At 38.8% G+C, this 60,948-nt stretch overlaps 4 protein-coding genes across 8 annotated transcripts; 1 reads left to right on the top strand and 3 right to left on the bottom strand.

Moving 5' to 3' along the window:
- Positions 1 to 11,709: 11,709 nt before the first annotated feature.
- On the bottom strand, positions 11,710 to 12,453 carry LOC116250303 (uncharacterized). The gene has a single exon (XM_031623938.1). The coding sequence runs from the start codon at positions 12,451 to 12,453 to the stop codon at positions 11,710 to 11,712; it is 744 nt and encodes a 247-aa protein (XP_031479798.1).
- Positions 12,454 to 18,570: 6,117 nt separating this feature from the next.
- Positions 18,571 to 39,310, top strand: LOC116249769 (DNA-directed RNA polymerase 1B, mitochondrial-like). Of its 4 annotated transcripts, none has more exons than XM_031623025.2 (19): positions 18,572 to 19,711; positions 19,881 to 20,084; positions 20,158 to 20,291; positions 20,377 to 20,440; positions 21,059 to 21,117; positions 21,239 to 21,356; positions 22,742 to 22,855; positions 23,048 to 23,179; positions 23,254 to 23,670; positions 31,349 to 31,399; positions 32,208 to 32,278; positions 33,303 to 33,387; positions 33,748 to 33,897; positions 34,399 to 34,473; positions 36,966 to 37,055; positions 37,165 to 37,212; positions 37,333 to 37,447; positions 37,520 to 37,623; positions 38,253 to 39,310. In XM_031623025.2, exons 1-19 carry the CDS (start codon positions 18,671 to 18,673, stop codon positions 38,361 to 38,363), a joined length of 3,183 nt encoding a protein of 1,060 aa, XP_031478885.1. In that variant the 5' UTR covers positions 18,572 to 18,670; the 3' UTR covers positions 38,364 to 39,310. The 4 variants fall into 4 exon arrangements, with proteins under 4 accessions (XP_031478887.1, XP_031478888.1, XP_031478885.1 ...); XM_031623024.2 differs by having other exon boundaries at positions 20,374 to 20,440; XM_031623027.2 differs by lacking the exons at positions 37,520 to 37,623; positions 38,253 to 39,310 and having other exon boundaries at positions 18,571 to 19,711; positions 20,374 to 20,440; positions 36,966 to 37,044; positions 37,333 to 37,419.
- On the bottom strand, positions 35,382 to 41,918 carry LOC116249770 (biogenesis of lysosome-related organelles complex 1 subunit 2). 2 transcript variants are annotated; one of them, XM_031623030.2, is made up of 3 exons: positions 41,661 to 41,918; positions 40,056 to 40,289; positions 35,382 to 35,631 (listed from the first exon to the last, which is right to left on the bottom strand). In XM_031623030.2, exons 1-3 carry the CDS (start codon positions 41,757 to 41,759, stop codon positions 35,596 to 35,598), a joined length of 369 nt encoding a protein of 122 aa, XP_031478890.1. In that variant the 5' UTR covers positions 41,760 to 41,918; the 3' UTR covers positions 35,382 to 35,595. The 2 variants fall into 2 exon arrangements, with proteins under 2 accessions (XP_031478890.1, XP_031478889.1); XM_031623029.2 differs by lacking the exon at positions 35,382 to 35,631 and having other exon boundaries at positions 39,639 to 40,289; positions 41,661 to 41,915.
- A 4,440-nt stretch (positions 41,919 to 46,358) lies between these two features.
- LOC116250615 (amino acid transporter AVT6A-like) lies at positions 46,359 to 51,089 on the bottom strand. The gene is made up of 6 exons (XM_031624369.2): positions 50,610 to 51,089; positions 49,536 to 49,973; positions 48,582 to 48,734; positions 47,816 to 48,019; positions 47,127 to 47,592; positions 46,359 to 46,700 (listed from the first exon to the last, which is right to left on the bottom strand). Exons 2-6 carry the CDS (start codon positions 49,963 to 49,965, stop codon positions 46,559 to 46,561), a joined length of 1,395 nt encoding a protein of 464 aa, XP_031480229.1. The 5' UTR covers positions 49,966 to 49,973; positions 50,610 to 51,089; the 3' UTR covers positions 46,359 to 46,558.
- Positions 51,090 to 60,948: the final 9,859 nt, after the last annotated feature.

Raw genomic sequence — 60,948 nt, 5'->3', positions numbered from 1 at the left:
CAGCTCACTCAGGGAAACTATCTTCTCTGGTAAACACTGTAAAAGATTGAATGAGCCAGAGAGAGAGAGAGAGAGAGCACACAAGCAATTACGTGGTTCGGTCAAGCTTGACCTACGTCCATGGAGTCTTTCCTTCTTTTACAATTCTGAAAAAGGAATCCTCTCTCACAACGACATAAATGTTAGAGAGGAAAGAAAGCTAAATACTAATTTTAGGCAGGTCTATCAAAATTCAATATGTTTGGATCTTGATTACAAATTTGAATTTCTTTCCATTTTCAACATCTTCATGCGTTGGAGCAGTAGTTGCTTTCCTTCTTTGAATGTCAATCATATTTCTTCCATATTTGGCTCATAATTCAAAATTTGATTTATGTTGCAAGATTGGCAAGGACATTGGATTAGCAACCTTATATCTAACATGCCCCTTCGATCCAATCTCCATTTCAAGGACGTTTAGCATTTCCTTGAGACAACGAAATCTTGGCCTTGGTAATGGTTTAGTGAAAATATCAGCTAATTGCTTTTCGGAACGAACATATCAGCTAATCTTGGCCTTGGTCTGTTGTTTGGTGGATTTAGAAGATATGATATTGTGTCCAATTTTTGTAACATAGCCACTAGTGGATCTTCGGTCGTCTGGACACCCGGACCAATCTGCGTCAGAATAAGCAGATAAGGTGAAAGAATTAGATCTTGATATCTGAAAGTCATACTACATGGTACTTTTAAGATATCGTAAAATTCTTTTGACCTGAGTCCAATGAGTTGAAGTCCGCTGGTGCATGAACTGACAAACTTTATTCACTGCGTAAGTAATACCCAGGAGTGTTAAAGTGACATACTGAAGTGCTCCTACGATTTGACGATACTGAGTTTCATTTTCTAATTTTTCACCATCGAGTTTCGATAGAGGAACATTTAGCGCATCCGGCATGAACAAGATTTTGCATTCTCCATGTTTGCTCCCCTTAAAATATCTTTGTTATATTTTCCCTGTGAGAAAAAAATTGTCTTTTTGAAGTGTTACTTCAATGCCCAAGAAGAAATGTAATTTTTCAAGATCTTTTATGGAGAAGGCTTGTCCAAAGCTATGTATAATCCTTTGAATTTCCTGAGGATTATTTCCTGTAATAATTATATTATCTACGTATATAAGTAAAAGGATGATTTTATCTTAGGTTTTTCTAACAAAGAGTGAAGTATCAACTAATGACTTTTTGAACCCATTTTCAAGAAGAAATCCTTTGAGTCTTTCAAACCAAGCCTGGGATGTTTGCTTTAAGCCATAAAGCGCCTTCTTGAGGTAGCACACTTGGTGAGAGGCTTTGTTGTATTCTCAAAAGCTGGTGGTTGAGTCATGAAAACTTTTTCCTTTAGAATCTCATAAAGAAAGGCATTGTTAACATCCACTTGATAGATGTTTGGACACAACAATAGAGAGGATGACCCTTATGGTGGTAGGTTTTATCATTAGACTATATGTGCCAGAATAAGCAATTCCTTCCATCTAGCTATAACCTTTGGCCACAAGTTTAGCTTTATAGCGAGCGATAGTCTCATCTGAGCATCGGTTGATTTTGAAAGCTCACTTACATCTGACTACATTAACTCCCTTAAGTGGTGTAACAAGGTTTCACGTTTGATTTTTGTAAAGGGCATCCATTTCACTTTGCATGGCTTTGATCCATTGTGGGTCTTTTAAAGCCTCCTCAAGATTTTTGATTCTCTTTTTTCTAGAGACGAAGCAGCCATATAAACCTTGGGTTGCCTAGTTCCATCTTGAGAACTTGTGATCATGGAGTGAGTCCTGTTTGAGACCTTAGTGGTGAGAGAAAGAGGAGATTGATCAATGACATTTTCTTGAATCCCTTGTTATGACTTTCATCAATTGAATTGATCGAATGGTTGTTTTGAGTCGGATCTTCTTCCCATGAATGTGGACGGGGTAATAATATATATTTGGATTGATTTGGACCAGATCCAGTTTTCGTAGAGTTGTCTTCTTTTTGCTTCTCAACTGGAGGCATGTCTAGATGATTGGAAATCCATTTTCCAATGTCTCTTTCAATGGTTGGAGAACCACATCCATGAAATAAGAAATTTGTTTCATTGAAAATAACATGTTTGCTAATAAAGACCATGTTAGTATTTGGATCTAAACATAGTGTATCCCTTATGACATGTCCTATAACTAAGAAAGGCACATGCATTGGATTTTGAAGAGAGTTTAGACTCTCTATATGGTACAACAAATGGATAGCATGTACATCCAAAAACTCGAAAATAATCATATTGAGGAGTAGCTTGGAAAACAATTTCAAATGAAGATTTATTTTCGAGTTCTGGACCAGACAATCGGTTGATGATGTGTACAACTGCCTTTATGAATCAATCCAAAAACGTTGAGGGAGAGAGGCATGGATCATCATACTTAACCCGGTCTCAACAACATGGTGATGTTTTCTCTCCACAATGCCATTTTGTTGAGACGTGTGAGGGCAAAAAAGTCATCTTGTTTTCCTATTTGTACTAAGGAAATTTGAGAAATCATTACTTATAAACTCGCTACCAGAATCGCTATGAAATTTTTTTATCTCATATCCCAATTGTTTTTCCACAAGCATCTTGAAATTTTGAAAGCATGATAGCGTGTCAGATTTTCTAACAAGAGGAAAAATTCAACTAAAACATGAGAAATCATCTACAATCAATAGATAATACTTGTAGCCTTCTCTAGACCATGTTGGGGTAGGGCCCCACAGATTGGCATGAAGTAAATGAAGATGATGAGTGCTATTACTTAAACTGAAATCAAATGGCAGACGGTGCATCTTAGCCAAAATACAACTAGAACAAAAATCAAGTTTACTATCATCCAAGGGCACATACTTATTTTTCTTAAGTAGATTCAATGTCTTCAAGTAAGAGTGACCTAGCTGTTGGTGCCAAAGATTGGCTGGAAGACTTCTAGAATGCTGCATAATAAGAACATGCTTGGATCCTTTGTTGTCTTCGTCAGTCCATATGTATATACCATCCTTAGTTTTCCCTTTGTGAAGTGTTGCCCCTGCCTGCAAATCTCTAACAACAAATTCATTAGCATCAAACTCTATCGAGCAATTGTTGTCTTTCGTAAAACGAAAAATAGATATAAGACAACATCCTTTAATGAAAAGAACGAGAGATTGAATTGAGAAATATGTTGTCGACGTGAGAAATCGGAGCCTTAGTGCCATTTCTTACAAGAACTCCTTCTCCACCTTGGTAATCGACTTTGTCTTCCATGGAGTCATCACTATGAGTAAGCCTGGGCACCGGGCCGGGCCGCCGCCGGGTACCCGGCCCAACTCAGGCCCGGGCCTTGAAAATGGTTTAACGGGCTTTTCTAATCGGGCCCGACCCGGCCCTGTAATTAACAGGTCAGGCTCGGGTTTAAAATACATGTTGTCGGGGGCCCGAAAATCCCGGTTACTTAATTTTTTTTTAAAATATGTTAGGGTTTCTTCAACTTCCATTCTTTCTCTCCCATTTGAAACTTCGAGCCGTCGACCATCGTTCATTCAGCGCTGCAACTGCCTGAGCCTCCTCTGCTTTCGATTCTCCGAGTCCCTGTCGCCAATCACCCATCGAGGCTAGAAAAATTTTGCATAGTATCCTCAATCCACTGCCCTCTGACTGTCCTCGACTCCCCACCACCCTTCTATGTGTGAAGGTGAGAGAGGGAGAGAGATTGATTCAAGAGGAAGCCTCGCTGCCACCTCGAACAACCTCCATTCTGTTTGTCCCTGAGAAGTTGCTGCCATCGTCTACTTGAGGCTTGTATCCTTCGCTTACCTCCCCACTCTAATTGATGGGTGAGACTAACCGAGTGCAAAGGGAGTGTGGGAAGAGGGAAATTAAAAGGAGGGGGAAGGGAAAAGAGGGAGGGCGCAGAGCAACGGAAGAAGGAAGGAGGCACGACACCCTTTCCTGCCTCTCATTCCCTTGAGCATTGGATCTGTTCATCACCGTTCCGCTGCTGCGATACCTCTTCTCCCTTCATTTTCCTCCCTTCCTCTTCTTCCCTCTCTCTCGCTAGCTCTCCTGCGACTTCTCAGAAAAAACCCAGCCCCAGAAAGCAAGACCCAGCCCCCCAATAATCGGGCCGGGCAGGGCCTCGGGCATACACGAAAGCCCGAGGCCCGATAATACAAAAGCCCAGCCCGGCCCCGTAAGGAATGGGCCGGGTCTCGGGCTAGCCTGATGGCTTTAACGTGCTTGCATTTGGACATTTTTTTCGGGCTGGGCCAGGATGGCCCGGCCCGATGCCCAGCCCTAACTATGAGTCAGATGGTGGGTCACACAACTATCAAGGTACTAGGCATTGTCGTGTCCTCCATTCAAAGCCATGACCATAAAGGCCTTAGGTATGTCATAGCACGTCCCCGTAGTATGATTTCTGCACCCACAAAATTGACATGTAACCTGTTGATTTTTAGAATTCTTTTGCTCTAGAGAGCTTCGTCCAGCAGGGTAAGAGTTCCTTCCACGGCTACGGCCACCACGACCATTACAACCACTATTTTCCCCATGGCTGCCATAGTTTCCATGACCACCATAGCCTCCTTATTGAGTGAAAAAAGTTGTTGCTAAAGACTCAACTTGGGCAGGATTTTTAGGAGCAAGCAATTGAAGTTAATGCTCTTGATTGAGTAAGAGATCATGTAACTCAGAAAAAATGGGTAGTATTTTGGACATGGTGACTGTAGTAATAAATCTCTCATACTCACTTGACAAACCGTTGAGAGTATGCAAAACCAGATCTGAATCAGATACAATTTCATTCACAACTAGAAGTGAATCAACCAAAAACCTCACGTGGTTGAGATATTCTAACATACTTTTATTATTCTTTTTGGCATTTTGCAAATTCCTCTTTAACTGAAGAATACAAATATTTGAATGAGATGCATGGGCCTTAGCCAGGGCCACCCAGGCTTCACGAGCTGTGTCATAGGAGATACTTTGAGTGAGTATAGATTCAGTAACAGTTGGCAATATCCAGCTCAACGCAAGCTGGTTGGAGCGCTTCCATTTGATGTACTCTAGATTTATTTTTGTGGAATTATCATTCAGTTTTTCCGGTGGTGGAGTGAAAGAGCCATCAACATACCTCAATAAATCTTGGCTATACATGGCACTACGGTGTTGCGATTTCCAGAGAAGATAGTTGTTTTCGTCCAGCTTGACAGATACGAGGCTTGCAATAGCATTCCATTGAGGATTGACGGTTGCCATGGTAGATTGCTGAAGCAAACCTGGCTCTGATACTATGTAAAAAATTGAATGAGAGAGAGAGAGAGAGAGGAAACAAGAGAGAAAGATAGAGAGTGAGCACACAAGCAATTACGTGGTTCAGTCGAGCTCGACCTACGTCCATGGAGTCTTTCCTTCCTTTACAATTCTGAAGAAGGAATCCTCTCCCACAACGACAAAAATGTTAGAGAGGAAAGAAAGCTAAATACTAATTTCAGGCTGGTCTATCAAGATCCAATATTTTTGGTTCTTGATTACAAATTTGAATTTCTTTCCCTTTTGAATAGATCTTGACATCGTCATGCGTTGGAGCATTAGTTGCTTCCCTTCACTGAACGTCAATCATATTTCTTCCATATTTGGCTTGTAATTCAAAATTTGTTTTACATTGCAAATTTGGCGAGGATGTTGGATCGACAACCTTATCGCTAACAGACACAAGTTTTAGGCCTGATCGAGTCAGGACATGACTGACTTTATCAATGGAGAAACACCCATGCTTGACAAATATGTTTCTAGTGACAGTAATGCAAGAGATGCTGCTGAAACTGAGTGACTTCTAAATCCAAACTTCATTGCCTGGTGCAAGTTGGATAGGCTCTTAAGAAGCTGAATCATTGGAACCTTGGCCAAAGAAAACTGACTTGTCATTGGTCTCCAAACATCTAGACAGATATGCGAGACGTTAACAAGTTGCTTTGCTCATGAGTCACAGGAGTGTGAGATGCTTCTAATGCTGAAACTTCAGCTAAACAGAAAAGGACCTCTTACTATTGTTGAGTGCACTAGCAAATTCAAAAATATATGTGATGAACTCGGAGCTATTGGAAAGCCTATTTCTGATAATTAAAGTGTTCTGGTTGTCCACTGGTCTTAGAGCAGAATATGAGGCCTTAAGAACCGCATTGACGAGGCCTCCATCTCCTCCTTTTCTTGAAGTCATTGCCCTTCTTGAAAGCCATGAGATCGTAAGAAATATGTATGGTGATCCTGTTGGGGCATAAGTTGCTTTTGTTAATCAACGTGCCCAATACCAGCAACACAAAGGAAATAGGAACCAAAATTTCAGCTCCAAGGGGCATCAATTCCAGCAAACTAGTCAAGGAACACGAATTAACAATGGCAGTAAAAATAAAGGAAGCGGAAATTCCAACAGGCTTAACTCGTCTCAAGAAAAGGGTGCTATTTGTCATATTTGTAACAAGAAAAATCACACTCTGCTTAATTGTTGGCACCAGTTCAATCTAGCCTTTTAGCCATAGCAAGTTCCTCAAGTGCTCGCAACAATGAAGATCGTTGATGGGCGAGACTGTTAGTGGTTCCCTGATACTCGGGCATCTGCCCATGTCACCTCTGACCCAGGTAAACTCAACTCTCTATCTAAATACTATAGAACTGAATATGTTATGGTGGTTAATGGACAAAAACTAGATAATACTCAAGTCGGAACAGCCATAGTTCACAATGGGCAGAATTCCCTTACTCTCAAGAATGTTCTTGTCGTTCCTCAGATTAAGAAAAACCTCATTTATGTTAGTTAATTGACTGCTGATATGCCATATATGTTTGAGTTTTCAACTAACAATTTTCTTGTAAAGGAGAAGAGGAGTCAACAGATAGTGGCCAGTGGAAATAGACAGGATGGTCTTTATGCAATAAAACATGAGGGGATGGGTTCATGGCATGGAAAGGATCATGATGCATTATTCTCAAACAGATTTAAAGCAGCAAATAAACAAGTGTGGCACCACTGCCTTCTCCACATTAACAAGTAGGTAGTAGATTTTCTAGTTAATAACAGGACCATTCAAGTTGTTGGCCCTTCCAGTAGAAGTTTCATTTGCCCAAATTGTCAGTTAGAAAAAGCTTGTCGTTTACCATATTTGTCAATTAATGATCACTGTTCTGAATCTATTTGCCAAGCTTACTGTGAAATATGGAAGCTAGCCCCGTTACTATTGCTCACCAGCATAGAGATTATGCATTATTTATTGATGAAGCAACTCGGTTCATTTGGCTTTATCCCATGTGGCTCAAATCAAATTTCTTTGAAATATTAATGAATTTTCATAAATTTGTCAAAAATCAGTTTGACAAACATATAAAAGTTTTTCAAACAGATGAGGGTGGAGAATTTAACAGTATAATTTAAAGGTGTGACCAAAAATTCCTCCATAAAATGGCATGGCCGAGAACCATAGTTGAACTAGGCCTAGGTATGATGTTTTATAGTTAAAGCCAAGCCCAAAGTATTTGCTTGCTCTTGCCGTCGTTTTTGAACCCAAATCTATCAATGAAGCCTTACAACACCTAGGTTGGGTTAAGGCCATCGAAGAGGAAATGGCAGCTTTAGAATAATGCCAAACGTGGACTCTTGTGCCTCGAACGTCTGATATGAATGTTGTCTCAACCGAATGGGTGTTTAGAACAACGTTGAAGAGTGATGGAACATTGGATCGGCCAAAGGCAAGACTGGTTGCTCGTGGCTTCAACTAGATTCCAGGCAATAGATTTTTTGGAGTCATTCTTGCCGGTCATTAAATCAACCACTATTTGAATTGTTTTAACTATCACCCTCTCTAGAAATTGGGAGGTGAGACAGTTAGATGTAAAGAAGGCCTTCTTACATGGAGAATTACACGAAACTGTCTAGGTTGAGCAGCCGTAGGGATTTGAGGATTCTTCCAAACCAAATCACATAGGTAAACTCCATAACGCTCTCTACAGTCTTCAAAAATATCTAAGAGCATGGTATGACCTCTTTGAATTCTTTTTATTATCTAAAGGACCTTTCTCAAGTATATCCGATTCATCTCTCTATGCTTGTCACCATCATCACTTCACTATTATTTTACTATTATATGTGGGTGATATTATATTGACAGGCAGCAATACTGATTTTATGCAAGAGTTAATTATTGAAACACATAAGGAATTTTTTATGAGAGATTTGGGCATAATTCATCACCTTCGTGGGATTGTGGTTCTTCAAACTCCTACCGGACTGTTTCTCAAACAAAGGTGACATGCTTATAGTCTTTTGGAACAGGTCAATATGAAGCATGTATGCCTATAGTCACTCCACTCATTCAAAATTTTTGGGCTCTAGCGGAAGATCCATTATTTGCCAATCCTACCTTTTTTCGCAGCCTTGTGGGAGGACTACAATATCTCACCTTCACCTGTCCCGATATCTCCTTTAGTGTGAACTTTATTAGCCAATGCATGCAAAAACCCACACAGAGTCATTTCATGTTGGTCAAGTGGATTCTTAGATACATTCAAGGAACCATTGATCTTGGTTGCATGCTCTTCCCTCGGACAAGCCTTGCCTTCTCTGACTCTGATGGGCAGGATGTTAGGACACTCAATGATCAACCACTGGATTTTGTACATTCATAAGGACTAATTGCATATCTTGGGCAGCAAAAAAGCAACCAATAGTGGCTAGATCGACGACCAAAGCTGAGTATAAATCTCTGGCTTCAGCTACTGCAGAGCTTACAGGGCTATCTTTCATTATCAAAGACCTTGGCATCCGCATTTCAGAACCCCCAGAATTATATTGTGACAATATGTCGGCACTACAGTTCTCTATAAAGTCAGTTTTTCATTCACCAATAAAACATGTAGCTATTGACTATCATTTCTTATGAGAAAAAATTGCCTTGAGCTCTTTAACTACTCATTACATTCCTTCATGCAGATATATTCACCAAAGCTCTCACTAGATCTGTTATGGAACTTCTTTGAGGCAAACTGAGTGTCACCAGTCCGCCGCCCAAGTTGAAAGGGTAGGGTAGTATTAGTGTGTGCTTGAAGTAAAGAGCTTGCTAGGGGGTAAGGCCCCCTACCTTTATTCCAACAAAATGGATATATACAAGGGAAGGCCAAAACAGACTTCAACTATAAACACAAAGGATTGACCCAACCCTTCACCAAAAAATGAGGACAAACATATCCTATAAGCAATGCATATACATTTTCAAGTCAGCAAAATAATCATGAGGATCACTGGCATGCTCCATAACCAACCATCCTATGTCAACTGCCGCAGCCCCCTGCTCTACAAAAATACACATGTGAAATTGATGAAGACACCCAGTCCAGCTAGAATTTAGCCTTCTTCCTTCCAGTTATTGTCTAGTTTTCCTTACCCAATCTTTAACGAGGGAAACAATAACATAGTCACCACCGTAATCTTTATGGAATCTGAGAATGCATTCCAGGACTGCCATTTCTCCTTCGTGAATTCTTCCACGAGCATTGATAATGACCACACAACCCATTTGGCCATTTTCCACATAGTTTAATCCAGCTATTTTCGGTCCATGCCTAGTAGAAGCTCTAACAATGTTGATTAACATCCCTTCTCTATTAGATCTAATGGTGTGCACACTATGGAGACCAGTTTTCAGCCAAACCCTCAGCTTAATATCAGTGTTAGTAGTCCACTTGATAGAGGAAAAGCTATTCATGCAGCTCCTCCAAACATCTCTTTTGAATCTACCAACCTGTGGTTGAAGACTGTCATGGAGACATTTATTATGGAGGCACCACAAATTCCAACAAACAATTAAAAAGGTCATCCTCCAGCACTGACGTCTTCACTTCTCCGTTATCCTAGCTTGAAGCCATCACTTGAACGCCTCTGCAATTGCACCTTGGGGAAATTTCACTCTATTGAACTTTGCAGCAATGTACCTCCAAACTTCCTTTGCAACTTTGCAATTAATTAAGACATAGGCATTTGTCTCCTTAGCACAATGACAAAAAGAACAACTATTAGCAAGATGAATCCTAGTCTTTTGAATCCTATCGAGAGTGGGCAGTCTGCCTTTACAAGCAATGTATGAGTGCCAGCAGCTCTTAGCAGGGGCGTAGCTAACCTATATCTTCCTCGACCACCACTCCTTAACACCCTGACTGTGACATTTATTAAATATCTCACTGCCTTGAAGCTTGCCTTGCCATCATCACTCCAAACTAAAATATCCTCTGTATCCCTTATCCTAACGTTGGCAGGGGACACTCCAAGATGCACAGCGAAGGCAAAGGATGGACTTTCTTGATTGGTACGAGTTTGTTGTCTAATGCTGATATTAACATCACTACACAACAACATATAATCATTACCATCAATCCTATTGATAAGAACTACCAACGATCAATCCAAATTCTGATCTTTTCTTCATTCCCAACTTTCCATTCTACTTTGTTTTGTATCCAACTCCAACCCCATTGCAGTCTTTTCCTGCCCCATCTTTGATTAGGGGATCTCTTGAGTCTCCAAAAAGACTATGAGAACTAAATATTTTTTCCTCAAAAAGGTTAACCCAGGGGTCCCTGCTACTCAACATCCGACAACACCTGTTGGCAAGCATCACTCTGTTGACATCCTCTAGCCTTCTGATGCCAACTCCTCCTTCCTCTAGAGGCAAACACAATCGCTCCCATTTGATTAGATGGATGTGTCCAGAGCCGTCTTCCTTATTACACAAGAATTTGATACAAGCTTGTTTGATTCTCTTCAAGAAAATCTTAGGCAATCTAAAGGCCATCATCCAATAGTAAGACAAGGTAATCAACACACATCGTATGAGGCAAAGCTGGCCTCTGCTTGCTTCTGACTCCCTATGAGCCATTTGACGACCTGACAGGAGGGTCGGCGGGACATGGGAGCCTCCGCTCATGCATCGGTTTACCGAACCCGCTATTCCACTTCCTTCTATATATATCTTAATATCTAGATGAGTCAGGGCTTCTGTGAGGGCTTTCATTTGCGAGTGAGTGGAAAGTCAACTTTTTGACCTGCATAAGACAAAACTCTTGCCTTCCAACCAGCCAACCTCTTTTCCACCTTAGTGAGGAGTGGAAAGCAAATAGTTTCCGTAAGATTGCCCAAGAATAATGGCAATCCGAGATACTCTGAAGGGAGGCTGTCATTAGACTAGTGTAAAATACCCCGAATTTTCCACATGTGGCAATCAACCATGGTTCTCGCAAAAATCTCAGACTTGTGCTGTTTCACCTTCATGCCATCCAAGCATTCAAAATCCTGCAAAATCACCTTAATAGTAGTAATAGTTCTCTTGGTGGCCTTAACCACCATAATGATATTGTTAGCAAATAACATAGCACATCCATTAGGCCTCACACACCTGATTTTTGGAATAAGGATGTTTTTGCTAATTGTTCCCTTGATGAGCCGACGATTAAACATTTCCATAACAATAAGAAAGAGATAGGGGGCAAAGGGTCACCTTGTTGCAGGCCGCACATCCTATCAAATTTCTCTCCCATCCTGCCATTCACAAGTACAACATAAGACATAGAGGATACACACTGCATGACTCTATCAATCCATCTAAAATGAAGTCCCAAAAACTGCATGCTATTGGCCAAAAAGACCTAGGAGACCCTATCATGAGCTTTCATCAAATCAAGTTTGAGGCAACAATCTCCTTTGTCCCAAAACTCCTTAGAATTTATGGTCTCATTCACCCACATGATGTTGTCATGGATGTGTTTCCCTTTCAAAAAGGCAGCTTGGTTAACATTGATAATACGACTAAGGATGCCCCTCATTCTGTTAACAATAACCTTTGCTATGGTCTTATAAATAGTGTTGCATAAGGAGATGAGCCTGAAATCTTCGACTTTCTTAGAGTTAACTTTCTTAGGAATGAGGCAAATCATAGTTCCATTGATACTCCTCACCATTTTCCCAGACGAGAAAAAATCTTGCACAACACTCACCACTTCAGTCTTAACCATCACCCAACACTCCTGCAAGAAATAATTAGAAAAACCATTCGCGCCAACTGCACTGCCCTTATCTAAACTCCACACTCCTTCCGTCATCTCCTCCTCCGAGATAGGCTGTAAAAGCTGTGAATTTTCAGACTCAGTGACCCTAACTGTGTTTTCAATACCGTCAAACAAATTCCCTTGCACTTCATCCCTAGCTAGGACTTTTTTAAAGTAATCCATGCATACTTCAAGAATCTGCGAGCTTTGGACATATTCTATCCCATCACATTCAAGGCTTCTAATCTTATGTTTAGCTTGTCTAGTTTTAGCCATCACATGAAAGACAACTGTGTTTTTATCACCCTCTGTAAGCCAGCGCATACGAGCTCTTTGCTTCCACATTACCTCTTCCATGAGGAGGGCCTGAGAAAGCCGCTACCTAACCCTGTGTTCATCATCTAGTGCACCTTCAATCCCTTGTTCCACAAGATCCCTGTAGCCCTCCAAGCTAGCTTGAAGATTAGCAATGTTATTATGAGGTCGCCAAAAGAATTCTTATTCCATTCTAATACTACCATTCCCAGTCGATTCAGTTTGATAAGGAGACGCAACATGGGGCATCCTCTGACAACAGCTCTCCAAGCTTCCAACATCACTGCCTTGCCTTTTTGGTCCATCAACCAAGACTTAAATAATCTAAACGGCTTTTTACCCCTGTGATCATCGCTAGCATCCCTGATCTGGTTGATAAGCGCATAATGGTCTGAAATTACATACATCTAAACCTTAAGGCTGCCCTCTCCTCCAAATCTAGTTTTCCACTCATCATTCAGCAGGCACCAATCCAGTTTGCATTGCACTGAGTTTTGACCTTGTGTATGGTTTGACCACTTGAACGTCTAATTGCTGTCTTCAACCTCCTTTAACCTGCAAGCATATATGAAATGACTAAAAGATAAGTAGGAGCTAGCTGAAGGTGCTGAGCCTGATTTGTTACAACTGCTTAACATGACGTTAAAATCGCCAATAAGCAAAATCGGCCCTTTAACTCTAGACACAAGAGCCTCAAGTTGGTAGAAACTTTGTAGTCTTTCCCCAAATCTTGGTGGCAGATATACACCAAACACAACAAAAACTTTATTGTCCACTAATCAAAGGAAAGAGACACCAACTCAGTTCTGGTCAGCCACCACATGGGAAGCTTCCATCTCCTCCTCATTCCACATGCACAAGATTCTAACAACACCATCAGGCCCCTCGGCATTAGTCACATATCTATATATGTGATATCTTGCCATGATCAACTTCACCCTGTGGGTGATAATCATCGAGTCCAGTACAAAACCAATTGAGGGTTTGAACTTGTTGAAGATAAGGCTCAATTCATGTTGTGCAGGCCTCTTAGCAAGGCCTCTGATATTCCAACTAAAGATTTTCATGGGCAGGAGGTGTCAGTACCTCACTAGCAGTACCATCAGTCACGAGGACGATGTCATTCCCATTTCTTGCATTACCCTCTACTTGAGGGAGTTCCATAAATGTAGGGTGCATATTATCATTCACCTTTTTCGTTTTCTTGGAGCCATTACAGTTATGCGCAAGGGCCTCTTACAAGTTAAAATTTTTGTCAAGAGACTGACCTTTCTTCCCCTTGCTAGCAAACCTTGTAGACTTTCGGGTCCCCCTCTGCCTATCTTCAGCTATCTCCCCTTGTCTACCTGCAATGGCTGAAGCCTGTTCGGGCTTTCCCTGCTTAGACAAGTCACCATCCTTCCCCTTGACTGGCATGGAGTCCTTGGACCCAGTTGTGAACCTGAACCTTGATGGGCCAGCTTGGTCACTAGCGCTATTACTTGCCAGCTTTTTAATATTGAAAAAGGGATTGGACAACCGGCTTTCAGTGCTCTCAATCTTGGTTCCCTCTCCCTTCCCATTTGTATAGTTTTTTTTTCCTTTCATCCCTCTTTTATTATACGTCTTGCAATGAGTATCTCTAGCCCTCTTTACCTCCTTCTACTAACTAGAGGAGGCATTCCCATCTCTACCACCACAAGGTAGATTAGTACCCATATCACGATTATGTTGAGTGCCATTTCCTTCAACTTCATGTAATTGGTTGCTAAGGGCTGCAAATCTATTAGCATGAAGTCTCCAATTGTCGAGGTCACTTCTTTGAATGCCTCCTCTAGCTTTTTTAGGCACTAATACCTTTTTCCAGACCTGCTCCTCTGCAATGAGGTTCGAGGCTGTCCCTCTATTCTTGCACACATCCTCATAGTGCAAGGTTGTGCCACACACATGGCGGAGCCTAATTTTAGATTCATAGAGCACGTCTTGTACTAGCTTGGTTTCCCTTACTTCTAACTTGATTTTGGGCACAGGTTGAAAGTTGAGAGGAACTTCAATACACAATCTCGTGAAGCCAATCTTATCCCTATGCAAAGTACATTCATCTGCTCTAACAAAGGATGCTCCCACACCCTGTGCTATGGCTTTAGAACTATAAGAGTTCTAAAACAACACCGAAAGTTGAGGCAAACGAATCCATAGAGGAATAGATTTCTCTTCATGCACACGTAACTCACATCCTAGCTTCCACCAACTAGAAATAAGAAAATGGCCCCCAACAACCCATTTTTTGCACAAAATCTCCATGAGCTCTTCCTCAGAACTCACCCGTACCAAAAATCACCCATTCCCAATGACAGAAAACTTTGGACAGACAATGTTCACCCAAAGCTTACGTAAGGTCTGAAATACATACCGGTAATCCGTGCTTGTGCTTGATCGTTCTCCGTAGAATCCAGACATAGCTGCAAAACGGTATATGTCCTCCATTTTCTGGTACGCTTCAATAGGGAACACCACCGTAGGTTCATCTCCATGATTTTTTCTTATTTCGTTGAGTTAATTGAAATAATTTGTGTCACATTCGTAAAAAGAATGTTCAATGATATATCAGATAATTTATTAGACCTCTTATCTTTATTACAATATTTTTTTTTACATAAAATTGTATAATTACTCCAATGATATATAAAATAGTTTATTAAATCAAACAATTTGTTGTTTTCCTACTAAGTTAGGCTTTTGTTTTCAAGTTGATGAATTATGTGTTATATATAAAATACCTAAGACTTTTGAATAAATTATATGATTATATAAAATAATTTATTTGATTGATTAAATAAGTAAATTAATAATTTGATATATTTTTTTATGTGTTTAGTAGATTTTTGATATTAAACATATTTATTTGAAACAGTGAAGATGCTTTCAACTTAAAATGAATATCATAATGCGTTTGAGATTTCTATTTATTATAAAACATATTTTTTATATGATTTCTATATTTTTCCACAAGTTTTCCATATGATTTGTTTTTTCATAAGTTATTCATATGACATTTCATACTTTTTTCGTATCAATTGTGCATATTGAACATTGATTTGATTATTTTTAAATAATAACATATTTTGATGAAGTAAACTATTATTTAATGATATCACTTATTGAAAATTATTAAATCAAGTGACCTATATTATTTCTCATTTAAGAAAGATACTGTTTAATGTTTTTTTTTAATTTCATTGAGTTAATTAAAAGACTTTTGCTTTATATCTGTAAAAATAGTGTTTCAATGATGTCAAACATTCATTCTTCCACATCCTCACTAACTTTTTGGATTAGCCCTCTTAGCTTTATTGCAATAAGTGTTCTTTTACATAAATTTGTATTATTTAATCAAATCACATAATTTATTAAATCAAATATTGTTTTTCTACTAGTTAAAGGTTTTTGTTTTTAAATTTGTGAATTATGTATTGTATATCAAATACCTACGGCTTTTGGACATATTATATGATTATACAAAATAATTTAATTAATTAATTAAATAAATAATTGATAATTTGATAAATAAAACTTTTAAATACTTTAAGTTAAATGGTGTATATGGTAACTATTTGACTATTATTATATGCAATTTCATGGAATTCATTACCTCTTAATCAGATTATACGTTCATATACAATTCATATTCTTATTCAATTAGAACTTTAAGTTGGTGGCCCAACCCTTCATAGGTCTCAACTTCAAAACGTGGGGACACCAACTCAAAGATCGGATTCAAATTTCAGTGTTTCGGATATCAACTCACGGATTCAGATTTTGAATTCGCATATCAACTCATGGTTTGGATTCGGATATCAAGCTGTAATTCGGATTCAGATATCAACTCAGGATTCAGATATACAGTTAAGTATCCGATCAGATATTTACTTAAAACTGAATCCGAATCTGTATCTGATCAGATAAGATGGTTGAGTATCCGATCAGATATTTACTTAAAACCGAATCCGAATATGATTGGATGTTATTTCTTAAATCCGAATCCGATCTGATTTTCTTATTTGGATATTAAATTGCTTACCTATTGGATTTTTTAAAGGCTTTTCGAACAGATATCCGATCCGAATCCGGTCCGTTGACATTCCTAATTGCAAGGGGTTGACAATAACCAAAATGTCCTCATTAATATACAAAAAAGAAACTTTTCACAAGGGTAAAAAAGGATTATAAGAAAAAAAGTCTAAAATGTCTTGTACTTTAAAAAAAATTTCAAAAATGCCACAATCTCCCTTTTTGTGTATATTTGTTGCATCTACAGTGGTGTGCATGCAACTCAATCTAGTGGCAAGGGCCTTCAGGCACACCTACACCACCACATTCTACCCAGCCTTTAAATACTCTTGATGTCAATTCCATGACAATCATGAATAAGTAATGGGACAAGAGATCACCTTTTTTGTGATCAAGAAATGTTCACTTTTCTCTCCATTAATCAACATTGAGAAGGTGAAAGGCTTATCAAAGTCATTATTTTGCTTACCCAACTCAGATGAAAGCCCATGTTAAGCATACTGTTTTTCAGGAAGGTCCATGAGATGAGACCCTTTCTTACGCGTTTGAGAGGTGAAGTTTGAGACACGCCACTTTTCGCTTCCTGCTACCGATCCATTCCACCATGTATTGAGCCATCACAAATTGGTCATGGATTTGTCTATCACTGAGGAGATTTAATTTCCATATTTTGAAAAGAATAAGTCTTTTAAAATAAATTTCGTTGTTTATGCCAAAAACAAGTTATTATGTTGATTTGCAATTATTGTAATGAAATCAGCAACTAAGTAATAATCTTCTTTTACTACAGCATGATTTAAGAGATGATGAATCCAAAATTTTGGAAGCCCATTAGAAGGTGTGATCGTGAAGTTGGAGCCCATATGTGAATTTGTCACTTGTAGCGTTTGTCTTCATTCAAACTGAATATGCCATTGTTTCATCAAATAAATTTGTTTTTAATAACACAAGTCAATTGAAGGAAAATCATGCCTGGTTAATGAAGCAAAACTCAGGCATGCCTTTCCATAAAATACAAAAGTTGGTGCTGCTTTTTCCATTATTGCCAGATTTTTACATCTTTTCTTGGAAAATTTATTTTGCAGAATATTTTATAAAATTTGTTTAAGCGATCAAGACAAAAACTTTAAGGAGAAAGAACAGATATGCTAATTGTTGGATTGAAAATCATGTTGGGATCATTTGACGGTCCAATCCACAAGAACAATTTCGACAATTCAAGCCAAAGTAGGTCGTATCTACTTGACTCATTTTCAGGCACATTTCTTCATGAAAGCATACATGATATAGTTCCATTTTCTATAATTTACTTTCTCATTAACAGTTTGGTTGGATTCATCCAAAAGCTTGAAATTTCAATTTGTTTATTCTGCAGGCATCGATTTCCTTTTATTGTTTAGAAATTAAATGAGAAAAATATGAAAAATGAAAAGGTAGTATGCAATATTAAATGCTAGTCGAACGCAGGTTTTTCTACCATAATACCTGGATCTTCAAATTGGACATGAAGACACTATGAAGCTACCCGGATCCGATCCATTCACACCACAGATTTCCCACGGCAGACGTCCGTTACTGGTAGTGGTGTCCTCACTTCGCGGGACTGTCAAGTCATCGAACCGCAACTCTGGCTTGACGAAATGACCGAAACACCCTTTCACGCCACCGCCTTCTCCTCCAAAGAGTAATGTACCAATGGACCGGATCTTCATGCAGTATCCAAAATAATCTTCATATTTCAAATATTTTCAACTTCTTAAAAAGTAAGATTTTCTCTATTTTAATCATTTTATTATTCAATTTAACTGAATCGGCTAATTTTCCTTATGGGCAGTTCCACAGATTCGATTCAATAGCAGATTTTTACAACATTTAACTAAACTAGAGCCGTTAGATCTTCAAAGTTCAAACTCAAGGGTGACTTGTGGTTACCAAAAAAAAAAAGCTGGACCCGAACCCGAAACGAAAAAGATTGCGGACCTTGGGCTGCTGTGGCGGAAAATATTTGATATTTGACGTCATTAAATAAATATCATAAGGGTATTTTCGTAGTATCGAAAAATGAGAGCAGACGAACTCTGCCAGGGTTCGAGCCGCCTTGTGAATTGCGGGACTTAAGGAGGGTTTTAGGTTCTCTCTCTCTCTCGATCATGGTTCTAATTTGGGCCTGTAAGTTATTTAGCTGAATCTCTCTTGTATGGTTGTTTATCTGAATCTTTCTCGTATGCACAAAATTTTCTGGAGTACCCACCTTCTCGTTACTCTTCTCTTTCTGAGCTTGATTTTGGTGTATGATGGCCTATGTTGCACTTCGACATTGCGGCGTCTGCCGATTGCCTCCGAAGCAAATCTCCTCATCAAATTCGTGGATACTGGAGCGATAGAAAACTTTAGAAATATGTGGAGGGTTTTGAGGAAACATATTTTTCTTCAGAATTCTAGTTTAGTTTATCGACCCGGAGCTGTGATGAGCAGCCTTACGGAGGATTTTTCCTCCTTGGCTTCGTCATTGGGTAAAAGTATTCACTCATCGGTTCTGGGGTATAGGAATGGGTGTTCTGAAATGGGTAATCGACGGTATATTGATTCGATGGAAGATTTGGGAGTTAGAGGCGTCGGATTGTATAGAAGGAGTGTCGAAAATCTGGTGAATTTCTCGTGCTTGAGTACCGACGATTTTAGGCCTAGAGTGGGCGGGATGCAAGGTTTTTCTAGTGCTGCAGAAGCCGTTCCGTCGACTGATGATGATAGTTCGGTGATGGACGAAATTCAGGAGGTTCCTGAGCAGTGCTCAGGGGAAGTGAACGGAGAGAAAAGAGGAAAATTCTATCGTAGACGCCGGGCACGTCGCGGCAATTTGGGATACACCAAATATCTTGCTTTGAGGATAAGGCAAGTAAAGGTTGAAACTGAAGTGTGGGAAAAGGCAGCAAGGGAATACAGGGAGCTCGTCACGGACATGTGTAAGCAGAAATTGGCACCGAACTTGCCTTATATGAAGTCATTGTTTCTTGGTTGGTTTGAGCCTCTTCGGGTCCGCATTGCAGCAGAGCAGGAGTCTTACAGGAAGGGAAAGAATAGGACTGCCTATGCTCCTTACTTTGATCGTTTGCCGGCAGAAATGATGGCGGTTATCACTATGCATAAGCTGATGGGATTGATGATGACGTCGGACGATCATGGTACCGCTAGGGTTGTCCAAGCAGCTTGCCGAATCGGCGACGCCATCGAAAACGAGGTGGGTAAGTTCTCATCTTGTTTCTTGTAGGCTTATTTTTCTTTGTTCACTTAGTTTGTTTAATTATTATTATTTCTTTACTTAGCTTTCTTTGTTCACTTTATTTATTTGAACTCCATTTTGTTGTTAAATCTCACAAAATAGGAGAACCAATCGTTTGCACTTTCAGGCTCGGATTCTTACCTTTCTTGAGAAAACGAAGAAGAAACGTCCCAAGGGGAATATGCCTAAAGGAGAACCTGAAGCTCTAAGGGAAGAGTTTCTCAGGAAAAAAGTGATCGATCTGATCAAGAAACAAAAGCTGCGTCAGGTGACTCAGATAGTGAAAAGAAAGGATGACTCAGAACCATGGGGCGTGGAGGCTCACGCAAAGGTACTTGACATGTCAACCAACCAAATGTTTGTCGGTTTGGTATATTTGTTTAAATTGTACTTGTCCTTTGTAGGTTGGGTGCCGTCTTATTGAGTTGTTGATTGAAACGGCTTATATTCAGCATCCATCTGATGAGACAGTCGACGGTCCACCTGATATCCGTCCTGCATTCAGGCACTCATTAAGAAATGTGTCCAAGGACCAACAGTACGATGCATTTGCCAAATTGATAGGCTGGTTATTGTCAAAGCTAATGACATATATAAATGTGTTTATTTTTTTTCCACAGAAGTATTTCAAGACGCTATGGTGTTATTGAATGTGATCCTCTGGTTCGAAAAGGTCTTGATAGAACTGTAAGTATGACAAGATATCGTTTCTATGGTGATTTATAACAGCATAATTAGATGATTTACTGTTTGGTACCCTTTAAAGCATCAATGTGCCTTATGCATTATTTGTTGTTGCCTCAAACTTGTAGTTCCCTCTTACTTCACCTTTGAGATTATTTGGTCAACGTATACATTTTTTTTTAAGGCTGCTAAACAATGAAATCGAGTATACCTCTTAAACATTTTTAGCTCTTCTAGATTGGAGAAGCATAAAATATGTGTTCGGACTTATCATCCTTATGGTTCTTCTTTCGAACGCTTGATGTTATCTGTGCTATTCATGCTTGGCTTTAGAGGTGAACCTTTACTGATGGATGTATTTCTTGAAATGTATAAATATATTGAGAAGAATCCACAAGAACTTGAAATTCTCTTATTCCTCTTGGGTCCTTAGAAACCAGATATGACATTATTGATCACAACACAATTACGTTCTCTTTGATGCTTGTGATCCTTCTACATTTCACTGCAAACTTATCATTCAGACAATATAGTTCATTGTGGGGAATCTGTTCTTGCAACAAACCCACTGATCAGAATATTGCGAACTCAGTTGCTTTAAACTTCTTTATGTTCTGACAGGCCAGGCACATGGTGATTCCTTACATGCCAATGTTGGTGCCTCCACTAGGGTGGACAGGGTACAATTATCTCTCTTTGGATGCTTTTAGCATTTGTCTGGAAAGGATTCCATGATGAAGCTCCAAAATATAATGTTGCTGATTGTATCAAAATCATTTTACTTTATGGTCTTGTTAACAGCTATGACCAAGGGGCACATCTATTTTTGCCATCTCACATTATGCGTACCCATGGATCAAGGCAACTGCGGGAAGCAATAAAAAGAACCCCAAGGCAACAGTTGCAGTATATCTTTCAGGTGTGCATTATGAGTTTGCTGCTTGGTACCTGTCATGTCAGATACTTGTTACATGTGGATCTTGTTTTTTCTTTTTCTTTTTCTTTTTTCTCTTTTTTATTATCTCTAGCTTCCACATGTGGATGCAACCATGTTGGAAAGTGAAATGAAACATCATTCTTATGAAGAGTACTTTCAAGGGAATCAAGAATCAATATCAATCTTTGTTGATTCAGATGATTCCCTTTTTTCTCTTTGAGGTGTGCATTATGAGTTTGCTGCTTGGTACCTGTCATGTCAGATATTTGTTACATGTGGATCTTGTTTTTTTCTTTTTTTTCTCTTTTTTATTATCTCTAGCTTCCACATGTGGATGCAACCATATTGGAAAGTGAAATGAAACATCATTCTTGTGAAGAGTACTTTCAAGAGAATCAAGAATCAAGATCAATCTTTGTTGATTCAGATGATTCCTTTTTTGTCTGATCAAATTCCTATGTGGGAGGATGGGGAGAGCCAGAAGAAAAAGACTTGAGGTGGGTTTTGTTTGGGGGGAAGGGTTGGTGCTGCTGGATTTCAGAAAACTGTATTCTTGGAAGGATTTCAGCGATTTTCTATTCGTAAGAAATCCTTGTAGTGAGATAATGGAAAATTGGAAAAATAAGTGAAGGAAAAGAAAGAACTCTAGATGCCATGTTGTGTATAAATGTTGGTGCAGGCTTCATTAAGTTTCTGTTAAATGAACTTGATTGGTGAAACTTTGGCAACCAAAGTTAAAATTGGCTTTGATAATATCACCTTGAATGCTGTTGCTAGTGACAAAGCAAGGTTCTGAAACCACTTTATATGATTTTACATGGGTGTTAAGTAGCATAATATATTTAAGGTAGCTTGTCAAAAACCACCACATGTAGATTTTCACAATCTTAATGTTTATTGAGGAAAAAATAGTATTGAACTTCTGTGCCATATGGTTTTGAATTCGTTTGCATCTTTTGATATCTGTTTCATGATTAGACACATGGTCTTACACATCTTGACATCTATACTTAAACATTTTCATGAATTGATGTTCAGTCTTAGTATTGAAAAGTAAGATATATACAACCATTTGGAGTTTTCCGGCATCAACTTGTTTGATCTTAATCCACCATTGACATATCTATTGATTTTTAGCATCTAATATTGGTGCTTTTGACTCAACGATTATCTTTAGCTATACAATTGAATTCTGGTATGAAGTTTTACTTCAAATGCTTTCATGTGAAAGTTTTGAAGAACAATTTTCTTTACTTTTCAATAATAAGCAATAGCTAGTGTTGAAATATTTCTTCTCTTTTAGCTGTTCGCACTGTTTATCTTATGTGTACATGCATGTGTGTCTGTGTATCATCTTTTCTTTTTAGGCCTTGGATACGCTTGGGAGTACTAAGTGGAGGATTAATAAAAGAATCCTTGCAGTAGTAGATAGAGTATGGGCCAGTGGAGGGAATCTTGCAGGACTCATTGACTGTGAAGATGTAAGTTACCCTTAGTACGACAAACTTCTCCTTTGAGGCAAAATGGCTCTCCTTTGCATACCTGCTTTATTTGGTGCATATTGTTCTTCACAAAATTTATTGGTTTGATGCATTGGACTGAACATGTACATGAGCTGCAAATATAGGTTTTACTGTGTTGTTATTCTTATCCTCTGCTCCATCATTTTTCAGGTTCCTTTACCAGAGAAACCAGACACAGAGGACGAAGCAGTTCTTAGGAAGTGGAAGTGGAGTAAGAGGAGAACAGAAAAGGAAAACAATGAAAGACATTCACAGCGGTGTGATATAGAACTTAAACTTGCTGTAAGAGTTCATTTGCCCCTCTGCTATCACAAATATTTCCAATTTATAGCATACTGATCTTATGCCATTTTCAGGTGGCCCACAAAATGAAGGATGAAGAAGGATTTTATTATCCACATAATCTAGATTTCCGTGGGCGGGCATATCCCATGCACCCTTACTTGAATCATCTTGGTTCAGATCTATGCAGGGGCATCCTAGAATTTGCAGAAGGCCGCCCATTAGGGAAATCAGGATTAAGGTGGTTAAAGATTCATCTAGCAAACCTATTTGCGGGAGGCATTGACAAGCTGTCATATGATGGTCGTGTAGCATTTGTTGAGAATCATTTAGATGATATATTTGATTCAGCTGAAAGGCCCCTTGAAGGTTCAAGGTGGTGGTTAAATGCAGAAGATCCCTTCCAGTGCTTAGCTGTATGCATTAATCTGTCCGAAGCTTTGAGAAACCCTTCGCCAGAGACAACCATCTCACACTTGCCTGTTCATCAGGTAGATGGATCCTTAGTTGTCAAATTTAAGGTTGAACATTACACAGGTTGTTCAAGTACCATAAAAGGTAACCATGATTAGTTGGTTCAATCAGTCCAATTTGATTGACTAATAAATATATACATTTATACATTTATATATATATATATATATATATATATATATATATATAGGTGCTGGATGTTACCAGCTGACAAAATATATAGAAAATGTCATTAAAACCACCATGAAACGGAAGTACTAGGAACAGTTTATGGTATAACAATGGATTATGGTATTTTTAGTGATGGTTTATGTTACATTTAGCCGGGGGCGGAGGGAAGGGGGACTGGCAGGGCCATGGCTCCCCCTCACATTTTGGGAAGAAAAGAATTTATATTTATAGTTTTGAAAATATTTTGTTTGACCTATGTAAAAATTCTGAAAAATGTTGTTTGGCCCCTCGACAAATTTTGAAAATATTATTCGGCCCCCCTTAAAGGAAATTTCTGGCTCTGCCCCTGCTTTAGCGACAGTTTATGGTATAGCAACAGTGTATGTATATATATTATATAGCTAAGCATTTAAACTTTAAACTACCATTCAGAGTTTTGACTCTTAACTGTGGAGCACTGAATTAAGAAAAAGAGAGAAAAAGAGGATGGATTCCATATGGATGTGTTACTCATATTTCCTTGTACAACATGCAACGGTTAAAATTCAATGGATTTATGGACAATATCTTCATTTATCAAGGCTTGATGTTTCATTGCATATGCTGACCTGTGATCAGAATCCTTTGAACGCTAATGCTCAAATTGTTAAATCATGGCCAGAAAATCTAATTGGTACTGTTGAATTAGAAAAGTTTATGTTTCTAGGTGGTTCTTTGCAATATTTAATAGTTAGGAAGTCTCTTTAAACATTCCTCTATTTTCTGTTGATGTACTTTGTAAATCTCTCTTCAACCCTAATCTCTTTATTATGGAGATTAGGGTTAGTGAATGGATTAGCGATTCTCTCTCTAAGGCTGCCGACTGTAACATGGTATCAGAGTCGGTGATCTCCACCCCTCTCCACCGGCGGCTGTCGTGATTTTCCGGCGACCCCTTCTCCTCTTCCTCTCTCATCTCTTCCCACTTCTTCTCTTCCTCTATCCTTCCTTCCTCTCTTCTCTCTGCTGATCGAAAGATAGTGAAGCAGCGTGAAAGGGGAACCTAATCACATGTGAGAGGTATGTGTGTCAGGTCCCCAACGTGGATGTAGTGGAGCGTAAGCAACTGCGTGGGAGTTGCAGTGGAAAGTTGTAAGTCCGATCTAGCTTCGTGGATGAATAGCAACAATTGGACTCCATTATTATTCAGATCTAGGCTTGTAGAAAAGTAGCTGCATGTGGATTCTTGTTCAGATTTGGGCACGTGGACCATATTCTTATCATATTTTTTGTTGACTTTGGAAAAGTGGCTGCAAGTGGAGTAGATGCACGTTGGGTATATTTTTTTTTCAGATTGAATGTCTGTTTTATAATCTGATGGACTGATTTGAACAACAAAGTTTTTTTTATATGCATATGTGGATACGTAGAAGCCTGGTGGACTGTTTTGAATAGCAAGTTCATATATTCTTGGTCATTTATTGATTGCTTTGATTGGTGGACTGATTTACTGAGCAGCAAGTTTTTTTAAGGACTGCTTTTGGTGCGAAAAAAAAAAATATATATTTTGCTGCCTAAGTTTTCTCAAGTTGATTGCTGCATGCTATACTCTTGATTGTATCATAGTGCAACCAAATTAAGATCACATTGTCAAGTCGTGCACTATGGCCACTGAAGGCAAGACAGAGATGCAGTATGAGCATAAGAACACAAACAATCTCTTTTCTTATGGTTCTACTGTAAAGTTGGATGGATCTAATTTGGTTCCGTGTATTTATGATGTCTGTGATTGGACATCGGAAGGAACATGTTATAGAAGAAGATGAGCCTGTGATGAATAATGGAAGATATAGTTCATGGAAGGAAGATAAAAATATTGTCATGTCATGGATCATGAATAGTGTGCAACCACAGATTTCCTCTATTATTGCATATTATACCTCTGCCAAACAAATGTGGGATTTTATTTTTTGAAGCAAACGTACTCAAATGAAAAGAATGTTAGGAAGGTTTTGCAGGTGGAGGAGGAATTACTTAATTTGCGACAGGGTGACCAAAGTTTTGCTCATTACTTCGCTTCCATCAAGTCAATCTATGAAATACTTAAAGCTTTGCATCCTTCATGTCCCACATGCCACAAGACTCATGGTGAACAGTCTATGGTGGCAAAGTTTCTACAGGGTCTCTCTTCGGAGTATGCAGTAGCAAAGACACAGATGTTGACTGGAGCAGAAATTCCTGACCTAGCTGAGGCTTATAATAGACTCAGTCGTCTTGCTGTGACTCTTTTTCTGCCTTCCACCGATGCTACTCCCTCTGCTTTGGTAGCTTCAGGAGGTCGTGGACATAATTTCTTCAGGGGGAGGGGCATAGGTCGAGGGTCAGGAGGAGGTCGTGAGAGATTTCAGTGCACATTCTGTGGGAAAATAGGACATTTGGAAGACAGATGTTGGGATAAGCATGGTCGTCCTTCCGCTATACTCCTAGGAAGAGGTGTTGCATCTAAGCAGGGCAAGAATTCATTTCAGTCTCCTATTGGATCTATCCAAGCAGCTTCATCAGTAATAGAGGGGTCTTTATCTTCTTTCAATCCTGAGACTGTGACTGTGAATATCAACAAGTCAGAGTATGAGGAGTTCTTAACACACAGATCTACTCAACCATCGGCCTCTACAGTTATGATAGACAGTGCTATGTCCGTTGATACTGCTCTACATGATGCAAGTACTACTTTGATTATTGATTCAGGAGCATCGAGACACTTTTGTAGTAGGTCTTCTATGTTTATCATGCTACACTCATTACCTCAGACACGTCATGTGAGATTTGCAGATGGTAGATGGTGTCCTATTATGGGTTATGGAGATATTAAGATTTCTCTGTCTATGACAATTCCTAATGTGTTATTTGCTCCTAAGTTTTCCACTAATCTTTTATTAGTTGGACAATTGATTAATGATTTACATTGTCATGTTACATTTAACTCTGGTGTATATTCATTTCAGGACTTGCAAACTGGGAAAACGATTGGTGGAGGCTATGAGAAAGGGGGCATCTACTTCCTGTTTGATTCTGTGGGTATTGCAGCCGTCTCGAGAAAGGGGGCATCTACTTCCTGTCTGATTCTGTGGGTATTGCAGCCGTCTCGATTTCTTCATTGTCATCCTCCTTCCAGTGGCATCTCAAACTTGATCATCCATCTGTCTCCAAACTCCGTCACCTACTTCCTCATCTATCAGTACCAGAGTCGTTCCAGACTTCCAGTGTGTGACCTGTCAACTTGGCAAGCACACCCGTAGCAGTTATTCGTCGAGTCTTAGTCCGTCCAGTTGTGGACTATTTGATCTTCTTCATATTGATGTGTGGGGTCCTAACAGAGTTGCTAGTGGGTCTAGATTTCGTTATTTCCTTGTCATTGTTGATGATTATTATCGGGTCACTTGGTTTTTTCTTTTGAAAGAAAGGTCTGAAGTCATATGTACTCTCAGGAACCTTATTATTGAAATAAAGACTCAGTTTGGTATTCTTGTTAAAAGCATTCGCACTGATAACGCTCTTGAGTTCAAGGCATCTACCTTAATTAAATTTTACTCTGATAATGGCATTTCTCCTCAGTTTACTTGTCTCCATACCTCCCAGCAAAATGGAGTAGTTGAGCGGAAACATCGCCAACTTTTACATGTGGCACGCTCCCTAATGCTTCATACTAAGCTACCTGCATATTTTTTGGGAGATGCCATCCTCACTGCCTGTTACTTGACCAACCGTTTGCCCTCATCCTCCAGTGACAACAAGGTTTCCATTAAACTTGTGCACCTACAACGACCCTTGTTTCCAGTGGCTCCCAAAGTATTTGGTTGCACATGCTTTGTTCACATACTTGGACCCACACGTGATAAATTGGGTGCCCAAGCCATTAAGTATATCTTTATTGGCTACTCCAGGAATCATAAAGGTTACAAATGCTTTGACCTATTGACTCAAAAAGAGTATATCAGTGCGGATGTGACATTCTTTGAGTCTCAGCCTTATTATGGTTCCTCACCTACCTCTACTGAAATGCCACTGTCATCTGACCCACTACCTATTCTTCCTATTCCTTTGGAGTCATTCCCTTATGAGTCTCCTTTTGGGGATTCTCCCGCTGTAGTGTCCAAGTTTCGTGATCCTTCGCTGGTCTACACACATCGACAGGACCCTTCTCATGATCCTTCCTCAACCGCTTCTCAGGAGGTAAGTACATCTGAAGTGAGTATACCTAGTCCATCTGATTCCTGTCAGGACTTACCTATTGCTCTTCGCAAAGGCAAGCGACAATGTACTCGACATCTTATATTTCATTTTGTTTCTACTGACAATGTTGGTAAAATTATGCAACAGTTTATTCAAGCTCTGGCGGCCCATGCTGTTCCTACTTGTCACCAACAGGCCTTATTAGATACCCAATGGAGACAGGCTATGCAAGATGAGATGGATGCATTAGTTCAGCAAGACACTTGGGAACTTGTTGATCCTCCTCCTGCATTGTTGGCTCCAAGTGGGTATTTACAGTGAAATATAATTCTGATGGTTCTATGGAAAGATACAAAGCTCGGTTGGTTGCTAAGGGCTACACACAGACTTACGGGGTTGATTTCTTCGAGACTTTCTCTCCTATTGCTCGGTTGGGGACCATTCGTCTTATTATTTCTGTCGCTGTACATCATGATTGGCACATGTATCAGCTTGATGTCAAAAATGCATTTTTGTACGGTGATCTTGATGAGACTGTCTATATGCAACAACCATCAAGGTTTGAACGACAGGGAGAGTGTGGAAAAGTATGCAAACTAAAGAAAGCTATTTATGAACTCAAACAAAGTCCTCGTGCGTGGTTTCACAAGTTCTCTGATGTAGTCTCAAAGTGTGGCTTTGCGAGATCCCCTCTTGATCATTCTCTGTTTATCAAGAAGAATTCCAGGGGTATGACCATTCTAGTGGTTTATGTTGATGATATTATCCTGACAGGTGACTCCGATCAAGAAATTTCTGATGCAAAGTTGTTTCTTCAAAAACAGTTTGTGACGAAAGATCTTGGTTAACTACGATATTTCTTGGGAATAGAGGTGGCTCGCAACAGGGAAGGTGTAGTTCTCTCTCAACGAAAGTATGTTCTTGATTTATTGCAAGACACTGGGATGCTAGGAGCTAAACCGGCTAATCTACCTATGAATCCACGCATACATCTTCATGATGACCAATTAGAATTAGTGGATTCTCGATCATACAGGTCTCTTATTGGAAAGCTCCTCTATGTTACTGTGACCAGACCATACATTAGCTTTGCAGTGGGAAAACTAAGTCAGTTTATGAAAAGCCCAGGAAAGTTCATTGGGATGCTGCTTTAATGGTGGTCAAATATTTGAAATCATCTCTTGGCAAAAGACTTTTGTTCACAAAAGGCAAGACCCTGGAAGTGCTGGCTCAGTCGAAGACAGAAAATCTACCACAGGATTCTGTGTATTTGCGAGAGGCAACCTTATATCCTGGAGAAGCAAAAAGTAAGGTGTGGTGTCAAGATCTAGTGCATAATCAGAATATAGAGCTATGGCTCAAACTGCCGCTGAAATGACTTGGGCTAAATCCATGCTATCTAGCCTAAGTGTGTCGATTCCGCTTCCTATGAAGATGTATTGTGACAATCGAGCAACCACATACATTACAAACAATCCAGTTTTTTATGAGAGAACTAAACATATTGAAGTGGACTGCCATTACATTCGAGATCTCGTTCAAGGAGGAACCATAACCACCATTCATGTATCATCATAAGATCAAATTGCAGATGTCTTTACTAAAGCTCTTCCTATTGGTGATTTCTCTAGATGTTGTGACAAGCTAAGCATGATTAATATGTATGCTCCAGCTTGAGGGGGAGTGTTGAATTAGAAGAGTTTATGTTTCTAGGTGGTTCTTTGCAATATTTAATAGTTAGGAAGTCTCTTTAAACATTCCTCTATTTTCTGTTGATGTACTTTGTAAATCTCTCTTCAACCCTAATCGCTTTATTATGGAGATTAGGGTTAGTGAATGGATTAACGATTCTCTCTCTAAGGCTGCCGGATGTAACAGGTACTTTGAAAGAACAGTATGGTTAAACAAACTGATGATTGATGTTTTAAATTTGCATTTTGCATATGAAAATCTTTGCTAAATAGTTTTTGGCTGTCCCTAGAAGGGTAATTAGAAATAGTAGCTATTTGGATGCAAGGAGAAAGTCACTATGAATTAATCTTTTGGGCTGGATATCAACACGAGAAAACCAAACTAGTAGTCTAGTAGTTTACAAGAAATGTGGCTTTGCTGAATTGCTCGGTCTTGTTAATAGAATTTCATATGGTTAAACTTCTACGTGATCCAAGCTGGTTAGGATCTAGCACAACTATGGGGATTCTTTCATTCCCCACTAGATCACATGGGTATGACCTTTAGCTGCTGCACTTGTGCCGATGAGGCACAGGTGAGGGTGTGCGGTGAGGTGTTGCTTGTGTCTTGGGTATGGCAAAGTAAAAAGTACAGAAGCTGATGAGTATGCTTAGTGGCAACATAGGAAGGGGGGTGGAGGCAACAACAACAAAAAGGACGCAATGGCAAAGCAAGGAGACAGAGGGGTGATGGAGAAAGGACAGAGAGAGGGATGGAGGTTTTTGTTGGTTTTTCTCTTTTTTCTTTTATACCTTTTCCTTTCTTATAATTTACAAATGAAGTATTTTTCTACAATTTAAAAACTTACAATTTACAAAGCTCTTCTTTGTTGTAAACTGTTTATAAAAGCTTTTTTAAGAACATCATCTCCGCAGCTGCATCCAATTTTTCTTGGGAAAAATGGCATACCTGCATTCACATCCTGCTCCCATGTCACATTCGTTTCTCAGGTGGGTATGCTTCTTCTTAGGTTTAGTCTATATCTGGAAGCACCACTCACAGTCCAGGCAGATGCCAGTTTCCAACTAGAGCTTCAGTATGATTTGGGAATACTCATAAACATTAGAATCTGAATGATAAGTAGGTTTTGGAGAAGAATACTGTTCAGAATACGTAGCCTGACCTAGTCTAGCCTTGTCAAGTGTAGCTTTTACTTGATTGCATTAAAAATAATTGTTTATGTTTGAAGAACAATTTCAGGGTAAACAGCTGAAAAGTTCAGGTTCCTCTTACTGTTCTTCTTGACTTCAATAAACTTATGAATCAAAATATTTGAATCTTGGAAATCTTGAATTAATCAAGAGACTCATTTCTAGTGAACAATGATAAATTTGAATGTATCTGGGATTATATGAAAAGATAAATTTGCTAGTGAAAGTGAAACATATGCCTGGTGAAGCCCCAGTCTTTTGTCTTCTGTCAAAAAGCTAATTTGATGTTTTCTTTCACTTAGTCTAAACTTCTCCATATTGTTGAGGAAACGTATGCCTGGCTAGCTCTCAAGCTGTTGTGTTCTATTAAATGCTAATTTGGTTTTGTCTTTTACTTGGCCTAAAGTTCTGTGTGTTGGTATTTATTCAGGATGGTTCTTGTAATGGTTTACAACACTATGCTGCCCTGGGAAGAGATACGGTAATGTGTATTTTTGTAATCAACAAGATTTAGCACTTCCTTGTAGCTCTATTGTTTCCAAGTTCTTCCACTTGGTTAGAAGATGGGTTGAATATGCACTCTGATTTTTTGGTTTTTTTTTTTAAAAAAAAAACTTAGAGGACCCTTCGTTTTTCTTCACAACTGTGTTCTGCTTGCTGTGGAACAAGTAGCAAATAGGACCTAAGTGGAATATGTTCCTTCTGGAGAGAATTAATTGCATGGTATCTTCCTCAAATAGCACGTCTAGTTGTGTTTTGCAAACCCTTATTTTGTCTTTTAAATGTAAGTTATAGTGAGCTTTGGGGTTGTGAAGGATTCCAACTGGTAGCAGCATATATTGCACAAAACTTCTCTCATTATCTCTCAAATTTTCTAGTCTTTTTGCTGCCAAATTGTTCATCTGAAGATTCAAGGCCATTTGCACTCTTTTGCAGTCAAAATGTGCATTGACAGGCAGCTGTTGTAACAGCTGTTGTAATTCTTCTAATGTTGCACAACAGATAATGCTTTGGTTTAACACATTCGACTTCATTTCTCATTGCGAGATTATTTTTTATGACCTCCCTCTTTGTCTCTCTCTCACACACACACACATACACATGCACTCTCTCTCTCTCTATGTTTTACACATTGACTTGTTCAAACACACATTCATATGTGCACATCATATTCACCATCTAGCAATCACGTTGAAGAATAGTAAAAGAATTGCATCATGTTAATGTAACTTGTCTTTTTTCCTTGATCTTGTTCTTATTAATGTGGTGGATGTGCTTGTTATATTCAGTTGGGTGCTGCTTCAGTGAACCTGGTTGCTGGGGAGAAACCTGCAGATGTTTATTCAGAAATTGCTGCAAGGTAATGAAATGCTTTTCTGGCTCCTTTGTCAATCTGATTTTGTTTGTACCGGTGTTTAAGCTAGTCATTTTTTGGTGGAAATATTATTTTGGGGGAAGCATCCTGTCAAACTGGCTCCCTGATTCTTTGAATGAATAGATTGGGCACCCATGCATAATATGAAATCCTGTTGACACAACAGAATGGATTTTGTAGAGCTGGATCACTTCTGCATCAAAGTGACTGATTTTAATATTTCTGGAAACAAGTTCAGTAGTAACAGTCACCACTCAGAAACATTCTCTCTGCATTTTTTTTCTGAAGATATATTTTTTTGGAAAATTATCAGGAAAAACTCAGAAATTTTAAAACTGAAAAATAATAAGCACTCCACTATTTTTCTTGCAAAAATACATAGAAAAAACAAATAGTAAAACTTTTTGAGAATCATAAAAAAAAAACAAAATGAAAAAACAATAACTTGCTTTATGAAAAAGTACTTTTCAAAAGCCTCAGAAAAAAATCAGCAATGCAGGGTAGTATGATAATGTTGTAATAGTTGGTGATATGCTGAAAATATCAGGATATTTGCTGAATTGACTTCAAAATCATAAATCACAATAATATTGACATAATTTCAAAATATTAGAGATAATTGAATATCATTGATTTCATTCACTCAGTGGTTCTTTTAATCGATCTTTTTATTTTTTCGGTTTGGACACACACACACGTCTCTCTGTGTGTGTGTGTGTTATAGCATATTGCATTTTATGATATGCCGGAGAAAGGGGGAGATAATGAACTCTCTCCCTTCCCCATTCATTTTACTGAGAGGTGGTAAGGAGCCACTTCCCTTGCCTTTAGCTTTCCCATGTCTGACGCTTAATATGAGTTTCTTTTATGCGCACTTGTCTCACTGTTTATACAAGTTGCACTAGGACCTAGTAAAAGTGCTTATAGCATGCTATTTTTCATTTGCTTATATCAGAATTCCTCTTTACTAATAGAAATATCTAACGAGAAGCTATTGTGCTCATTGTAGAGTTCTGGAGACCGTACAAAGAGATTCTCAAAAAGATCCTGCCACTAATCCCAATGCTGTGCGTGCTAGGCTTTTGATTGGGCAGGTTGATAAAAGATCTTGATCATCTTCCCATTGATGCTGTCTTTTTTAATATTATGAGTAGTCTCTGAGGATTGAGTTTACTTGGTCAGTCTTATAGGCAGATCTTTTCACACCTGTCTTTCATATTTTATTACTTGTGTCAATCCATAAGTATGGTGTTCTGTATTTTGTGATCCTTTTGGCAAGTCAAACAGAGATTTTTGAGTCCAAGTTATTAGTTAACTACTCTTCTAGGTTATGGTATTTAGAGGATAAGATCGTCAACACTCCAAGTGCTTCCTCGCTCACAAGTGCCTTTTTCTTGTTCTTCCTTAAAAGTATACTTCAAGTGTATGATGTACTTTTATCATTCATCACACAGGTGGATCGTAAATTAGTCAAGCAGACCGTCATGACATCAGTTTATGGAGTTACTTATATTGGTGCCCGGGATCAGATAAAGAGAAGGCTAAAAGAGCGGAATGCCATTCCAGATGACCAGGTCTTTGGTGCAGCTTGCTATGCAGCAAAAGTATAGCCACCAACTAACTTTTCATTGACTTGGTGTTTGGTTGTTTCTTTTAAATTTCTTTTAGCTATCTTTTGTTAATATTAGCATTGAGAGTTGGTTGGTTTAGGGCCCTGCAATACTTTGATCTGTGCCCTTTGTTGCTCATTAGTGTTGGTTGTTTAGCATGGTATATAATATATATTGTAAAGTCCCAAAACCTTTGGAGCTTTGATTACCAAATACTTCTTAATGAAGGAAACTGGGGGCTTTTCTCCACTTTGAACTGGAGAAGTGATTAACATCAAATCCTAATTACAGATTTCTTCTCTCACTGTTCCTTCTATTGTTCCTGTTACTGTGTGACTGTGACTGTTTGCAGGGCTACTACTGGGTCCAATTTTCTCTTGTGTAAATAAAGATAGATTTTATTTCATCTCGTCTTTGGAATTTGAAGTACCATTTTTATGTCCTTTAAGCAAGGAAAAAATGTCAAAGTGACAAACATATTTCTCCCATTTGTAGGCAACTTTAACTGCCCTTGAGGAGATGTTCCAAGCTGCACGTGACATTATGAGCTGGCTGGGTGATTGTGCAAAGGTTTGGACTTGCTTCCTGATGCAGTCTTGATTCATGTTCCAAGTAAATAGTTGTATCTGGTTCTTTAAATATCCAATCGGCCGACTTAGCATGGAATGATGTTTTTCACTAATTTGCAGCCTTTGAGGGCCAGTTATTTAAATTAGAACGTTTCCATCTGCAGCGACAGTTTAGTGTTTTTCATGCTCTTAGATAAATAGTTGTATCTGACTCTTTAGATTATCTAGTCAGCCTAGCATGTAATGGCACCTTCACCAATGTATGGTCTTTGAGGGGTACTTCTTTAATTAGTACATTTCCATCTGCATTGGCATTATATAGAACTGGTTAGCTCTACATTTGCATCTTGGGCTTATTCTTCTCTTGATTTCTAACTTCTCACATGGGAAACCCTATCTGATTTATGGAAAGCATAACATTGACCACGTGAGCTAAGAACTTCCCCATTGGTTTCTCTGGAGGCCGGAATTATTTGGCTCGTCCATGAATTGTGAAGGCTATAACCACCAGGTTCCAATTTGTTTTCCTGATAAGAAAAGATTTCACAAGCTTTGCAATCACTAGGTCCTGTTTTCCATATTTATGGATGCTTTTGTTTTCCTTTCCAAACAATGTTTGTCTTTGACCTCAGGGACTTGTCCCTTCCATAAGTTGATTTAGGAACAGATAAAGAGTACGCAACAATTAAACCAAGGCAGGTACAGATAAGCTAAAGCTAGATGAGCTGCTTACACATTTCCCTTCTTCGGCTAGTGCACTATTATGGTGCTCACTGGTTCCAGGTTCCCTTTTATAGGAAACACCTAAGAACTTGCTAGTTTGCCATTGTTCTTACCAATTAGATGGAATAGCTCCATTATTAGTGGGTTTGTCCTATTAGATCCAAATGCTGCAATTCTCAATGTCCCACCTGTGATCATGTAATTGATCAGATCCTACCAGAACTTACAATGGTTTCTCCTAGGTTAAGAGACAATTTACCTTTTATCACAATAAGGTTGTAGCCTGTAGGATATGCAGGTGCCTCTAGGAGAAAACACATTCAACATCATTATCAAAGTATTAATTGCGGCAACATGATTCAGAAGATCTGAACTTCAGGTCCCTCCTGCTTATGTTGTTTTACACAGTTCTTGTTGGAAGAGCAAGCTGGGGGATCTAACCATAAAACATAAAAAACATTAGACAATGAATGGATGATGAGTATCATCTCTGACTAAGAAAAAGAAAAGTTGCTTATGCTGGTCACAGATTATAAAATGAGGTCAAAATGCAGATATGCATGTCAGTTTTCCTGATATAAATGAATCAAGTTACGTTGTATGAAGTACAGGATCAGATACATTGCAACATGATGTACCTGAATCTATCAAATTTCGACGCTAAAGGTTTTTATTAGAAGAAAAGAATCTTCAACTAAAAATAGTTGCATCCTAGACATTTCCATGAAAGAAATATTTTTTTCTTTAATATTTTGAAGATGAAATTTTGGTTTTCAGAACCTTGTGGAGAAGTGTCAGTTGAAGCTTTCACTAATTTCATTTTACCCTGGCATGGTTTCACCACAATATCGAATTTCAGGCTTCTTATACGATATTCAGCATATTGTTGGGGTTATTCATGTTTATAAATTTTTCAGCTGGGTTTGAACTTTTTAAGTGTTGCCTAAATAACTTTTCATGCACAAGAGTGCAAGTTGAACAGCTTCAATAGGATTCCTTACAACTCCACATCACATCATCTCTACCTCTTTTGCCCATGGCATATAATATTATAGTCATTGTGACAACAGTGAACACCTATATCACATGAGTACTGGTGATACTGGTGATATATATATAATATGTTTATATCTATGAAACCATCATTAATCATGAACAGTTGCATCCACAGTGCACCCAGTGTGCACCTGAGTCCGGTGCCGCAGCCTATTTGTGGCAGCCTTGAGACATAGATGTACATAATATGCCTTCAGGTCATTAAATATGCCTTTTTTTATCCTGATTTTCCCAGCATTTATGTCAGGCAACACCTGGTGTTGCTATATTAGCAGCCGAGCAGACATGTAACATACTAACATGACAGTAGCTTCCTCCTAGTTGCATCTAAGTATAATTTGGGAGGGAATAGTAACCTCCAAAAGCGCCTGATTATGCAAAGTCAATGCATGTGCATGTGTGTGTCGAATATCCTTGAGTTCGTTTCTTTCCAAGAACAGCAGTGCATGTGTGTCTAGGCACGTGCATGTGTTTGTGTGAATGCCTTTGAGTTCCTTTCTTTCCAAGCACATTGCCACCACAACAGTTTTGGAGGTCAATTTATTTTGTATGTTTAGACAATTTTAGAACCTGCACAATATGTTTATTTAGCGTACGATAATGCAACATTGCTTTGGCAAGTGTAGGCTTCTCTATTTTACTATTTGGTAAATAGAAAACTATTTTTCTCAATCAAATTACTGTCTCAAACTATGTACCTTTTCTGTCAAGCAGTTAATTGCTTCGGAAAATGAGTCTGTAAGATGGACTACTCCGCTTGGCCTTCCAGTCTTGCAACCTTACAGGAAGAAAGGCAGGTGTCTCGTAAGTACTCTAAGAATGATTTTTGTTCTTTTAATTTGTAACTAATTTTATGAGCAATATAGGATGATATCTCAATTTTGTAAATTGATTGTTACTTGATAATCTGCAGGTTAAAACATCCCTACAGGTTTTGGCTTTAGAAAGAGAAACAGATAAGGTTATCCACAAGATGCTGTTCTAGATTTTAGTTCAACATGCTCACTGATTACTAAATGGAGCTTTATCAATAGTGTTCCTTTTCTTTTTCTCTCTCAACCTCATGCTTTGGCTCCTCTAGGTCATGACCAAGAGGCAAAAGACTGCATTTCCCCCAAATTTTGTTCATTCCCTTGATGGATCCCACATGATGATGACAGCTATTGCCTGCAAAAAGGCGGGACTCAATTTTGCAGGTGAGATTTCTTCTCTTATCTATTGAGACTGGGCCATTTTGAGATTGTCTCAGCTTAATCACTTGTTTGCAGGAGTTCATGATTCATATTGGACCCATGCATGTGATGTGGATGAATTGAACCGAATACTGAGGGAGAAGTTTGTGGAGCTCTATAAGCAACCAATATTGGAAGAGGTAGCCATACGAACTTTCCAGTAGTGCACATTTTTTTTGTTAAAATTGTAAAAAGGAACTACCGGTTCTGAGGTACGAGAGGAAGGGGCCGAATTTTCATTAGGAAATGGGCCAACTTTTCCCTTACCAGTCATTTTCCTTTGTGTCAATGGCTCTTGTAGAATGAATACCAAAAGAATGGTGCTCTTGTGAGTCCTTGCCTTTACCTACATTTAGTAGACTTTTCTCTCGATTCTACAAATCCTTGTCCCTAGCCTACATCTTTGAGGTGCCAAAAAACCTTTGGATGATAACCCAAGACTAGCAAAGCCTCTTTCCTGACTGGAACTTGAACTGCTTTAGGAACACCTAAATTGGCTGCCACGTTGCAGTTGGAGTATTGCCACCTGTCTGATAGTGTATTCTGCATTATGTGGTTTTGTGCATATGTGATTATTTTTTTTAGGAGTATTTTGTAGGCGTGAAACGAGGTGATTCATTTTCTTGAGAGGCTAGCATTATGTGGTTATTTGTCAACAACCTAAAATTGCTCATCTTCTTATGTCAAGGATACACTTTGTTTGTGAAGCGATACTCGTTACAGTTTTATACTAATTGCGCTGCCACTGACCTATGCCCATGCTATGCAGCTGCTGGAAAGCTTCCAGAAATCATTTCCTCAATTGAGGTTTCCTCCTCTTCCAGATCGCGGTGATTTTGATCTGAGGGTGGTTTTGAAGTCGCCCTACTTTTTCAACTGACATCTCTCGCCAGCGTTTTTATATCTAAGATGACGAGATGGTGCTGGCTCCACACGATTTATTCTCTTTGTCATTATTAGTGGGAGGTGGCAGATTTGTATTCTTTCCTCGGACCTCACCAATCAGAAGGTCTGTCTGGTATCCACCACTGCTGGTTGTGCCGAGATACTCGTATCTGCAAATGTAAATGGTTTATGAAGACAGGATCTCAAGAGCGAAAGATCTTCCTGGCAGCATCTTTTCGAATGTCTTTGTCTCGTGCCCAGATGAGTTGGCACGATACCAATTTATCTTCGAACTTTGCGGCATAAGGAGAAAGAAAAAGCAAGCCGGTTTTGGTAAAATTTGAAGATAAAATCCTTAAGAAGGTTGCATTCTGTAAAACAGATGCCTTGGGGCCATTAGCATAGCTGGGTGGGCTGGTGCCACTGGAAAAGTTTGATGCATGTAGTCGCTATGTCTTGACCTAATGGGGTGGAGCGCGACATCAAGTTGACTATGTACCTGTGATTACAGTAGGGAGGAGCCTTGGACTGTGGAGGCAGAGAACTCGGCCTTTCGTCTAGACGTCTCTGGCTCACCCAGATATGTACCTGTGATTACAGTAGGGAGGAGCCTTGGACTGTGGAGGCAGAGAACTCTGCCTTTCGTCTAGACGTCTCTGGCGCACCCAGATGTACAGATGCAAGTTATGTACAATGACATCTACAATTTGCGCCTCCTAGTGGATTTATTAATGCATCTTATTTTTCCAAGTACTATAGATGTTAAGCGACACCAAGTTGACTATGTATCGTGTTTACAGTAGGGAGGAGCCTTAGGGCGTGGAGGCGGAGCTTTGGCTTTCGTCTGGACTTCTCTGTCTTACCCAGATGTACAGATGTAAATTTATGTACGATTGACGTACCATTTGGGCCTTCTAGTGGAATTATTAATGCATCTTAGTACTTCTGTTGTTGTAAATGGCTGGCAGTTAACCTTGGTTGCTACTTTATTTTATTTTTCCAAGTACAATACATGTTGCCCATCCCCAGCCGCAATCTATATGGTAGTTCACCTTTTCTTCTACGTTGTTTTCCTGACTGCTGAATGCCAGCTTACCCAGAAACTGATTCAATGTGCGTGCGTGTGCGTGTGGGTGTGTGTGTGTGTGAGATATATATATATATATATATATATATATATATAGAGAGAGAGAGAGAGAGAGAGAGAGAGAGAGAGAGAGAGAGAGAAACTACGCCTGTTAAAAGGGAAAATGGAGATCATGGAATATGATTATACGGAAAAATGGAGATCATGGAATATGATTATACGAAAAAATGAAGATCATGGAAGATGATTATACAGCTTAAGATAGGTAAGTTCTGCCATGAGCAGAAACATGCATTTCCAATAGAGAACATCTTTTCTTCGTCAAGAGATAATGATAACATTTTCCATAGGAGAAAAAAATCAAGTTTCTTAACAGATCAGGCCCCAATGATAAAGCTGCTGGTTCTGCTTTCATGTGATCTATAGAAGAACTTGGTGCGGGACTTGATTTTCTCAAAGGATTGAAATCTGCCTCTCCTATAGGGTTGAATTGTATTGAGGATCAAATATCGGCGTTTAGCTTCCCTGGTCAGGTAACGTGCCTGCCTCAACCATCTAATTGATAGTTTTAGGTTGCACATCTTGATATGCAGATCGTACCTTTGTCTCTAGCAAACGAACATAGTTGTCAAGCATCGAGATAATAGCTTCAAATTCTGTCACTTGCCGTTCAATGGAATCTATCTGCTGAACATACTCATGGAAGCTGCCATTTTTTGCCTTCAATTGCTCCACAAACACTCTCAATCCTGAAGCAATGTCTCCAAAATTTTGGTATTCTTCGGCCACTTTAAGGTTCATTTTCTCCAAAAGCTGTAGAAGGTTTCCTGTTCCCTGCCAAAAAGATTATCGGTGATCTCATAAAAAGAAATGAGCTTTCAGGTTGCCTTGTTTAAAGACTACTACGAACATATCAGAAGTAGTATTAGCAGTCGGCAACTTCTGATTGGTCAACTGTATTCTCTTCCTTTTCTTTTCCCCCGCAAAGCACACTCTGAAGAGTCGGTCAGATCATGCACCTCTTTTTTCTGGCTATCCAAGCTAGTAAGCCGATATCAACCGGGTGTAAGTCACCCTCAACCAAAAAGCAAGAAACTTAACCAAATATGTTTTTTGTTTGAGAAAAAAAATTGTCATTAGTTGAATTTCATTCAATATTTCAATTACGTTATTAAGTAATATCTTTGAACAAAACTTTGCTTAAATCATATCATGCCTCACTTTTTCACAGTAAGAATCTTTACATGTAAATAAGCATGACGGCAGATGCACATACACACATATATAGATGTATTTATGCATTTATGCATCTATCATAGAGGCGTTTCGCCATGTAATCCTAGTTTGACAAAATTCTCATGTAAGATAACCAACGGTTCTTTGTACTACGAAGAACAACGCATCTTTAGGATGAATATCAACCGTCTTCCGTATCTTTTTGAAGTGCGCCATGCAAATGATTCACGGCCCAGCAAGTGAGTTCACATAGACATGCAAACTGAAGGACACCAGGACTAAACCTTCCCCAGCCTAAAGCGTGATCCTATCCAGAGCCCCATAACAAGTGTCAACTCGTTACAGTGCTTCAGAAGTTCAACACAGAAATACACAGAGCAAAAGAAAATCATCTTTCTGATACAACACAGAGAAGAACTCCATACCGTTGCTGAGGCTTTAAGAAAAGGTCTTCGGACTACTCCATTTTCTTCCAAAAGTTACTCGCATCTAGAACTGCCTCACATGTTGAGTGCTTCTCAAGAAAGCATTGGCCTCCGGGACAGCACCATCACACTTGTAACGATTTTCCAGTCAAACAGGTGAATCCAAACAATTCACCAATAATCCGTACAAAATTGTCCAGGTACAATGGAAGGACCATGAACGATATTCAGATTTCCCTACCACCACAGGTCTGGCTTGGTGGTCGGAGACCACGCTCAATTAAAAAGAAGAAAAACAAAAAAAATCGAGATTCCCCAAGTTTCTAAGATTCAAGAAGAGTGGGCACCCAAACATCGCTCTAGAGAAAAAAATTCTACTGCAGCTCCAATTGGTTAATCGGAACCAATAAAATTTGATCAAAACCCTCAAATGGGAGCCTAAAATATGTGAAAAGAAAGAGAAGTCGAAGGAAGCATTCACGGAAGACCAAGGCCGATCGAAACAAAGGGGCTGAAGATGGAAGCAGAATGGGGAGGGGACTACCTGGAGCTCAGACTTGACCATGGAGGAGAGGTTGGTGAACAGGTCGTTGAGGGATTCCGCCAGCTCGTCTCGCTCTTCTCCCTCCCGTCCGTCCGCCATATCACACTGCGGCCGATTGACGATTCGCCTCTACTGCAAGTTGAAATCCCAGTTCAGATCGAACCTGGCTTATTTCAACACTGTTGTGCACTGCAGGGCTGGGCATCAATCAAGACGAGCGCGACTCCATTAAGATCGTCTCGAGCTCGACCCGAATGAGGAGCCGAATTTCGGTATTATAAATTCGATCCCGTTAAGTTTGTTTTTTCTTGATTTTTTCGTATCAATGCAAAATTAAGTTCAATCCATATGCAACAAACAAAAATTGATTTTATTCTTCTTTTTTGTTTTTGTATTTAGGACACTTCTTAAATTTTGTTAAGTATTCTCATTTTATCGGATGTGACGCAAAGATGGTGTTTGGTTGTTAGAACGTTTGTTCGAGAAACATTTGGTTGAACCGCGTGGGATAGATGTAAATTTCCAACAGGTAGGTAAGCTTTGTGAAATATGTATGCCCCATCTTACTTATTTTCAAGTTTGTTGCACAAGAAAAAATTCATGAGAAAATCCTTAGTTGGGCAGGCAGGGCACATAAAAGGCACGTCATTCATGTAGGTGTTGGTACCATGAAACATAAAAGGTGAGATCACCACATTCTAGTTGATGAGTGCACCGTACTCTATTTAGTCTCTATGCCGCCTAGGACCCTAGAGGCATGAAGAGTGGGAGGGCCTTCGAATCTTGTTTAAATGGTGTCCTACTCACCCGAAGAATCATTAATTGTGTTATACCCGCAACTAGCTTGGTCAAATCCCAAGTCTGGCACAACAACACTTGAAGTGGTACCAAGTAGCTTTTTGTGGATTGTATCAGTTTGGCTCATACCAAACTCGTTTCAACTTGATTCAACAAACTGATGAGTTGAACAGGAGCCAGCATATGCCTTATATAGGTTCAGTCTAAGGCATAATGACTTTTGCTTGCTCCTACACAACACGTCTACTAGGTCATTTGTCATTGCCACTTGGTTCTGAATGTATATGTTCTTCACAAAAGCTCTCTGGTCTTCCTTAATGATACGAGAAAAGTTATTTTAAAGTATGTTAACCATCACTTTTGGGATTACTTGTAAGCTTGTGGTCGATTAAAAGAAATAGTAAGGAAAACTGTCTAGGCTGGTAGCATTGCCTTTGTCTATACTCCGAACTGCTCTTTTCACTTCTTGTCGTCTGACTGTTTAAAGAACTCCTCGTTCTCTTCTAGCAACAATGTTGGGCCATCACCAATGTTAGAAAGGATGTAACCACTCACATTTGGGTCATTGTAAAATATCTCACAATAGCTCGAAATTTCCTTTATGACATCATTCAGCCACTCGAAGACATGATCACCAATTGTTATAGTTGCTATTAGATCTTTTACCCTTCTGTCATTTGCCATTGCCTGAAAGAACTTCATATTCTTAAAGACCCTTTGAGCTAACAGATCTTAACCCTGTTTTTCTATAATATTTTCTTCATAGAAAGAACCTTCTATAGCTGCTCTCTCACCATAGATTAATCTCTATTAGCCTCTAAATTACCTCTCTTTATGAGACGATCAAAGTAGTCTAGCTACTCATGACGGTTTTAGATTCTGTCTTCAAGTCTACCACACTGATCTCCATTGCACCTTTTTAGATTCTTGCATACTACATTCACATTCAGCATTGGGCGCTTTGATTACTGCTTATACCAAGTATTTTTAAACAGTTCTGTTGCTTCATCCATCATTAACCATAGTTTGAAGAATATGAATCTAGGCTTGCCCCTGTTGTGGTCCAATGTAGGCTTCAATTTAATAATCAAGGGTTTATGATCCGATATGTGTCTTATTATGGACTCCAATGAATAATTAAACATTATTATTTCATTCCACTCTTAGTTAATGAAAGACCAATCTAGCTTACGGGATACCTTCTCTCTTCTACTACATCTGTTAGACCAAGTAGAAGAGCAGTTAGAATCTCTAACTTCATACAACCTGTGGCTGCCCAGAAAACTGTTAAAACCTCTACATGAATGAAAACTCGGGCATCGATCAGTCTTATTCCCCACTTCTCTCATTGCATTGAATTGTCTCATGACTAGCGAAGGGATAGTATAAGAGCATAGGGCTGCTCCTAATTCACTAAATACTACCATTCTTGCTACAGGGTGTTTCGACATATACAACCCAATCATCCTAAAAGTGACTAGATTTCCATTGAATTGAAACTATCCTATAATGCATCACTAGTATTTTTTTTATCGAATCAACCTTTCTCTGTCAGGTCCTAGAAACAAATGCTTCTTGCTCTACCTATCGACAACTCCTTATTTGCTTCCAATTCTATGTTGCAACATCTTATGGTCAAACGCTCAACAATTTTATCATTGACCTGAGTGTTGATAAGAAAACTGATTGGGGCTTTTTCATAGGTCCTAATGTTTTTTTGTTGAGTTACACCCCTGATAGCTCCCCTTATGTTCCAACAGAGAAGGTTCATGAGTTTGTCAACGAGGACTGCAGCTCACCCCACCCCCATCAACCATCCTGTTTTCTTTACCCAGGTTTTGAGAGACAACAACTTCCATCCCTTTTCCTTGACTTTTCTTTCTCTTCCTCCCCACCAAGGTCCACTTGTTGTGGAGGTTGAAGTCTACATTCTTGTCAATCACCAGGCTCTGTCCAAGCATATTTTCTCTGAGCAATAGAGGCCCTTCTTAGGCATACCATGGAGGAGCTCTTACTGGAGTGCCTCTTGCTACTTCCAGTCTCCTTTTCCGCCTCCTTTTTCTTCTTCTTTGTCTCGAGTGTCAGACATGAAAACAAAACCCAGTGGGGCCTCAATGTCTCAATATCTAAACTGCATGAAGACAATAAAAAGGATTAATGGGAGTCGAGGGGAAAGGGGTACTTGCCCCTTACGCTTTGTTTGGATGGAGGGAAAGGGAAGGAAAGGGAAAGAAAGGGAGGGAAAGAGAATGGGAAAGGAAAGAAAAGAGATGATTATAAAACTTGTTTGGATTGGTTGTTCTTTCCTTTCCTTTCCTTCCTCCAAACAGGGCGGCGTTAGTTGAAAGGGGTCGACTCCACCGGCACACTTACAGATTACATGGATATGATAATTGAGTTTCCAGCAAGATTCTATTCTCGTTCATGGTTCAGTTTAGAGAGCACTTTTCTCGTAGAGAATGAATCGTTCCTTTAGTTTGAATTCCCCTGCGGCAAATTAACCACTTTTGGGCCCAAAGCGATTCTTGTCGTTCTTATTGTTGAAGAGGTTTGGAACTTTGGGAGAATGGGCGAGGGGCAGGATTGCTCACCCTTATGCGCAGACTCTATTCTGCCTCCTTCTTCCAAGGTGCAAGGCCGCCAGTCTTTGAGGTTGGCCTCCTTGGAGGCCCCATGTACCTCACGCTACTCCACTCCTTTGTTGCTGGATTCCTATAGATGGGGTGTCCTCCCTACATTCAGGCAAGGACTTAGGAATGCTTAAGTTCCTGGTCCCTGCAGGTTGCAAGCTTCTATTATGAATTCCTTTGTCCATCTGAGGGTTTTAGTGCCATCTTCCCAAACTCTAGGAATCCATTTTCCCCTGTTGATAGTTGGTATTCTTCCTGCAAGGATAAAGCTGTATGCATCATAGCTCTACAATATCTACAAAATATAATCTTGGCCTCATAAATAATCTCTTGAAAAATACTGGTCTATTTGTCCAACAATAACTTCATCGCATGTATGAGAAAGAAGTTGATGGGGGCTTCCAACTAATCCAAATGAACCCCACTTTTTCCCATGCTTCCAAGCACTGGTCTTCTCTTATGTATCGGCTATTTAGAGCTTTGACAATGCCCTGATAGATAGCTCGTTCGACAGGTGGACGGGGAGGTTGGGGAGCTCCACCCACAGTCCTGTTCTTCGATCCTCATGTCCTCAACTGGGGGACAACTGCTCACCATAAGCATTGTAGCTCCCATCCTCAAGACGATCTCGAGTTTTTCTGAATCAACTCGTATGAGGAATCACCTGTTTCCTCTGACTAAAAATCAGGTGTTCCTCACTTATTTCCGCTGTTGCCTGAGCGCATCAAAGATGAACCAATAGTTTGTTTTGGCGAGCTCTTCCTCCCTACAAGCCTGCCACTGTCGCATGTAAAGGGCTCCTTGAACTTGTGCAGAGCCTCTGGGTGAAAACCCACTACTGGAACATCATCATCCAAGGAAACTTCTATTTTGGGACATTTAGAAAGGTCTGGCCTCTCATCCCCATCGACAGTGGAGGCCCATGAATGACCCTTTTTGAATCCAACCCCCAAATCTAGCACGGAAGCCTCTCCATCTCGATGGGCTTCTGGCAAAACTTCCTCCATTACTTCTCCAATCCCTTTGACTCAGCTCCATTTCCTTACTACTGCTCACACCGATACCCCTCATCCCAACAATGCCGCCGGCAAGCAGGCACTGCTGGAGATGGCTCTGCTCACTGTGAAACCCTAACCTCAGAGAGAGAGAGACAACTAAGTAGCACCAGTGTCTGGGGTGGACTTTAACCTGGATAGCATAGTGCAGATGTGAGAGGGACCAGGGAAATTTTCATTAACTAAATGATATCACCGCCACCAAATGTTCACAGTAACGCAAAAATTATTTTATTTCAGACAAATAGATATACAAGAAAGTTGCATGCACATGTAACTAACACAGTTGGCATTTTTGAGAACTTGCTGGCTCAATCTCCATTTTGAACTAACCAATCCTCAACCTTCAAGAAAACCATGATTTTCTTTACATTCAACCATTTGCAACACATCTGCATGTACATAAATTGCCGTCCTAGGCACGTGGAGAAACCTCACTTTTCTTGAACAACGAGTAGGCATCACTGTAGATAGCTATCAAGTTGGAGAAGGCAGCAAGCACAATCATAAACACAGCCAAGAGCTTGTCCCTCTTCGTTGCAATGCCATAAGGGTCCCTGCATGTCAATGAGGGAGAAGAAGAATCAGAAAGTATCAGAACGGCAAACCGTTCTGTAAATTAGGTAATCCAGCGCTAATGAAACAGTGGAACAAGATAGCCTACGGAAGGGGCTTCCTTGGTCAGGAAAGCCACTCTCCGCCTGCCCCTCTAGGCACATAGACATACGTGTATGTGTTGGGCTGTTGGTTTACAACAAACCTCCAGGTCCTAAGCCAAGTTGGGTCTGAATCTTGTGAGAAACTACAAGTTATACTATTATTCAAATTCCAGCAGTTTAGAACCTAGTGGAACCAATGGGGACATGAAAAGCCATCTGTCTCAGGCTCTCAGTAGTTTCCCTTCAACACCAAATATGACCAGTACCAGCCTCTATTTGAAACTTTTGAACACTGAGAACTAATAAGTAACTAGGCGGAAGTACCTTAGCACAATGGATGCAGGGAAGATAAAACCAATACAGACAGCAGCAGTGGCTCCGGTAAATTGGAACGCATCCCAGATGCTTGGGATAAAATTTGCTCCGAGGAAGATTATTCCAATAAGTGCCACAGTGATCAATGCAAACCTACGGTTATCCAATACAAGGGGCCTTGCAGATGGAAATAGAAGTCCGTCCAGGTTCAGCCGAAGGGCAAAGAAAATGATAGGGAAGACGAGCATCAGATGAACAGCATAGCTGACACGCACTGCATCATTCAAAACTGAACTGTAGGGGATCCCGAGGTTGGCATCAAAGTTGGCCAAGACATCATCAAGAGTAGCCTCTCCAAATAGAAGGAAGCCAAAGAAACTGGTGGTAATATATACTGTCGAGCAAAGGCCCAGTGAGCTGCGGACTATGGATTGCATTTGAGAGGAGTCTTCGAGCTCATTTTCTATGGTATGGACTGCAAAATGATAATGAAGACTTTGAGCATCTCTTAGGAGTAATAAGAACAGAAAAAATAGTGAAAAAATAACAGTCAAAGTTCTGTACTTTTGAGGCAAGCATATTACAAAGCCAAATCAAGTATGCAAGTTATCAAAACAATGTTACATTTGAAAAGCAAACGAAGTGACATGAAATAATCCAGACTTAGCCACATGGCTTCAAAGATGATTTTAACTCACCATTGTAGTGGCAGATAAAGGCAGTGACCAGAACAGGAACAACTGTGAAGAGATTCCAGATAGAAGCCATATCGGTAACATGAGGCATCCACCTAGGCATTGGAATGCTCCCATTTATCAATTTGACAATCGTGATTCCAGCTGTTATAACAACAAATACTACTGCAAGCGCGACTGATAATGCAGAGGTGAAACTCAAAGAATCTGAAAGAAGATGACGAAATCAGATCACAACTAAGTGCTCAACAAAAATATTAAATATATCATGTGATCTCTCTTATATCAACTAAAGAGCTCGGTCATAGGATTAGCAAGCAGAAGAACAAACTCCAAAATCAAGTTTGCGATGAATTTCTGTCTGAGGACATGGATAAAGTTGGAGAAAATTTGCTGGCCTTTTGTAAAGATTCAGAAGACTACTGATTTTGTAGTTAAAATTTTTAAACCACCTTACCAATCTTGAGAAGAAATATCATCAGGTAAAATTTTCACATGAATTATCTTCTGTGATAAGTTTTTCTCTTTAGTAAAGGCCCTACCACTGGCACACACTTTTGTCGGTTGGAGAGAAAGAACTATTCATTCAGCACATTTGGAAATAGAAAGAGGGGAGCCCATAACCCTACACAAGTTCAGTAATCAATTTAGCGATTCTAAGGTGCACTTTCGGACTGGTTGAGAGATTCTAAGAGTGATGCCACCCATCAACAGAGGAGCGGAAATAGCTCAATGAAGGAAAACAGTATTTCGAGCAATATGAACATACCTACACGTTTGAAGGATCCAAGTGGTGCAAATATAGCTAAGGTTGTAACAGTCAAGACAAATGCACGCCCATTCCACCAATGTTCACCAAACCATCCTTCCAACACGCCAGAGTGATGTACTCCAGTTGAAGATGTTCCAGAAAGCACATCTCCTGAGAGGAAACAAGTACAAAAAGCATATAAAAAAACTTTCCATCTGGAACAGCTAACAGAAGAACGGAGAATATGTCTCAGGTTCTCAGCCATCTTATCCAACTTGATGTAACAACACATGTAGATTTCTATAAGGATATGTCAAAAGAAATATGTTTGATACGTAGAAAATTCTTAAATGAAATTAGCAATATGGAAACCATCAATTGTAAGTGCTCTGCAGTTGCAGCATGACTGCCGCTTAGTAAGCATGCAAGCAGAAGATTTTTCTCTACATGACTTAACAGTCACCTGACTAAAACGGTAAATTTTGTGCAAAATTAGGAGTACTACTAACGAGTAAAGAGCAGTTCAATGTAAAGAACACGTGGGGTGAAGAAAAGAAGTTGGACAGGCTATGAGAGTTTACTTCCAGAACTAGCAGTTTAGAAGTATTCAGGAAGGCGGACTATGGAACTTAAAGAACAGATAAATAATATTTAAGGTGCAGGATTACATGGCCTTAAAAATTACTATATACTTTGCCAGCATATAATTCTCCCCAGCCACCAATTGGCCATCAATTAAAAAGCATACAACAATAGTGGTCTTGTACAAGATAGATGATACCACTCATATGGACAGTCAAGGAAAGAGAAAAATGGTGAGTTTAATTTGCCGTTCAATGAAAAAACATCAACAAAAAGAAAGCTTCCTCAAACAAGTAACAGAAGAAAACACGCGCACAAAAGATTCTCATACATGTACCGGAAAAAAAAAAAGGACAAAAGCGAAGCTGGAGGATTCTCATATATGATTACCTATTATGATCATGTATACGATCAACACACCCACATTGTTAATAACGACACAAATCTGCAACAGAATCCTTCCAAATTTCCCAAAAGCTTCCCCCATAACACCTCCATATGAGACTGTTTTCCCAGCCTTGCTAAATCTCAACAGCATTTCAATTGAAGCATCCGTCAGAAATGCCATGAAGATGATCATCAGGATTCCTGGACCAAGTCCGAGAACCTTCATTGTGGCAGGTAAAGCCATGATTCCAGCACCAACAACCGTGGTCGAGAGATTAAATACAGCACCGGCATAAGAAGCTCCATTGAACCCATCCAGTTCCCCTTCAAATTCATCCTGTTTCAGCGGAAGCAGAGGAGCTTTCTCGTCAGCCACTTGCTTACTTTTGCCTGCTTTCTTTTCTTTAGCAGGGGCCAGGCTTCCGATCGTCATCTCTTCCCCTAAAGATGGAACAATTACAGAGAAAAATGAATAACCAGGACGTTCTTCCCCTTTTCATTATCCCACTTAGAGGAGGTTTCTATGCTCATGCCTTTTACTTCAACACAATTAACTAAAATAAGGAAACAATTAGATAACCATGCAAAAGATAAGAAACAAGTGGCAGGTAGGCAAAACCTAAATGAATTTGGATAGAAACTAAAGGACGTCAAAAAAGATGCTCTCGACAAAGAAACGAAAAACGTAGTCAGCTAAAGAACAATTTCTAACCTAGACGGAATCAGAGAAATTTACAATATCTGATCAAGCTCATAAATTTTGAAGCAAGAAGCAACGGGACACAAACTTCATGGTATTTGATTGAGTTTCTTTCCAAACCAGACTTAGAAACTCACGAGCAAGAAACAACGAGGCACAAAATTCACAGAATTAGTGTTGAATTTCTTCAAAGAGCTAAAACACTAAATTTGATAGAAGCAACTTTAAAATTCACCAAAAAATTCAAACTAAACCTCCCAGAAAAAGCTCAAAAACACAAATGACTTCCCCAAAAGAATTGAAAAAAGTTTATGGATGCAACAACGAAAAAGTTCCAGACGGGAGAAAAAAAATCGAAGCAGAGGCAGACATCGCACCTAAAGAAGCACCAAAGAAAGCAATCAGCAACTCTTCAGGAAATCCGGACAACCCTCACGTCGTCTCAATACTTTCGCCTCCTTTCAGAGCAGCAACCTCAAATCCAAACAAGATCAAGCCACACCCCTCTAAAAGCAGCAAAATGGAATATAAATTTACTAACACTCAACACACTAATCTCAACTCCGCCACCTATAACAGAAGCCTCAATTCAGTAAACCCTGAAAAGAGATCGTTCAGTACCGAAAACCCTCCAGCAAATACTTTACTGGAGATCCAGAAAAAAACACGGACTAAACAGAAAATTCTTCGAATTCCCGATAAAGGTCAGCGATGAACTAAATCTTGAACTACTAAGCAAAACACACGAAACGTCTAAGAAATCTGGACCTCAACAACAGAGAAAGAGAGACAGACAGACAGATTTCTCCCGCTTAGCTCAACCTACCGTCCCCTTCCTTCTCTCTATAAAGCAAGCTCGGGCGACAGAAAGAGACAAAGAGGGAGTAAAAATGAAAAACGTGCTTTAAGTAATCATTTTTATATTTTTACTCCACCACGAAGTTGGGCAACATGAGTTATTACGGGGAGAGTCGAAGGTTTTATTTGTATTCCCCACTTTTTATCTCAATATTCCTAGACCCACCATCACATTTTCAGAAAACGCTGCGAACCTTCAAAGGTTTTACTTTATTTATGCCTAGAAATTTCATAAATTATCACTTTTTAACATATGAATGCCCTTTAAAAATTTCATAAATTATCATTTTTTAACATATGAATGCCCTTTAAAGTTTAAAGTTTCGAAAAGTAAGAGTATCCCTTAACAAGAAATTTCTGCTATGTCTATCTCTCAACTCATTTCCTATTAACTTTCTATCAAGTAAATGTGATTTCTAGCGATCCAATCAGCTAGTTAAGCGATCATGGAGGTTTTGAACACAAGTTCATTATTTTATCGTCACAAGTAGTAAAGATTGAACACCTACTTTATTGAGGATAACTCAAAACTAGCGTTAATGTAGTGCAAAGTGTTCAACTCTAAGGTTGTTTATAAATAATTTTTTTTTGGGGCATTTATTTTGTATCGACTATATGGTGTAGTTCATTGAATTGTACCATTAAGTTTCAGCAATTGCTTTTAGAAAAAAAAAAAAAAAAAACTATGTGACCTGTTGTAACTACCCATTTTATCATGCTTATTTCATGAAAAAAAACTCAGCATTTTCAAACTAATCAACTTTACATTTATATTAAAATTTTATTCACTTCTTATAAATCTTTGTCATAGAAACAAGAGATTATTATTGAAAGTTACCAATAGAGACTTCAACTGCTTGATACTTCAATGTATAGTCTTATCAATGACAAACCATTAAATCGACTAAACTCCTCGTATTTTATAACATAAGAAATGAAATACACATATTCATAAAAAAGGAAAAATTCAACATTTTATGTGCTTCATCCATTCAAGTTCAGGTGCTTGTTGATAGTTTCAGCAAGAATCTGGCGCCTCGAATGTCATTCCGAAAGTATGAAGCCTACTTTTACTTTAGTCAGATTATTGTGCCTTTAATCGAAATTATCCGACGAATCAGACGCGTTCTCACTCCGTTTGGCAGCATCTTCTGGTGAAAATAAAAAGATATTTATATGACAGCTTAGACCATCTAAAAAACAAGCCCGTCGCAGCCATCCATTAAAAAAGGGAACAAATAAATAATAAAATAGTAAAAAAGAGAAGCATGAGGTGGACATGTACGTGTCCAATCAGGCGAGCAATAATGATGCTGCCAGTCGTGCATTTTTGACGGGTCGGGTCAAGGAACCGGTGTTCCAAAATGCGGGGACAACGACCGCGGGTCCCACTCTTGCCCGACTGGTCCCACCGCCTGTCTCTTCCTTCATTATTTTCATTTAAAATCATTCATTAATTCCTAAAGTGCCAAATTCACAGATCAGAGTCCGGATCCTATTTCGGGACCGAATCGCCCGACCCGATATTCGCAGAACCGAGAACTCTATGAGTTGCTCCGAAAACCTGAACATTTCGACTTTGAAAGTAATCAATATTTGTTCCTCTTAAAGAATGGGGGACAGGTAGAACTGAATTCGTTTTCTGTTGTCTGGTCAAACCCTGATCCAGAATCTCAGACACTGTTGTCCACGCGATTCGGATCTCTTTCACGTAAGCTTCAGCTAAGAAATGAGATTCCGGTTGCTAAAGGCTCGGACTCGAATTTAGTGAGCATATTGCAGATCAGATCCATATCGAAATTGATGATGCAAAGGGAAACGAGGAAAAAAACCAAACCCCGCGCTAGGAGTGAACACGAGCCGAGTCGAGCCCAAGTTCAGTCAGCTCGAGCTCGGCTCGACTAATGAAACCTTGAGCTCAAACCTCGAGCTCCACTCAATTAAGGCTCGACAAAGTCTTTTGAATATATGGACTATTATTTTGTCATAAATCAAGTTCGACTCGATTAACGCTCAACAAATTTGAAGGATCTTTTGTAAAAACTTACATAATTAATTAACGTCAATATACTGGTTTTTTAATTAAAAAACGAGGTGGATCTGAGCATGTCATAAAGTTTTCGAGAGCAGGATCTTCTCTTGTTAGGATAAGACTTGAAGGTCCCTCCATTCCCCCTCTCTTTAGGGTTTTTGGTTGGGTTGGAGTCTCGGTGGGCAACACACCGCCTTCAACGAACGGCATCCTATAAAAAATGTCTACGTAAACCTCCCTCCGATCAGCTATGCTATGTCATGTCAAGAACTTTTTCATACAAATTATTTCTCAGTCGGTCACAGATTTTGTTTGTTCCAATGGTTCTCTTTATTTCTCTATTCACAGTGGTTGCCGGGATCTAATAAGTTAAATTTTTCATGTAGAGAGAATAATAAATTGTCATCAATATTTTTGTATCATCTTTGTCAAGTAGCCTTTGTCCGGTCTGCAGAAAGATGCCTCACAAGGACTCCACAAGATTATGCTTAGTCAGAAGGAGGAAAGAAAAAGTGTGAAAAGGAAATAGAAACAGTGAAGGTTGAGAGAGAGAGAGGAGAAGACATGTGGGGCACCACCAAAAGCATTCTCCACCGCAAATATGATACTATATGACAACGAAGATGGGCAATATTATACTTGTAGTTATTTATAATTATGTGATGGATGATTGATAAGAAGTCTAAAGCTGCATCGGCACGCTAGCTGCTTGTGCAATCGAATCGAATCATTTCTCGAACCCAGTTTAACTATGCAAGGTTTTTTAACGCAGTGACTCGGAATAAATTGATCGCGACTCGTCGGGTCAACTCAATCACTCAACCTGGCTTTGACAATTTTAATGTTTGCATAAAATATATTTTTATATGTACAAAACAGTACTTTTGATTCATTATAACACTGATATGTAAATTCTTTTAGTAACACACATATATATGTATAAATGACTCAGTTAAACCATATTTGACTCTGTTAAAACTCAGACGACTCGGCCAAATCATTCCATGACTCGGCCTGGTCAATGACAATTTCTGGTTTTTTCCATTTTCTGGACCATGTTGAGGACCGAGTCACTAAGTCAACTCGGTTGACTCGGCTGAGATTTTGAAGCATTGTAGCTATGCACTTGATTGAGATACGTAAATGACTGTATCTTCTGCTGTCTAGATGCCTTTGTTCAATGTGAGTCCTTTGAGGCAGCTCAAGGGCTGTTTCTGTATATAATACCACTGTCACACTTTATATACAATCGTAGCCTGTCTTTTCTAGTATACTTAGCAAGTCAGTAGTCTTCCTTTTTTTCCTTTGATGGGAAACTTGGATGTACATTTTTGATATATATATATATCTAATATATATATATATATATATATATATATATATATATATATATATAGAGAGAGAGAGAGAGAGAGAGGTCAATTTAGCAGTACATGAAGCAAAATGCATAGGTTAATTTACAAGTAAATATGTTGTGGTTTACAAAAGTTGGTATTTTAATAGTCTCTAATCTCAAATCAGAGGTGATCCAAGATCCGGGATGCTGTAAAATCTATCGTTTAAACAAACACTGGATTTCTCTATAGATCAGTATTTCAGATCTATGGTTGAAGGGGTGTGTGTTTGTACAAAATTAAGTACTAAGAAGCTAAGATTGATGTGGATCTCGGATCACCTGCGCAGATTCTACATTCGAGGTGATTAAATATCACAACTTAAATTCCACCTGTAGTAAGAAGTTGCATGTTGAGTGCATCATCCTGGACATGGACAAGATTGAGAACTAAATAATTCTTGCCACAAATTACTTATATATCTAAAAGGGGGAATCTTCCTTCCTAGGCCAATTTTTTGCCTATAACCACGATTTGTAAAACTTTTTTGTAAGAGGTAAACTTTTCCTACTAATTAACTGTCAAATAAGGGCTTGAAATATACTTTCCTAAACTTGAAAAACAAAAAATTGTCAAATGTTTATCAGGTGAACAAAGTTGTACTTCAAGCTCTAATTTGACAGTTTCCAGAAAAATGTTATCTTAATTAAAAAAAAACTCACAAAAATAGTGCTTTTTTAAAATTACAAGTAAAAATTAAGTTAAACACAAAAAAGGAAAATCTCCAACTAACAAAGGGGGGGGGTTATAATGCATTTCTTGGGGAGCTGACTACTAAACCCTCAAGGGAGACTGCATGTATTAAAGGTGCTGAAGGATGTCACCAATAAAGTCTCTTGCCACCAAATGCTATATTGCTGGTATTCTTTCCTTCAAAAGGACAACAAAGGCCACAATCTTTAGGTCCACAAGGCTCTGTCCTGGTTAGGTGGCTTGATTCAAATCTAAAAGTTAAAAAGGGTGGTAAAGTTAGATACTTTGAGTGCAGGGCAGGGGTCCAAAGTAACTTGAACGCTTTCCTAATAAACAGGGAAAGGACACATGAGGGGCCGTTTGCATGACACCCCAAAACTCTTTTTTGGATGCAACAAATTTATTCTTCTGTTAAAACACTGTTTCATAAGCATTTGGGTGTCACAAAAAATGAGTTTTGTTTATCTTATATATAACAATTTTGAAAAATTATATTTTAATTCATGTTAAAATTTTGAAACTATAATTCGGCCTCCCTCATAAAAAAATTCCTAGCTTCAACAGGTAGTAATCCAAGAACTGAAAAAGGAGAACGACTGATTGATGTCATCTTGAAATTGGTTCGAGTCCTTCCTTTTAGGCTTGGCTCGAGCTCGAAACTATTAGCTTGAGCTCAACTCAGCTAATAGGGCTACTGCAGAGCAACTGCTGATACATGACAAGGGCCAACATGAAAGAGACAGATGCATCAGAGAAGGCTCCAAATAGCCACGGCCTTGTTTTCTAGCTGCACTTTATTTGCAGAAAAGGACTCATGGTGACTGCACCCACCCTACACACCTGATCATGCAGGCTACCCTTTCTCAAATTAAGATTCCTTCCGATTTCCCTCCACATGATCTCGGCAAAGGAGGGTGCCTCTCTCTGACCCCTCATAAGGCTCCAACTTTCTTTTTTTTTTAAATATATTGGGGACATTATTTGACAGAGAAAGGAGCTAGCTAGCTACTAGCTAAACATGAAATATGTGGGCTTCAAACCAATGGGCCGTGTTTCTTCTTTTATATATTCTTTCAAGTTTCAGTGGATTTTCCGGCACCATCTGCCAAGTGCTTGCCATTTTTTAACATATTTTTAAATTTTAAATTATTTATCTATATATTTTTATTTTTTTTTAAAAAATCTTTTTATTCAGAGCCGACTTACCTAAACCAATAAATCGGTCAATTCATCGGATCAGCCGCCTGGCCAATTGGGTATATATACCATCCTTGGACATCGTTTGTGACATGTTAATTTGGAACTTGCTCATGAATAATACGATCCTTAATATTCAAATTATTGATCACAAGGACGTGCCGTTTTGTCTGTGTATCTCTTGATGCACATCGACCTGTAATTAAGATTATTATATTTTGATGTAGCTATAGGAAATATTTCAAGATTTTTAATCACATTTATGTCATTAGAAATTAAACATTGATAACAAATAAAAATTTACCTATATTTCGTTCATGTATCCTTACGACCTTAACCGGAGATGTCTATATTTCAGATCCAGGCTTAAGCATGGCGTAACTTGTGTACAAATTCATAAAATTATTGGGTAGAATCCAACTTTCATGTGCTCTGAGCACTCTAATGCGAATAAACATACATCAAGGATCCTTCCTTGCCCACGTACGTACAGGAAGTGACGAATGGAGCATGCTTCTAGCTGGACTTGTTCGGGCTCCAAGACAAAAGCGCAGAGCTTGGGGAAGCGTCCTGTTGGCTATTATTGGAAAAGTTGCTCAAATATCACAACGGAATCTACGTGTGATTCAAGTTCTCCTCTCACAGTTAAGAAGAAGAAGAAGAAGACGACACCGATTTTTAAGTGGTTCAGAAACAACAAAATTATCATATGAATATATTAAATATGAATATGGGGTGAAGTCAAGAATTTATTGTTACATGAGCTGAAACTAAACTATAGTTTCAAAATTTTAACAGGAACTAAAATATAAATGATCAATTTTTTTATATATATATTAAACTAATATTTTTATAATTGTATATACTTAAAGTTGTTAAAATATAAGAAGAGGCCAAAGCCGCTGCGAGCCCCACCTTCCCTCCGCCCTTGAATATGAATAGACGATGAATATGGCTGTTCAGTGCCTTTTACACTCGCTACCGGAACCGGCTGTCTTTCGAAAATCCGGCCTCGTATGTCAATGTGTTAGGGGCAATTCATGATGGAGGATCTCAGATCATTCGGTCACACTCACCATTTTTATTTTCGTTTAGAAAAATTAAAGTTGATGAAGAATTAAGATTCTCTAAACGAATAATCAAACATTGAGGAGGTGTTCACCTTTCATTTTTACCCAATTTTGTGAAAACTTGGTTTCATGAAATTTAGTTTTTTAATAAATTTTAAAAATTTATTTTCTTTGTTTGAGTGACACATACAAAACTTAGTTTTTTATGAATAGCTTGAGGGGCTAAGGTCTTTCACTCCTTTTTAGAAAAAGGTTTTTTTTTTTTAATTATGTTTTTTCCAAATCTAATTTTCATGACAATCCAACGGCTTAAAAACCTGGTTTTGGAGTGTCATCTCAATGCCCCCTTAAGAGTAATCCCAACACACAATTATCATTGTAATTAATTGCAACATTTCATGATTAAACATGATTAGGGATGTCAATAAATTTGATTTGAATTAGATATCTGACCATACCATTCTGAAAAAATCGAATAATGTTTGATTAAGAAATTGGATTGAACTCGGATTTAGAAAATGACACCAGTTCAAATTTGGATTCGGATATACATAAGTATCTGATCAGATTTTGATTTCAATTCAGATCAGATTTAGTTTTAGTAAATATCATATACCCAATGCACTTATATTTCTAAAATCAGCTACAATTGTTTTAAAATTCGGATTTGGATTCATGTGTAAATGTAAGAATCAGATTTTGGATTTGGATTTAAATATGGCTTTTTTATGTTCACATTTAAATATAAATTTGAATCTAAATATGCAAATATTCGAAAAAGTGGATTCCGTTAAGGGCATGTCGGATTTGAATTCCATCTGTTAACATTCCTAAATATCTCCATGGTCATGCTGCATTTGGTTGTGAAATTATATATATATATATATATATATTACAAGGAATTTTTGCTATGGGCTGATCCAGCGGATTCTGCTTTTACTGTGTGCTTTGACTGGGCGGACAAGAAAATGTCACCTCCACATAAATAAACGACCTACACAAGCAACAACCACAAATTTATATGCACAATAAACAGAGAAGCTTCACAAACAAACGGTATGAAAATGAACAAACCTGAGGTTGGTACGTACTGCCCATGGATGACGTGTGGGTGGTAGCTAGGAAGGCAATTTCAAGGTCTGGTTTGGATTGCATAAGAGTTATTAAGTTCCACTCTAAGTTTCTAGCTTACAATGAAATCCTAGTTTCATGTGTACATGGATTTGGACTTGGATCCAAAATCCAACACTGCTCTTGATGTTTGTATTTGTCCCTAGCTAGGAATTAATAAGTCGATCTGGTACAAGTTCTTAATTCCTATCAATTTTGATTTGCGATTATCGTCGCTAGAGCTGGTCACTGAGCCGATCAAGCTGCGTTTTCTGTGTGTTTAAGCTTGACTTAAACCAACTGGGTCAAATGAGTCAAGCTCAAGCCAGCCTGTTTTCATGTGAAAAACAGTGTCTACAACCAATTGTGACGAAATCAAAACTTTCCCAAGTCAAACCTACTTGTTAGGAATAGTATCATTACTTAACACTAAAATAAATAATTTGGCAAGTTGTGTATATCAACTCTAAGATATAATAATGCATTAATATGACATATTATGATATTACTTGGCCTAACCAATTACTTATATTATTGAGTGAAGCCAACCTTAGCACCTATTGCTCCTATACGACTTGTGGATTGATCGAGCTCAAGCTTTTCTATGAAACTTCGGATTAAACTCTTTAGAAATTTGAATCGAACCACCTACATGATCAGAAGCTGGCTTGATTTGTAGTTTCCAGATCCAACTACCAATTCAACTTCGAGTAACCGACAATGATAAAGAGGGAACTAGAGAAAAGGATTTAGGTAAGGAATAAGTTTTTAGGGTCCTTCTGAGTATCTCCAACAAAAAAGCCTAAGATGTGAAGTCCCCAGATGGTCAGGCTTCAGAGATTTTTGAGACAAGTATAAATTAAACAACAAAAACAGAAGTGATTGCTTTGTACCAACATTGTTTTGTACCCTGTGTTTGAGGGGGAGAATAGATGATTTAATTTTGTTCGGGTGACTGCAGTAGTGGTTGCTTGCAAAATGTTATTGGAGTCGCATATGGTTTATGAAAATGAGAAAGTGACACATGAAATTAGGTTTGCCAATTTGCTATTCCTGGCGTGGCGGCATCCTGAGGCGTTGAAAGCAGCTTTTTATAAGATGGTAGGTAGGGATGTCAATATATCTTATTTGAATTGGATATTTGACCCAACCGATACGAAAAAATCGGATATGAGAAAAAAAAATTAATATCTGATTAAGAAATCAGATCAGGTTCGGATTTAAGAACGGACATCAGATCAGACTCGAATTCGGATATACATAACTATCTGATCGGATTTGGACACAAATTCATATCAGATTTATTCTTAGATAAATATCCTATCTGTAATGCTGTTACATTTTGAAAATTGGCAAAATTCAGTTCAAAATTTGGATTCAGATTCACATATAAATGTAAAAATCAGATTCATATCAGATTTGAATGATGAAATCGGATTTCAGATTTGGATTCAAATATGACTTTTCTTTATTTTTTTTTTGAATCAGAATTCAAATCTGAATATATGAATAATCTGAAAAAGCAGATATGGTTACTGATTCGAATATGATCTTTTGACATCCCTAGTGGTGGATCTCCCCTCTCACCCGAACTAGCTATCTCCAGGAGCTCCTATGCTTTCTAGATGCATAGAGTCCATATCATGGCTCAACCAAGTGGTATTGGCATTATTATTGTTATTGTTGTTGTTGTTGTTAGTAGTAGTAGTAGTAGTAGGAATAGTTGCACCACAGGTATAAAATAAACTCCTCTCTTCAGTCTAAAAAACTTGACCTACCCTCTTGGCAGTTGTATGGGCAATTAAATGATCAACTGTAGTTTATTGTCCAGTATGCGACTAGCTAGGACTCTCTGTTTCTCTAAAACACCGATCATCTTATATTAGATGGAACATTCGTGCTAAAACCGAGAGCGAAGCCACAAAACAAGGGGTTTGAAATTCACTAAATTCAACATTGTACTTAAAGAAGGCTTTTAGTAAGTAAGAAGAACATTATGTTCATGCAAATACATGTTCATAACTATGCGCATGCTCTAAAAACGCCATCTTATTTCAAAAAGCTGGATGTGATTATATCCAGCGTTTGATTCTTAGATCCAGAAATAACATCCATGTTTACATGATCCTTTTTGAAATAAGGACATAAAGAACAACTTTTCCAAGAATGCAATTTTTTCTTATTAAATGCCTTTAAAGGTTTGGAACACTTGCACGCATAAATGACACCTGCCTTGATGTGAGTGGCATTTCTTATTTTGCCAATGCGGACATTGGATGCCTCTAAATGCATACATTTCAGGAAGAATAGTCAAAGATACTTGAAGGGGGTGTTTGGCAACCATAACAGTATATTACCTGTT

The sequence above is a fragment of the Nymphaea colorata genome, chromosome 3 (assembly GCF_008831285.2).
Source record: "Nymphaea colorata isolate Beijing-Zhang1983 chromosome 3, ASM883128v2, whole genome shotgun sequence".
Lineage (NCBI taxonomy): Eukaryota > Viridiplantae > Streptophyta > Magnoliopsida > Nymphaeales > Nymphaeaceae > Nymphaea > Nymphaea colorata.
The sequence above is the reverse complement of the archived record's forward strand: the minus strand, read 5'-3'. Positions and strand labels throughout refer to the sequence as shown.

Bases quoted from the DNA above. Each gene is read 5' to 3' on its own strand.
- LOC116250303 (XM_031623938.1), bottom strand. From the start codon at position 12,453: ATGTGGAAGCAAAGAGCTCGTATGCGCTGGCTTACAGAGGGTGATAAA.
- LOC116249769 (XM_031623024.2), top strand. From the start codon at position 18,671: ATGGTTGTTTATCTGAATCTTTCTCGTATGCACAAAATTTTCTGGAGT. The intron at 20,085-20,157 runs GTACTTGACATG...TGTCCTTTGTAG, and splicing joins GCGTGGAGGCTCACGCAAAG to GTTGGGTGCCGTCTTATTGA. The intron at 32,279-33,302 runs GTAATGAAATGC...TGCTCATTGTAG, and splicing joins TATTCAGAAATTGCTGCAAG to AGTTCTGGAGACCGTACAAA.
- LOC116249770 (XM_031623029.2), bottom strand. From the start codon at position 41,759: ATGGCGGACGGACGGGAGGGAGAAGAGCGAGACGAGCTGGCGGAATCC. The intron at 40,290-41,660 runs GTAGTCCCCTCC...TCTTTTTGGCAG, and splicing joins TGGTCAAGTCTGAGCTCCAG to GGAACAGGAAACCTTCTACA.
- LOC116250615 (XM_031624369.2), bottom strand. From the start codon at position 49,965: ATGACGATCGGAAGCCTGGCCCCTGCTAAAGAAAAGAAAGCAGGCAAA. The intron at 48,020-48,581 runs GTATGTTCATAT...ATCTTCTTTCAG, and splicing joins TGGATCCTTCAAACGTGTAG to ATTCTTTGAGTTTCACCTCT. The intron at 46,701-47,126 runs GTACTTCCGCCT...ATTGACATGCAG, and splicing joins CCTGCATCCATTGTGCTAAG to GGACCCTTATGGCATTGCAA.